The sequence below is a fragment of the Chiloscyllium punctatum genome, chromosome 15 (genome assembly GCF_047496795.1).
Source record: "Chiloscyllium punctatum isolate Juve2018m chromosome 15, sChiPun1.3, whole genome shotgun sequence".
In the NCBI taxonomy this organism is placed as follows: domain Eukaryota; kingdom Metazoa; phylum Chordata; class Chondrichthyes; order Orectolobiformes; family Hemiscylliidae; genus Chiloscyllium; species Chiloscyllium punctatum.
Window position 1 is genome coordinate 6,534,211 of NC_092753.1, and position 72,089 is coordinate 6,606,299.

The 72,089-nt window shown below is 44.4% G+C and overlaps 2 protein-coding genes across 7 annotated transcripts in view; one reads left to right on the forward strand and one right to left on the reverse strand.

Annotated features, from left to right (window-relative positions):
• Positions 1-11,200: 11,200 nt before the first annotated feature.
• Positions 11,201-37,969, reverse strand: trim13 (tripartite motif containing 13). 6 transcript variants are annotated; one of them, XR_011962499.1, is made up of 4 exons: positions 37,351-37,471; positions 25,209-25,305; positions 14,209-15,737; positions 11,201-11,275 (listed from the first exon to the last, which is right to left on the reverse strand). XR_011962499.1 is itself a non-coding variant. In XM_072584527.1 (3 exons), exon 3 carries the CDS (start codon positions 15,729-15,731, stop codon positions 14,574-14,576), a length of 1,158 nt encoding a protein of 385 aa, XP_072440628.1. In that variant the 5' UTR covers positions 15,732-15,737; positions 25,209-25,305; positions 37,924-37,969; the 3' UTR covers positions 13,737-14,573. The 6 variants fall into 6 exon arrangements, 5 of the variants coding, with proteins under 5 accessions (XP_072440628.1, XP_072440625.1, XP_072440626.1 ...); XM_072584527.1 differs by lacking the exons at positions 11,201-11,275; positions 37,351-37,471 and adding an exon at positions 37,924-37,969 and having other exon boundaries at positions 13,737-15,737; XM_072584524.1 differs by lacking the exon at positions 11,201-11,275 and having other exon boundaries at positions 13,737-15,737.
• Positions 37,970-71,453: 33,484 nt separating this feature from the next.
• Positions 71,454-72,089, forward strand: part of spryd7b (SPRY domain containing 7b) — a 21,494-nt gene continuing 20,858 nt past the window's right edge. The window contains exon 1 of the mRNA XM_072584531.1: positions 71,454-71,622. Within this exon, the coding sequence (XP_072440632.1) occupies positions 71,517-71,622 (106 nt within the window). The 5' untranslated portion in view covers positions 71,454-71,516. The remainder of the gene's footprint in view (positions 71,623-72,089) is intronic.

Below are 72,089 nucleotides of genomic sequence, written 5' to 3' on the forward strand. Positions count from 1 at the left end.
TTTTTTAGGTATGTCCAAGGCAAAAAAATGGTTAGGACAAAAATTGGGCCCTTGAAGACAGAAGCAGGGAAATATATTACTGGGAACGAAGAAATGGCAGAGGAATTAAATGGGTACTTCAGATCTGTGTTCACTGGGGAAGACACGAGCAATCTCCCTGAGGTAACAGTGGCTGAAGGACCTGAACTTAAGGGAATTTCTATTTGCCAGGATTTGGTGTTGGAGAGACTGTTAGGTGTGAAGGTTGATAAGTCTCCGGGACCTGATGGCCTGCATCCCAGGGTACTGAAGGAGGTGGCTCGGGAAATCGTGGATGCGCTGGTGATTATTTTCCAGAGTTCAATAGAATCGGGGTCGGTTCCTGAGGATTGGAGGGCGGCTAATGTTGTGCCACTTTTTAAGAAGGGTGGGCGGGAGAAAGCAGGAAATTATAGACCAGTTAGTCTGACCTCAGTGGTGGGAAAGATGCTGGAGTCTATTATTTTTTTTTTGAATTTTTTTTTTTTTTGAACAATACAGCGCAGTACAGGCCCTTCGGCCCTCGATGTTGCGCCGATCAAAGCCCACCTAACCTACACTAACCCACTATCCTCCATATACCTATCCAATGCCCGCTTAAATACCCATAAAGAGGGAGAGTCCACTACTGCTACTGGCAGGGCATTCCATGATCTTACGACTCGCTGAGTGAAGAACCTACCCCTAACATCAGTCCTATATCTACCCCCCCTTAATTTAAAGCTATGCCCCCTTGTAATAGCTGACTCCATACGCGGAAAAAGGTTCTCACTGTCAACCCTATCTAACCCCCTAATCATCTTGTACACCTCTATCAAATCACCCCTAAACCTTCTTTTCTCCAAAGAAAACAACCCCAAGTGCCTCAGCCTTTCCTCATAGGATCTTCCTACCATACCAGGCAACATCCTGGTAAACTTCCTCTGCACCCGTTCCAGTGCCTCCACATCCTTCCTATAGTATGGCGACCAAAACTGCACACAATATTCCAGAAGCGGCCGCACCAGAGTCTTATACAACTGCAGCATGACCTCAGGACTCCGGAACTCAATTCCTCTACCAATAAAAGCCAGTACGCCATATGCCTTCTTCACTGCACTATTTACCTGGGTGGCAACTTTCAGAGATCTGTGTACATGGACACCAAGATCCCTCTGCTCTTCCACACTACCAAGTAGTCTACCATTAGCCCAGTAATCCATCTTTTTATTACTCTTACCAAAGTGAATCACTTCACACTTAGCTACATTGAACTCCATTTGCCACCTTTCTGCCCAGCTCTGCAGCTTCTCTATATCCCGCTGTAACCTGCCATATCCTTCCTCACTGTCTACAACTCCTCCGACTTTCGTATCATCCGCAAACTTGCTCACCCAACCTTCTAACCCTTCCTCCAGGTCATTTATAAAAATGACAAACAGCAATGGTCCCAAAACAGATCCTTGCGGAACACCACTAGTGACGGCACTCCAAGATGAATCTTTGCCATCAACTACTACCCTCTGTCTTCTTCCAGAGAGCCAATTCCTAATCCAAACCTCCAACTCACCCTCAATGCCATATCTCTGTATTTTCTGCAGTAGCCTACCATGGGGGACCTTATCAAACGCCTTACTAAAATCCATATATACTACATCTACCGCTTTCCCCTCATCTACCTCCTTCGTCACCTTCTCAAAGAATTCAATAAGGTTTGTGAGGCACGACCTGCCCTTCACAAAACCATGCTGACTATCCTTGATCACATCATTCTTATCCAGATGTGCATAAATCCTATCCCTTATAATTCTCTCTAAGACTTTGCCCACAACAGAAGTGAGACTCACTGGCCTATAGTTACTAGGATTATCCCTACTCCCCTTCTTGAACAAGGGAACCACGTTTGCTAGCCTCCAGTCCTCTGGCACTACTCCTGTAGACAAAGAGGACACAAAAATCAAGGCCAATGGCTCTGCAATCTCCTCCCTTGCTTCCCAGAGAATCCTAGAATAAATGCAATCAGGCCCAGGGGACTTATCTATTTTCACCCTTGCCAGAATTTCCAACACCTCTTCTCTACATATCTCAAAGCCATCCATTCTACTTATTCGTGCCTCAGTATTCATATCGACAACAATGTCCTGTTCCTGAGTGAATACTGACGAAAAGTATTCATTCAGCGCCTCCCCAATCTCTTCAGCCTCCACACGCAACTTCCCATTACTATCCTTGATTGGACCTATTCCTTCCCTAGTCATTCTTTTATTCCTAACATACCTATAGAAAGCCTTAGGGTTTTCCCTAATCCTACCAACTAAGGACCTTTCATGTCCCCTCCTTGCTGCTCTTAGCTCTCTCTTCAGGTCCTTCCGGGCTACCTTATAACTCTCAATCGCCCCTATTGAACCTTCACGCCTCATCTTTACAAAGGCCGCCCTCTTCCATTTAACAAGGGATTCCAACTCCTTATTAAACCACGGCTCCTTCACACGACCCTTTCCTCCCTGCCTGATAGGTACGTACTTATCAAGGACACTCAATAGTTGCTCCTTGAACAAGTTCCACATATCAATTACGCTCTTGCCTTGGAATCTACTTTTCCAATCCACACATCCTAAGTCATGCCTCAACGCATCATAATTTCCCTGCCCCCAGCTATAACTCTTGCCCTGTAGTACACACTTATCCCTCTCCATCACGAGACTAAAAATCACCGAATTGTGGTCACTGTCCCCAAAGTGCTCACCTACCTCTAGTTCTAATACCTGGCCTGGTTCGTTACCCAGAACCAAATCCAGTATGGCCTCACCTCTTGTTGGCTTATCTACATATTGTGTCAGGAAACTCTCCTGCACACATTGCACAAACACTGACCCATCTAACGAACTTGAGCTATAGCTTTCCCAATCAATATCAGGAAAGTTAAAGTCTCCCATAACAATCACCCTATTACTGTCACTCTTCTCCTGAATCATCTTCGCAATCCTTTCTTCAACGATTCTAGGACTATTAGGAGGCCTGTAAAAGACTCCTAACAGGGTGACCTCACCTCTCCTATTCCTAACCTCAACCCAAACTACCTCAGATGGCAAATCTTCATCCATCTTCCTTTCCACCGCTGTAATACTATCTTTGACAAGCAAAGCCACACCCCCCCCTCTTTTACCCCCACCTCTGACCCTACTAAAACATTTAAACCCTGGAACCTGCAACAGCCAATCCTGTCCCTGATCTAGCCATGTCTCCGTAATAGCCACAACATCGAAGTCCCAGGTACCAACCCACGCTGCGAGTTCACCTACCTTATTTCGTATACTTCTGGCATTAAAGTATACACACTTCAAGCCACCCTTCTGTTTACAGGCACGATCCTTTAAGATTGATACCATATTCCTACCCTCCCTACACTCCAGGTCCTGCACCCTAAAGTTACAGTCTGGGTTCCCATGCCCCTGCAGAGTTAGTTTAAACCCCCCCCAAGAGCACTAGCAAACCTCCCCCCAAGGATACTGGTGCCCTTCAGGTTCAGGTGCAGACCATCCTGTCTATAGAGGTCCCACCTTCCCCAGAAAGAACCCCAGTTATCCAAATACCGAAATCCCTCCCTCCTGCACCATCCCTGTAGCCACGCATTTAACTCTTCTCTCTCCCTATTCCTCGACTCTCTATCACGTGGCACGGGTAACAAACCAGAGACAACAACTCTGTTCGTTCTAACTCTGAGCTTCCAACCTAGCTCCCTAAAAGCCTGTCTAACATCCTCAGCACTCCTACCTATGTCATTGGTGCCAATATGGACCACGACTTCAGGCTGCTCCCCCTCCCCCTTAAGGACCCGGAAAACACGATCAGAGACATCACGTACCCTTGCACCTGGGAGGCAACATACCAAACGTGAGTCTCTCTCGTTCCCACAAAACCGCCTATCTGTGCCCCGAACTATCGAGTCCCCAATTATTATTGCTCTGCTCTTCTCCACCCTTCCCTTCTGAGTAGCGGGGACAGGCTCCGTGCCAGAGGCCTGAGCCCCGTTACTTACCCCTGGTAAGTCGTCCCCCCCACAAGTATCCAAAACGGTATACTTGTTCTTGAGGGGAACGACCACAGGGGGTCCCTGCACTGGCTGCTTCCTCCCAGTCCCCCTCACTGTCACCCATCTATCTGCCATCTTTGGAGTTACTACTTCCCTATAGCTCCGATCTATGACCCCCTCTGCCTCCCGAATGATCCGAAGTTCATCCAACTCCAGCTCCAGTTCCCTAACACGGTCTTGGAGGAGCTGGAGATGGGTGCACTTCCTGCAAGTGTAATCAGCAGGGATGTCCATGGCATCCCTCACCTCATACATGTTGCAGGAGGAACATTGCACTGCCTTCACTGCCATCCCTCTAAAGCTAACCTTTATTTAAAAAAACTGGGTCTAAAGAATACAACAAGCAAAATTCGGCACTTACCTCCTTACCACAACGGATCTTATTATTAGGTTAGAGGAGGAGGGCGGGAGGGAGGCACTACCTCCGTAGTGCCTCGGGTTCTTCAGCTGCGCGCTTTTAAAGGGGAAACAAACCTACCCAGGTAAGCTTACGCTCTACCTGCTTCCGGGTCTCGGCTGCCTCTCTGGTCGTCGTCACTTCCCCCTACTGCTCCCGCTCTTTCTGTGAAGAGAGAGTGAAAAAAACCACCGCTGCCCGCTACCGGTAAGTACTTTTAAAACAAACAGTCTTACCTTAGCTGCTGCTCGCACTCAAAATGACCGTTAGCGTCGAAGGGTGAGTATTTATACTCACTGCTTTCCTTCCCGGCTGCCTCTCTGGTCGTCGTCACTTCCCCCTACTGCTCCCGCTCTTTCTGTGAAGAGAGAGTGAAAAAAACCACCGCTGCCCGCTACCGGTAAGTACTTTTAAAACAAACAGTCTTACCTTAGCTGCTGCTCGCACTCAAAATGACCGTTAGCGTCGAAGGGTGAGTATTTATACTCACTGCTTTCCTTCCCGGCTGCCTCTCTGGTCGTCGTCACTTCCCCCTACTGCTCCCGCTCTTTCTGTGAAGAGAGAGTGAAAAAAACCACCGCTGCCCGCTACCGGTAAGTACTTTTAAAACAAACAGTCTTACCTTAGCTGCTGCTCGCACTCAAAATTATAAACGATGAAATTACGGCACATCTGGATAATAGTAACAGGATAGGACAGAGTCAGCATGGATTTATGAAGGGGAAATCATGCTTGACTAATCTTCTTGAATTTTTTGAGGATGTAACTCGGAAGATGGACGAGGGAGATCCAGTGGATGTAGTGTACCTGGACTTTCAGAAAGCTTTTGATAAAGTCCCACACAAGAGGTTAGTGAGTAAAATTAGGGCTCACGGGATTGGGGGCAAAGTACTAGATTGGATAGAGAATTGGTTGGCTAATAGGAAACAAAGGGTAGTGATTAACGGCTCCATTTCGAAATGGCAGGCAGTGACCAGTGGGGTACCGCAGGGATCCGTGCTGGGACCGCAGCTTTTTACAATATATGTAAATGATATAGAAGATGGTATCAGCAATAACATTAGCAAATTTGCTGATGACACAAAGCTAGGTGGTAGGGTGAAATGTGATGAGGATGTTAGGGGATTACAGGGTGACCTGGACAAGTTAGGTGAGTGGGCAGATGCATGGCAGATGCAGTTTAATGTGGATAAATGTCTGGTTATCCACTTTGGTGGCAAGAACAGGAAGGCAGATTACTACCTCAATGGTATCAAATTAGGTAAAGGGGCTGTTCAGAGAGATCTGGGTGTTCTTGTCCACCAGTCAATGAAGGCAAGCATGCAGGTACAGCAGGTCATGAAGAAGGCTAATAGCATGCTGGCCTTCATAACAAGAGGGATTGAGTATAGAAGCAAAGAGGTGCTTCTGCAGCTGTACAGGGCCCTGGTGAGACCACACCTGGAGTACTGTGTACAGTTCTGGTCTCCAAATTTGAGGAAAGACATTCTGGCTATTGAGGGAGTGCAGCGTAGGTTCACGAGGTCAATTCCTGGAATGGCAGGATTGCCTTACACGGAAAGACTGAAGCGATTGGGCTTGTATACCCTTGAGTTTAGAAGACTGAGAGGGGATCTGATTGAAACATATAGGATTATGAAAGGACTGGACACTCTGGCAGGAGGGAACATATTTCCGTTGATGGGGAAGTGCCGAACCAGAGGACACAACTTAAAAATACGGGGTAGACCATTTAGGACAGAGATGAGGAGAAACTACTACACCCAGAGAGTGGTGGCTGTGTGGAATGCTCTGCCCCAGAGGGCAGTGGAGGCCCAGTCTCTGGATTCATTTAAGAAAGAATTGGATAGAGCTCTTAAAGATAGTGGAGTCAAGGGGTATGGAGATAAGGCTGGAACAGGATACTGATTAGGAATGATCAGCCATGATCATATTGAATGGCGGTGCAGGCTCGAAGGGCAGAATGGCCTACTCCTGCATCTATTGTCTATTGTCTATTGTTCCGTTACATCATCAGGAATTGGGGTAATCTGGTTGTCAATTTGCCCAATTTTAATCCTGCTGGCAATACCCAGTTATGAGTTTGCATTAAAGAGAGTGGGTTCTCATCCCATTTCTGACAGTTCCGAGGCCTCCAATTCCAAATAAAGCAAACATTTTGGATAACATTCTATTATTGCTGTCGTTGGGAAACTGATGTCGTCAGGGCTTTCGACTACTTAGGGGAGGGAGGAGTTGCGATATGTCGGTTTTCCAAAGCACAAATACAGATCAATGGGTAGGATTTTATACCTATTGTGAAGAGATGGTTGCAAGGAGGTCAAAGCTGTTAAATAAATATCCAGGAATACGTGACTTCACTAAAATACAGACGGGAATGGAAGGGCAGTGAAATTATTTTCTTTTGGTTGATTATAATGCATATGGATAGAGGTAAGAAATGACCAAGGAAGAAGACACCAGTGTGAGTTGTGAGTAGACCTTGTTACAGTAGCTTTTAGAACAAAGAGATTAAACATAATTAAACATAATTCCTGATGAAGGGCTTTTGCCCGAAACGTTGATTTCGCTGCTCGTTGGATGCTGCCTGAACTGCTGTGCTCTTCCAGCACCACTAATCCAGTATTAAACATAATGAGGGCATGTAAAAGAGCAGTACATTAATCGTGAGTGACTCTAGTCTTCATATAGATTGAGAAAATCTAATTGGTAAAGGTAGGCATGAGGAAAAATTTATAGTATTTGGGACAACTTTCTAGAATAATATATGGTGGATCCAGCCAGGGATCAGATTATTTTGGTGGAGGTTTAATAAATAATCTCAGAGTAAAAGACCCTCTCGAAAACAGTGACCATTTCTTGGTAAAAATTTGCATTCATTTTAATGTTGAGAACTTAGGTTGGAAACAGTTGTTCAAAACTTTTTTTAAAAAAGGCAATTACAGCAAAAAGGATAGTTAAAGAGCACTGTTCAAAGAAGTAGTCCATGACTCAGATTAAAGATATATCTCAGTGAGGAAGCAAGATTCTGGAAAGAGAATAAAACAGACCACAGTTAACCAAGGAAGTTAGGATAGTATCAAATTGAAAGAAGAAAAAATACAATGTGGTGAAGAATAGAAACAGGAACTGTAGGCCAGTTGGCTAACATGTTATTGGGAAATATTAGAATCTATTGAAAAGAATGCAACAGTGGAGCATTTGAAAATATATGATGTAATCCAGCAGAATTAACTTTGGTTTATGAAGGGGAAATCATGACTAACAAGTTTATTAAAGTCACTTGGGCATGTAACAAGCAGGATATATAAAGGATAGACAAGTAGATGTATTATGTTTGTTTTTCCAAAAAGGCATTCGATGGGGTACCACATACAAAGCTACCCCTAATAAAAGCTCATGGTATCAGAGATGGTATAGTAGTATGGATCTAGGATTGCCTAACCAACAGAAGACAGAGAGTTAAGGTAAATGGGGCATTTTAAGGATGACAACTTATAACTAGTGGAGTGCCACAGAGACTGATGCTGGAGCCACAATTATTTACGATATACATTAATAACTTACATGAAGGAACTGAATGTACTATCACCAAGTTTGTGGATGACACAGGACTAAGTAGGATTGATTGATTTGTTTTATTTATTGTCACTTGAACCAAAGTACAGTGAAAAGCTTTGTTCAATGATCAGTACAAGAGAGATCAACATTAGCAAGATCAACACTATTCAAGGCTAGAGAGTCCAGTCAAAGTCTAATAATGGGGAATGAGCTGTTCCTGAACTTACTGGCGTATGTGTTCATCCTTCTGTATCTTCTGCCTGATGAAGATCCTGCAGATCATTATCGGGTTGCAAAGGGTCTTTGATGATGTTTGCAGGCTTTCTGTGGCAGCGAGCCATGTAAATCAAGTCCATGGATACAAGGTTGGCTCCCTTGATTGCCTGAGCTATGCACACCATCGTCTGTAGTTTCCTATAATCCTGGGCAATAGCAGTTGCCATACCAGGCAGTTATGCACCCAGACAGTATGCTTTCAATTGTGCATCTGTAGAAATTAGTGAGGGTTTTTATGGACATACCAAACTTCCTGAGCCGCTTGAGAAAAAGGTGGCATTATTGTGTCTTCTGGACTGTCGTGACTACAAGGAAAGACCAGGACAGTAGGGAAGGCAAGTAGTGAAGATAGCACAGTTTACGGAGGGGTGCAGACAGATTAAATGAGTTGGCAAATCTTGGGATGTGAAAACGTGGGAATGTGAGGCTTCTTACTTTTGCAGGAAGAATGAAAGAGTATATTATTTAAATAGCAAAGGACTGCAGAAAGCTGCATGAATTTAAAACAAAACATCCAAGTTCAATGGGTGATAGGCTGTTGTCCTTTATTGCAAAGGGAAGGGAATATAAAAAAGGAAGATCTTGCTAAACTAGACAAGTCACTAGTCAGACCCCACCTGAGATACATGAAAGGTTTTGGTCCCTGTATCTAAATTTTCATACAACTCAACAACTTGGAGCAAGGAAAGAGAGAGAGAGACAGAGACAGAGAGAGAGAGAGATCAGTTTTTCCTTGACTCAAAAGTAGTATCTCTGTTCTCTGCAGTCAAAACTCACTGCAAACCTGAGGAAAACCAGTTTATCTTTCCTGCAACAGTTGTGAGATCTAACTTTTAACTGATAAGTCAGATTTTTTTTGAGTGAGCTAACTACCTTTAATCTCATATCAATCAGTGAAAGCATTTGAAGAAAAATAACTGAAGTAAGATGCTGGCCAGCAGGAGAGTCAAAAGGATCATCTCACAATAGAATCTGGAAACAAAGTCTCCTGAATTGTTTGCCTCATTTCCTCCCATACATGTTTCACCCTATTTGACTGTCTAAGAGGGAACTTATAAGATATTAGAGTTTTATTTAGTAGTGTTATATGCCAATGATTTATAATGCTTTTACCTATAGCTATATCTATACTTTAGCTGTACCTATTCTTGTTCAATATAGAAACATAGTCTTTGCTTTTTCTCAATCTGGGTTTGAAAGTCATGTGAATTGGCAAACTTTGCATACTTTCTAAAACCTTTACATTTTGCAATAATATCTGAAATGTCAGGCTTCAATTTCCAGTATGTTAACCAAGTCAGTCATAAGAAAATAGATTAGAGAAGTACTGGAAAAGCACAGCAGGTCAGGCAGCTGATAAAGGGCTTTTGCCAGAAATGTTAATTTTCCTGCTCCTCGGATGCTGCCTGATCTGCTGTGATTTCCAGCATTACTCTAATCTTGACTGATCTCCAGCATCTATAGTAGCAATTTTCACCTTGTCATAAGAAAATGTTGAGTGAGTTGGAATTCTACTCATTGGAGTACAGAAGAATGGGAGGATACTTTAATGAAACATATAAGACTCCTAGGTGACTTTAGAGGGCAGATGCAGAGAGGCGGGAGAATCGAGGATCACAGGGTATAATGTCAACATAAGGAATTGCTTATTTTAGACAGCGATTCCATCAGAGTGTTATGAATCTGTGGAATTCTTTACAGCAGAAGGCTGTTGAGGCTAGGTCATTAAGTCTATTGAACACTGACGTAGACAGATTTTTAAATAAGTACGAAAATCAAGAGTTATAGGAAAAAAGCAGGAAAGTGGAGTTGATGATTACCATATCACCCATGATCTAATTGAATGACAGAACAGACCTAAGGGCTGAATGGCCCATGTCTGCTCCTAATTCTTATGGTCTTATTATAGGGCCCATTTCCAGTGATAACCCACGTATACCTGCGACCAGTGAGTTTTGTTAATGAAATACAGTCTACATTGTAGTGGTGTGGAATATGCTAGGAGAACCAAAACTTGGCAAGGTGCAATAGCAGACATTTCAGAAATGGTGGTTTTCTTGCAATAAATCCCTAGGCAACTAAAAATGTAACCAAAAAGATGAATAGAAAACTTGCCTTTATTTCAGGAGTTTTGTAATACAAAAAATATTGCAATTGTACTGAACTTTGGTCAGACACCATCTTGGCTGCATGGTGGCTCACTGGTTAGCACTGCTGTCTCAACACCAGAAATCTGGGTTCCATTTCAGCCTTGGACTGTCTGTGTAAAGTTTGCACATTCTCCAAGTGTCTGCATCAGTTTCCTCTTACAGTCCAAAGAGATACAGGTTAGGTTGACTGTCCAGAGATGAGCAGGCTGGGTAGGTTAGCCATAAGAAATGAAGGGTTACAGGAATGAGGTGGGTCAGGATGAGATGCTCTTTGGAGGGTTGGTGTGGACTTGATGGGCTGATTGGCCTGCTTCCACACTGTAGGGGCTCTATGAGTACTATAGTAAGTTTCAGAAACATGTCAATAGACTATTGTTAATTATATTAACAAAATCAAATGAAATCAGGGAGCATCTTTTTCCAAAGGATGAAGATCTGTAGTTCTCTCTGAAAATTCTGGCTGAAGTATCATTTCTTTTTAAGACTCTGATATACTTTATTTAAGGGAAACAGTATTAAGCAATATGGAAAAAAAGCAGGTAAGCATAAGTATAGATCAGTCATAATCTAAGGAAAAGACTCTAAGCATAGTTGGCCTATGCATTTTGCCATTACGCAAAATATAGAACATCGATCATTGAATTCCATTGGCTGAGTTAATAGCTAGGACTTACACAGACTGAAAAAAGAACCAGAATACAAATCTTAAATATCTATAAGGATTACCTGATCCACAAAGACATTTAGGCTCCATGAAATGTGTAAAAACATCGCCTTCTTCTGTTTTACACCATTGAGAATCTTCACATGTTGGAAATGAAAAAAAAAGCATCAGAGAACAAAGAATCTTTTTAAAAAAAAAACTGCAATATTCACTACTGCCGATGACATCAACTAACTAACCATGGTCTCAGATTAAGGTCTTATACCTTGAGGACGCTTAAATTGTGTGATGCTGCTGCTCCTTTAACAGGGTTAGGTCGTCCTTGTTTTTTTTTAAAATCAGGAGGTCATAAAGAAACACGCTTCAAAATCTCTGGGGTTGATCTACTTGAGGAAGCTTTTACATTTTAAAAGAAACACTTGTACAATGAAAGGGGAGTGGCCAGTTCTCCCAGCTCAGCTTTTCTCTGGTTTGGGTTCAGAGCTGCTCATCAGTTTTGAGGATGCTAGTCCAAGAAACAGCTACATGGAAGAAGGTGCTTCACGCTGAATCTCTCTCTTTCTCTAAGACCTTGTCTTTTATTTTACCTTTTTTGGCCAAGGGGTGTTTATGGGAATTGTTGCAAGTAGTTGGAACAACATCATTAAGTTTGGATAGTCTGTTGGGTTTGCGGATAGGTTAAATTATTCTGTTCTCTTTTGTTTGTGTTTCATTCCGCAATCTTGAAAATAAATTCTGTTTTGTTGAAAGCTAAGTGGATAGGCCAGCTGCATCACTCCTGGAATATCCACTTGAAGCCTGCTTAAACCAACTAGCAACGTTAGGGTCCGGGCTACTTTCTTGAAATGTGTTGAGGGGGTCTAGCCTGTAACAACTGTATATTCTTAAGACAAATTCATTTGTATTGGATATAATCTACTTTTAACTTTGTTTGTGTGTGTGAGAAAGACAGTGTGAAAGAGGCAACAAGAGAATCCTAAATGACGACACTTGTTGCATCTTTATTAATTTTCTTGGAATACGCACTAATAAACTTGCTCCTTCTTTATTTCAAGAAAACCTTGATTGGCTCACTGCTTACAGTAAAAATTGTTAACATTTTAACTGGAGAGTTATAGTTTTGCATTAAAAAGGGTGTGGGGGTGGAGAAGGGAAGAGGGAGGAAAAAAAATGTGTATGAATATGACAGCTAGTTCGGCCCTGTACAATGAATCCCAAACAAAATTTAAAACTCAGACGGAGCCAAATATACCACAGTTTGCATTTTAATGCCAATCATTTTCTTGATTGCTGGTAATCCAGTGATGGAATTTTTGACTTCTTTAAAAAAAGCTGAGAAAATTTATGAAGTGTATTTTAACAGAACCGTAGAATGATAGATATTATGCTTTCTACTTTAATTCTTTGAGAAGGTGACTAAGGAGGTAGATGAGGGGAAAGCGGTCGATGTGGTATATATGGATTTTAGTAAGGCGTTTGATAAGGTCCCCCATGGTAGGCTACTGCAGAAAATACAGAGATATGGCATAGAGGGTGAGTTGGAGGTTTGGATTAGGAATTGGCTCTCTGGAAGAAGACAGAGGGTAGTAGTTGATGGCAAAGGTTCATCTTAGAGTGCCGTCACTAGCGGTGTTCCGCAAGGATCTGTTTTGGGACCATTGCTGTTTGTCATTTTTATAAATGACCTGGAGGAAGGGTTAGAAGGTTGGGTGAGCAAATTTGCGGATGATACGAAAGTCGGAGGAGTTGTAGACAGTGAGGAAGGATATGGCAGGTTACAGCGGGATATAGAGAAGCTGCAGAGCTGGGCAGAAAGGTGGCAAATGGAGTTCAATGTAGCTAAGTGTGAAGTGATTCACTTTGGTAAGAGTAATAAAAAGATGGATTACTGGGCTAATGGTAGACTACTTGGTAGTGTGGAAGAGCAGAGGGATCTTGGTGTCCATGTACACAGATCTCTGAAAGTTGCCACCCAGGTAAATAGTGCAGTGAAGAAGGCATATGGCGTACTGGCTTTTATTGGTAGAGGAATTGAGTTCCGGAGTCCTGAGGTCATGCTGCAGTTGTATAAGACTCTGGTGCGGCCGCATCTGGAATATTGTGTGCAGTTTTGGTCGCCATACTATAGGAAGGATGTGGAGGCACTGGAACGGGTGCAGAGGAAGTTTACCAGGATGTTGCCTGGTATGGTAGGAAAATCCTATGAGGAAAGGCTGAGGCACTTGGGGTTGTTTTCATTGGAGAAAAGAAGGTTTAGGGGTGATTTGATAGAGGTGTACAAGATGATTAGGGTTGACAGTGAGAACCTTTTTCCACGTATGGAGTCAGGTATTACAAGGGGGCATAGCTTTAAATTAAGGGGGGGTAGATATAGGACTGATGTTAGGGGTAGGTTCTTCACTCAGCGAGTCGTAAGTTCATGGAATGCCCTGCCAGTAGCAGTAGTGGACTCTCCCTCTTTATGGGTATTTAAGCGGGCATTGGATAGGTATATGGAGGATAGTGGGTTAGTGTAGGTTAGGTGGGCTTTGATCGGCGCAACATCGAGGGCTGAAGGGCCTGTACTGCGCTGTATTCTTCTATGTTCTATGTACTTCTGTAGACTGAATTATGTAGAAATCACCATTTCTTTTATTGATACACTTAAGGTGTAGATGATGTACAAGGACAGTAATCTCAATCCAAGAGAGAACATATGTAAATATTACATGTTATAATAAATATTACATGTTATAATAAAACTAAGTATTCCGGAATTGATTTCTAAAATAATAGGCAGCCATAAATTATTAAAACATTTATTAAACAACACAAGTATCAGTTTTAGTCAGCGTATGCACCACACTGAGGAATGTACTTTACAATTCTATAATAATATGCACAACTGTACTCATCCATAAAAATACTCAGACCATAAAAATAACATTACATTCATTACAGTGAAACAAGTAGAAAGAAAAGCTGCAATATTACTTTTTACAGAAATAGATACGCATCACTGTGTGCAAGCATATGCATCTGGAATATTCAATACAAGTGGTAGTTTAGAAAATTGATAGTTATTACTCACCAAAGACATTTAATTTCATTAGATCCTTTCCAGATCATCACAGCTAAGACAAAATAAATCTGATGGGGGAGACTACTATTCAGTTACAACGTTTCCAGTCATGTAGGCACAATATAAACAGCTAAAATGTGTCTATCTAATGACATTTAGAATCACAACTGTTGTAAATTCGAAAATGAATCTAAAACTGAAAATCCTCATTTGTGAAAATACTTAAATATTGATTACATTGTGGTGTATTGTACCTTGTTAGTGAAAGATATTAGTTCCAGATATCTGATCCTACAGATCTCAGATGCAACTCCACATTGGTCAATGATGCAACTGCAGATTCAGCAGTGATATTTCAATCTAGTTACAGCATCTTATGTTTGCATAAATTCTGCAATATACTGCCACAGCTCTTCAGCAATACTTCTACACTCAAGTGAAAATACATCTGCAATCTCACTATAATACAACAAGTCAGTGAATGCGATCACTTGACTTTTCAAAGTCTCTAGGCTCTGTACTACCTCACAATGGCAGAATGCCACTGTAAGAAGCAGGAGGAAAATAATAAAAACTGCAAGGACTCTACCTGACTTTTTAGTGGGCGTTTTAAATCTGAAGGTGTAAGTTTCTGTAGGTAAAGTAACCTTATCAACATCTTTCAGCCTCACCTTATCCCAATGGCTAGTATTGAAATTTTTCATTATAGGATGCACCTCTACAGAGCAAGAAGGCAATGGGGTTTCCTTTACAATTTTAATTTTACTGCGAAACTCTTGCATCTGTTGTAGAAATAAGACTGGATCAGTGACATCCTTAAATGACTCTGCCAAAGCAAAAGCTTTTTTCTGTTCTTCTAGAATCATCTTCAATTTATTTATTTCTGGATCATAGGCCTGCATTACCACCAGCTTCATGGTTTCAAAATCTGAAAGAATCTCATTCTTTTTTTGTTCTAGTATGTGCTGCAACTTAGTAAAATATTCCATGACCTTTTTTGCATCCTTGCTTATTAATTGCAGGGACTTTTTCTTGTCACTTTCTAGTTTCTCAAGACATGACTGCACATCAGCAGAACACCAGGTTTCAAGGCCTTGGAAAAGTCCATTAAAAGCTTCTCTCTCCTCTTTGTAGGCATCATTGATGGCACAGAAGGAATGACCTTCATGATCTCCCATGGTAGCACAAAATCCACAGATTAATTCAAGGTCTGTTGAGCAAAAGATATTCAGTGGTTGTCCACTATGCTTCGTGCAGATTGGAACTTTAGGTGTGATCTGAATCCTGTTGTATTTCTCTATTATTCCCCTCAGTGAATAATTCACTTGCAAATTGCTAATTCCCATGGTGGGAGTTTCTTTGCGGCAAGTCGGACATTTAAAAGGGATTTTGGAATGCATACCTCTCCCATTTCCTTCCAAGATGCCTTCTAAACATCGCTTACAGAAATTGTGTGAACAAGGGAGAACCCGTGGATCTTCAAGTAAACAACAACAGATGGGACAGGTCAATTCTTCTTCAAACAGTTCCATTGTCTTCTATATGAGGAAAACAGAAAACAATTAACATTACAAATATACTAATATGTTCAAAATTATTACAAATAATTAGCTGGTTGGTATTGGAACCAACCTTAAGTGAATAATAAGTTTGAAGCAGAATAAATTGTTTAGAAATACCATGAATTTAACACTCCTGATGAGTATCTAATCTCAGCCAGGCTGTTATTAATGAACACATACAAGAGACAAAGAGAGAGCAAATAGTTCATGGACAAGTCAAACCATACCGTACTTTTAAAAATGAATTTGAGAAGAAGCAACGGAAAGCCTGTAACTGGCATGGCTTTAGTTGGGATAGAATATGGCACCACTGGGGAAAAAAAAATTAAAAATAGAACTTTATTAAAATCAATAATGCATATCATGAAAACCATGTAGAGGTATTGGAAAGGTTACAAAAGAGAGTTAGAAGGATATGCCAGAGCTGCAACATTATTAACTATCAGGAAATGATGAACAGGACGGTTAAGAAGTGACATGACAAAGAAATTTAAAATGCTGAACAATTTTATTTGAGGAGACATAGAAATCAGGGATCAGGCCTGTTTTTCTCAAACCTGCTTCCTGTGGGAAAATGATCAAGATTTTCATGGAGGTTAATCCTTAAACTGACATAACTTTACAGGAAGCCTGCCTTTAAGAGTGGTGAATGAGCTTTTGAAGTTGGAGGTCCAATCTGACGCCTTTCAGTTTTTGAAGAAGCACCACAGCAAGTACAAATAATGAATTGGGGGGTCAGCTACTTTCTAAGTACATAATGCAGCCAGGCCTCCACTATGGTGAAGGAAAACCCTCTATATAACCGTATTTAAATATATCCCAAAGACATTGAACTACTGAAGTCATTCAATACAAGAGTGGCTTATGATAGGCCACTCCACAGACAACAGACAGCCATGTGGGTTGTGACTCATGTCACATCTAGGCCAGATCAGTTAAGGATAGCAGATTTCCTTCCATAATGTACATTATTCTCCAAAGTGACCAGTTCTTTTCTTGATTTCTATCTGATTCATGTGGCCTGGATTCATAATTTTAAAAAAATCAAGGAAGGAAACTAATGCATAATTTGGATGAAGTTAAATACAAAGTTTAAAAAAAAGACAACAACAGTGCACAAGAGAAGACTGGGATGACCAAAGGTAAACTGTAATGGCAAGAAAATAATTTAATATTCATGTTTTTTAAAGTTTAACAATAAGAATTGTGAGGAAATGTATTATATTTGAATGCTGTGAGTTAAAGCATGAAGTAGTACCTGTCATGACAAAGACATTATTAAGACAAGACATCAACATGGAAACAGCAATAAGGCTTCACTTTTCTTTGCTCCCCAGTTACTTCCTTTCATAGATTCAAAAAATTCCTACAATACAGAAAGAGGCTATTCAGCCCACTGAGTCTGCATTGACCTTTCAAACAGCATCCAACCCAGACCCACCCCATCCCCATAACTTCATATTTATCATGGCTAATCCACCTAGCCTGCACATCCCTGGACAATACAAGGTGATTTATTAACATGGCCAATGCACTTAACCTACATATCTTTGGAATGTGGGAGGAAACCTGAACATTCAGCAGAAACCAATGCATTCACAAGGAGAACGTGCACACTCCACACAGAGTCACCAAGGTTAGAAGAATTGAACACAGGTCTCTGGTGTTGTGAGACAGCAGTGCTAATCACTATACTACCATGCCAATCTTTTTGTCTGTAATGTCATATCCAAAAAAATGAGAATTTAAAAGTTGAAGTGAAAGTGCTGTGGTTCAAGTGAATGCAGTTTCAAGAATTTTAGCTGTTTCAATCTAAAGTGTGAATCTAATCACATCATTAATCTGAAGACCAAACGTATTCTATAACAACTAAAATCAAGACGTAAGTGCGCTGGAAAATTCTATGTCAACTGCCTGTTTGAGAATATATAGGATTTTGTAACTATCATAGCAGATCATGCCTGAAAATAAGATTGCAGCATAGTGCACTCAAAATCCAAGGAGAAAACGCAGACAGGTAGAAAGAATTCCAGAGCTTTGGTCCTTACCAACTGAAGGCACAGCTACAAAATGACAGAATGATCAAATGCAGCAATGCTCAAGAGAGCAGGTTACTGAATGTTGAAAAAGAATGCAGAGGATGGAGGGGCCAAGTGATAGCAGGATTTGAAAGCAAGAAGGAAAACATTAAAATCTAGATATTGATTTACCAGTGAATGTAATTCAACAGGACAACATTTCTCTTAGCTGCATGGAGCAGCTTGCAGGGACGCGCACAGGAGTTCCTGGGGACCTGGCGTTCGGACCAGACCTCCATCAGTGGGCACATCAGTTTGGGCCCCATTTACCAGCCTCTCGGATGGGGAATTTGCCTGGTGTTGCATGCCCCAGTGGACCAGGACACATGGATAGGGGGCAGGGTGGAGCATCAGTGCTTCGATGGAGGCTCATTTGTAGTGTTGCCTGGCAACAGGGCATCTGAAAGCAGACCCGCCAGCTCAGCAAGCAAACTTACAACCAGACAAGGTCTTTTCCTGGAGTGGGGAAGTCCAGAACTAGACGGCATAGGTTTAGGAGAGGGTCAAGAGTTAAAGAAAAAGGGACCCAAGGGCTAACATTTTCACACAGGGTGTTGCACATATGGAATGAGCTGCCAGAGGAAGTGGTGGAGGCTAGTCCAAATACAACATTTAAAAGGCATCTGGATGCATATATGAATAGAAAGGGTTTAGGGGGATATGGGTCAAGTGCTGACAAATGAGATTAGATTATGTTAGGATATCTGGTCAGCATGGAAGAGGTCTGTTTCTGTGCTGTACACCTCTATAATCAGGAATGTGTCACATTGGCCCAAACAGTTTGCACATGAGCAATAAACCCTTTAAACACATGGTTGTATGGCAATGTTAAATAGGCAGTGCAGTACAACAATGCTTCACACACAGCAAAGGGAATTCAACAGAGCTTTGGAGTTGGTGAATGGGATTGGATGAGAGCTATGTGACAGATTTTTGCATCACCTCAATTTTATGGAAGATAATTTGTGGGATGGCTGATCTGATAATCCTCAACTCCATTTTTTCCCATAATCCATGATTCCCTGAACGATTAGAGATCTGTTTATCTCAGCTTTGAATATACTTAACAATCCAGCCTCAATAGCCCTCTGCGGTACACAATTCCACAGATTCAGTATGCTCTGAGAGAAGAAATTCTTCCCCATCTGTGGTCTTAAATCTGTGACTCCTTGTTCTAAGACTGTCACCTCTGGTTCTAGCCAGTCCAAGAAGAAACAACTTTTCTGCAGCAACCCTGTCAAGTCCCTCAAGAATCTTTAAATATTTCAATAAGGTCTCATTCTTCTAAACTCCAAATCAGTGCAGGTCTAATCTATTCAACCTCTCCACACCTGGGATCAATCTAGTGAATATTCTCTGGATTGCCTCCAATACCAAGTACATCTTTCCTTAAACAAGGGGCTCAAAACCGTTCATAGTATTCCAGTTATGGTCTGACTAGTGCCATGTTAAGTTTTAGCAAAACCTCTTTACTTTTACATCCCATTCCTTTTGAAATAAAGAGCAAAGTGGAATGCACATTTCATGCTTGTTTGCAAACTCCATCATAAGACAGAGGAGAAGTAGGTTATTCAGCCCATCAAGTCTGCTCTGGCATTCAATGAGATCAAGGCTGCTGATCTGATAAATCCTCAACTCCACTGTCCTGCCTTTTCTCCTAACCCTTGATTCTCTTACTGATTACAAATCTCTCTATGTCAGCCTTGACTATACTTAATGATCCAGCCATGACAACCCTCGTGATAACGAATGCCACAGGTTCACTACCATCTATGAAAATAAATTCCTCATCTGTCTTAAATAAGCAACCATGTCAGGGATGCAAAGAAATGCTCTTGGTGACAGTTCAGGTAAATGACTGAAAGCTTTGCTTGGGGTCAAATTCAAATGGATGACTGTTCCACTCCATTAGTCACTGCTCAAGATGGAAATTCACTCCATAAACTGCAGATAAATGTTAAAAAAAAGGAAATCACCCCCTCTTCAACCAATGCTCTCCCTCTGCAATGTATAATTAAGTCAGGCAGAGCAGAAACCTACTACTGAGTCTGAATTCCAATGCTATTACATGTACCTTTTCCCATCTTCTAGTGTCAGTTACATTCGTTAAACAATGAGGAATACTAAAAATGGGTTTAAAGCAAATATAAAGAGCGCAGTAAATATACTGGAGAATTGCAGGCCTGTCTCAAACCAGGAACAGGAATGGAGACAGTATTCTTGGCTATAAAGTATTTAGGAAAGATAATGAAGGGAAGAGGGATGATGTACTTCATGGGTCAAAGACAAAATCTATCTGGTTGAAATTAAGGAACAATATAGGAGCTACTAATCTTACATGTCTATATTTTAGGTTACCAAATAAAAACGACATTGTGAAATTTCCATTAAAAAGGTATAAGCAGTACAGATTAAATATTCATTCAGAAATGCAGAATAATAGCTTGTTTTCAAACATTCTCTAGTTCATTTCTTAGGACAATACCTTGACCAGAGTCAAGCTGACTGGGTTAAAACTTGAACAGAGCCTGGCAATTAACTGTAAATCAATCTAACTGACACATTCTCCATGGCAACACCTGTATACTGCTCTCATATCAATACAAACAAACATTTATGTTGTATTTCTTGCAAATTGTCCTGATGATTGTAAGAACGAAGCTTGAATAAAGTGTGTCTTTTTTTCCAGCAATACTCATGTAAAGATTAGCACTAATTAGAGTCATTAATTACTCTAACATAGACCAAACATTAGCAGCATTAAGGGTGAAGAGAGGAAACGATTCAAGAGTAAATTCTTGGTATACAAATGGGTGAGTGGTTCACTCCAACAGTCACTGCTTCAGGTGGAAGTTCACCCCAGAAGGCAGTGCTGGATCCCTTTGTGGGCAATGAAATGAGACAAGTGGAAAATTCTTCAGCAGTTGGGCATTTGGAAAACAGTCATCATAATATCAAGTTAAAAAAAGGACATAGAACAATCAAACATGAAAATACTCAACTGGAAGGGTGGTAATTTCAATGAGCTGATGATTAGATAGATTAGAATAAAAAATGGGCAGATAAAACAGTGAATAAGTATTGGGACAAAAATAGAAGTTGCTGAGGAAACTTAGCAGGTCTGGCAACATGTGGGAAGAGAGCAGAGTTCATATTTTGAGTTCAATAATTCTTCATCAGAACAATAAATAAACAGGAAAAATGGTATTTAAGCTGAAGCCAAAATGGGATAGGGGTAGGAAAAAGGGAGAGGGGAGCAGATAGGTGGAGGCAGAGCCAAGAGAGAGCGAGAGATAGTCATAGTCATAGTCAGAGATGTACAGCATGGAAACAGACACTTCGGTCTAACTCGTCCATGCCGACCAGATATCCCAACCCAATCTAGTCCCATTTGCCGGCACATGGCCCATATTCCTCTAAACCTTTCCTATTCATATACCCATCCAGATGCCTTTTAAACGTTGCAGTTGTACCAGCCTCTACCACTTCCTCTGGCAGCTCATTCCATACACGCACCACCCTCTGTGTGAAAACGTTGCCCTTTTGGTCCCTTTTATATCTTACTCCTCTCAGCTTAAACCTATGCCCCTCTAGATGAAAGGGATAAGAAAACAAGGAAATTATGGATAGTTGGCCAAGACAAAAGAGCTGAACAAGTGATAACAAGAGCTAAGAGTGAGAATATGGGTTAGCTGTGCTGAATGCAACCCATATAATGTAATAATTGGCCTAGCAGTACTTGCAAATGGGTGACAGTGCTAAAAGCAACCCATGTCATAACAGGACTGGGTGTGCAGTGGGTAATAAAATATGGAAGGATGGAATCAGGCTCCAAAGTTACTAACTCAGGTATTGAGTCCTAGAGGCTGCAAGGCCCACAAGCGGAGAATGAGATGTTATTCTTCAAGCTTGTGTTGAGGTTTACAGAAAATTAGATGTGGTTCTTTGAGCTTATACTGAGGCTGTCTGAAACACCGCAGCAGGCCTGTGACAAAAATGTTGACATGGGAAATCTGTGGTGCGTTGAAGTGACAGGGGACTGGATACTGTTAATCAGTCTGCATTTCATCTCCCCAATGTACAGGAAACCACATTATGAACAATGAATTCAGTACACAAGATTCAATGAAGTGCAGGTAACTCATTACTTCACCTGGAAGGTATGTCAGGGGCGTTAGAGGTAAATGGGCAGGAGCTACATCTTTAGGATTGCATGGGAAGGGGTCTTGTGAGTGTGAGAAAATGTTGGGGATGGAGGCATGTCCCAAAGGGAACAGTCCCTGCGGAATGCTGACAGGGGAAGGGAGGGGAATGTGTGTCTCGTCGTGGCATCTCGTTTGGGGACAGAAATGATGGAAATGGACGCTTACTATATTTTTGGATGCAGGGACTGGTGGTGCTGATAAGTTAGGACCAGAGGTATCTTATTATTGTCGTGGGAGGGAAGGGAAGGGGTAAGGACAGAAGTGCAGGAGATCAGTCAATTATGGATAAGGATCTTGTCAACCGTAGTGGCAGGTAATTCTCGATTGAGGGAAAAAAAAGCACCCCCCCCACCCCCCCGGGTAATTTGGTATTCTCAGAACAGATACAACAGAGACAGAGAATCCTGGAGAATGGAATGGACTCCACACAGGAAGCAAAGTGTGAGGGTGTGTAGTGGAGGTAACGGTGGGAGTCAGTGGGTTTGTAGTGTATATTGGTGATCAGCATATCCCCAGAATTAGAAATAGAGATGTTGAGGAAGGAAAGGGAGGAGTCAGAGGTGGATCAGATGAGAGCAGGGTGGACGTTAGAAACAAAACTAATAAACTTTTCCAATTCCAAACAAGAGAGGGAAGTAGCACTGATAGTGTTATCAATGTACTGAAGAAGAATTGTGGGAAGGGACCTGATTAGGATCGGAACAAAGAATGTTCCAAAGACCCACAAAGACAGAGGCATATCTGGGACCCATGTGGGCACGCATGGCTTCATCTTTGACTTGAAGAAAGTCTCCTCACACTCCCACAGCACTTTCCCATACAATCACAGAAGAATGTAATGCCTAGCTGTTTACCTCGTCTCTCTTCACCATTTAAAGCCCTAGAGGTACCAGCAATTCACCTGTACTTCATTCAACCTAGTTGACTGTATTCGCTACAATGTGCTCTACACTGGAGAAAGGAAATGCAGACTTATAGTGACCATTTACATAATACCTACATCTGTCTGCAAAATGACCACAAGTGGTTACCTGCCACTTCAACACATCATTGTGTCCCCATGCCAATATTTTTGTCATATAGACCTGCTGCAGTATTCCAGCTAGCCTCAGCACAAGCTTGAGGAACAACATCTCAATTTCTGCTTGGGACCCCTTCAGCCTCAAGGACTCGATATCAAGTTCAATAACTTTAGAGCCTGATTTTCTCCTTCTATGTTTTTTACCCACCCCATACTTGGTCCTGTTATAACGTGGGTTGCTTTAACCATAGTAATCCATTCACACATTCTCCACGGCTCATTACCATAAGACCATAAGACATAGGAGTGGAAGTAAGGCCATTCGGCCCATCGAGTCCACTCCGCCATTCAATCATGGCTGATGGGCATTTTGACTCCACTTAACCGCATTCTCCCCATAGCCCTTAATTCCCCAAGACAACAAGAATCTATCAATCTCTGCCTTGAAGACACACTGTATGGGTTGCATTCAGCACAGCTAATCCACTTAGCTTACCCACTTATTATGTTTTATTCAGCTCTTAGAGTCATAGAGACGTACAGCATGGAAATAGACCCTTTGGTCCAACCCGTCCGTGCCAACCAGATATCCCAACCCAATCTAGTTCCACCTGCCAGCACCCGGCCCATATCCCTCCAAACCCTTCCTATTCATATACCCATCCAAATACCTTTTAAATGTTGCAATTGTAGCAGTCTCCACCACTTCCTCTGGCAGCTCCTTCCATACACATATCATCCTCTGTGTGAAAAAGGTGCCCCTTAGGTCTCTTTTATATCTTTCCCCTCTCACGCTAAACCTATGCCCTCTAGTTCTGGACTCCCTGACCCCAGGGAAAAGACTTTGTCTATTTATCCTATCCATGCCCCTCAATTTTGTAAACCTCTATAAGGTCACCCCTCAGCCTCCAACGATCCAGGGAAAACAGCCGCAGCCTGTTCAGCCTCTCCCTACAGCTCAAATCCTCCAACCCTGGCAACATCCTTGTAAATCTTTTCTGAACCCTTCAAGTTTCACAACATCTTTCTGATAGGAAGGAGACCAGAATTGCTCTTTTTCTATTCTGGGTTGCTATCCATAATCTCCCTGTTTACCAACCCCTTTCATATCTCCCTCTCTCTATGGGGTCTGCTTCCACCAATGTGCTCATCTTCCCCCCCAACATCTCCACCCTGCCTCCCAGTTTAGCTCCAACATGTATACCATGTTTTCATAGCTACTTGCAGATTTGATGAAGAGTCAGCAGCCTTGAAACATTGTCTCGGATTTCTATCTATCCACAGATGCTGCCATACATGGCTTTGAAAGGTGGATGCTAGGAAATTGTTTCTGTTAGGCGAGGAGACTAGGACCCGTGGACACAGCCTTAGAATTAGAGGGGGTCATTTCAGAACAGAAATGCGGAGACATTTCTTCAGCCAGAGAGTGGTGGGCCTGTGGAATTCATTGCCACGGAGTGCAGTGGAAGCCGGGACGCTAAATGTCTTCAAGGCCGAGATTGATAGGTTCTTGTTGTCTAGAGGAATTAAGGGCTACGGGGAGAATGCTGGTAAGTGGAGCTGAAATGCGCATCAGCCATGATTGAATGGCGGAGTGGACTCGATGGGCCGAATGGCCTTACTTCCACTCCTATGTCTTATGGTCTTATGGACCTGCTGAAATTCTGCAGCAATTTTTGTTTTTATTTCAGATCTCCAGCATCCACAGTTCTTTGCTTTATTTTCACAAGTAATGCGAGCCTTTTAAGTTGAATTACAGATAAGACATTTCCACATTAAGGAAAGGCAGCACACGTAAAGCTATAGGTCTCAGGATCACAAAAGCCTTTGAGATTACAATGAAATAGAAAAAGGAGATGCGTGGTAAATGTCAGGCTCATAATACAGTAGAAGATCATGCTAGCTTCAGAGAGTACATGGGGAACTAAAAATGAAATTAAGGGCAAAGAGACTACATGAAAATACATTGCAAGATAACAGAAATGGGAACCTGAAAATAGTCAAAGGAAGGGAGGGGCTGATTAAGAATGAAAAAGCTATGGCTCAGATTCTAGTTGAGAATTTTGCAGATATAAAAGTTTGAATATGTGTACAAAGAGATTCAAAAACAGCTTCTTTGCCGTTATCTGACTCTTGAACTGACCTTTCAAATGTTAGTTTGATCACTCTCTCTGCACCTGTCACACTGTATTCTGCACTCCGTACTGTTAGCTTGATGCACTTTGCATGGCGCAATCTGCCTGTATAGAAAAACAACACTTTTCACTGTACATCAGTACATGTGACAACAAATGATCAAATAACATTTTTAAAAGATGAGGATGCTGTTAATGTTACAACATGCAAGGTGGCAGTACAGAAATTGGACAGGATTTAAAACATATAAGCAGTGGTACTTAAAAGATTAATAGACTATATGGGACGCATATTTGCTAATTTGCCGAGGGAGGCATCAATATCTGTGACTTTAGATCTTCCAATCCTGCTTAAGTGCAAGGGTTGTGCCAGAGGATTGCACATATCACAGCTTATTAAGAACAGGGAGAGAAATAAATCAGGCAAATTACAGCCATTCAGTCCAATGTTGATGACAGAGAGAATCAAGAATTCAAGACAAGTTTAATTCTCATTGGGAAAAATAAGAATTAATAAATCGACAGCCAACTCAGCAAATGGTTTAATTTATTAAGTTCTTTACTGATTAGTAGGGCTTAGTGAAGGCAATTCAGTTTATGTTGGATATATATATTTTCAAAAAGAGATTTGGTTAAATACCACACACCTTTCATTACCTCAGGTAATTTTTACAAGCAACTGTTTTTAAAGTGTAGTGCAGGAAGTGTGTTAAAATTGGGTCACTTCCTCATTCATTAGTCTAATTTCAAACCAGCAGTGACAACACGGATATGAAAGTCACACAGACAGGAACTTGAAGGAGCAATGAACAATTTATTTAAAATGCAGGAATAATACATTGGAAACCCTAGTACACCTCGATTATCCAAATATCAATTATCTGAATATCAGATTATCCGAAGGAGATCGCGAGGTCAGGATAAGAAACAGTACGCCAAAGAAGTGTTTCAACCCTGAATGCGTCTTTTGTATACCAGTGATTAAAAACAAACTCGGCTCATTGAAATGATGCCGAGAACAGTCCTAGACAATGAAGTCACATCTCCAAATGACTGACTTCCCGCCCGCGCTCTCCCCACGCTTTCCCTGGAGTTCTACACAGGGGTGTACCCTAAACCCCTCTTCCCCATATAATCTCTCCAACATCGTCCTGTACAGGGCAGAGGTGGAACTTGTCAAAAAGTTGCAGTAAAAAGTGGTGTGTCTGCGTGCGCACATGCAATTTGGAAACTTATCCCATAAAAGGCAGCAGCAGTCTTACTGTTGGTGTACAGTCTGGCTGCCCCAGGGTGGACGGGGTGGTGGTGGGGGCGCGGTGGGGGGGGGGGGTGGGTTGTGGGCGGTATGTGTGTGTTGGCGGGGGCGCGGACAGGAATTGGATGGCGGGGGGCGGGCAGACAGAGTTTGGGGGGGCAGAGTGGGAGCAGATGAGGTTGGAGGTGGATGGGGGCAGGCGGGAGGGCAGTGGCTCACGTGTGGTGTGCTGCTGCCTAGACTCCTGAACGGGGAGCAGACTTCTCAGAAAACTCAGAACTCAGAGGAAATCAATTAACCAAATAATCAATCAATTATCCGAACGAGATAGTGCCCATCCATCTCATTCGGATAATCGAGTGCCTCTGTAGTTGACATTAGGACAACGACTCTGTGAGCAATATTAATAGATTGAACTTGGATTCCATGGCACAATTTCAAATTGTTCAGATGGTATGAAATTCAGAAACCTAGTAAGCAATGAATATTATTTTAATAGACTTCAGGAGAACACAGTTCTGTGTACAGTCACAGGGCAAATAATAACCAAACAGAAAAAAAAATATTAAGAGATAATTTTTGGGCAAGAAGAATGAGGAGAAACAAGTAAATCCAAATGTTACAATTTTTAAAAGAGATGCCTTAGCGTGCATCGACACTAATTTGTCAAGGTGACAAACCAAGTTGGTGGACTATTAAAGAAATATATAATGTCAATGTCAACAACTTGTAGATTTATAATTTTATAAATGTCTTTATAAACAGAATACAGCATGCAAAAGCAAGGAGCTTATGCTGATTTGTTCCCAGGTGAAGTAAGGATATCCAATTCAGGTATCCTCCACCAAGTGTGTTCACAAGGCTTTAGAGAAAAGAGATAAAATGATACTGCAGATGTAGAAAGGATGCAAGTTACATTGAGAATCAGAAAAAAAACTTGGGCTATTATCCTTCCAGCAGAGCACCAGAGTCCCAGGCTCAATTCTAGCCTCGGGTGACTGCCTGTGTGGAGTTTGCACATTCTCCCCGTGTCTGCGTGGGTTTCCTCCTGGTGCTCCTGTTTCCTCTCAGTCCAAAAATGTGCAGGTTAGGTGAAGTGGCCATGCTAAATTGCCCGTAGTGTTAGGTGAAGGGGTAAATGTAGGGAATAGGTCTGGGTGAGTTGCGCTTCGGCAGGTCGGTGTGGACTTGTTGGGCCAAAGGGCCTGTTTCCACACTGTAAGTAATCTAATCTAAGTATATGAATGGGAAGGGTTTAAGAGGGATATGGGCCAAGTGCCAAGGATATCTGGTCAGCATAGACGAAGAGCCTGTTTCTGCACTGTACATCTCTATGACTCTTACCTCATCTTGTCTACGTGTGGTTCCAAATCCACAGCCCATGCAGTTGACTCTTAACTGCCCTCTAAAATGACTCACTAAGTCCTTCAGTTGTATCAAACTGCTAAAAAGTTTGAAAGGAAACAAAATGGGACCACCCAACATTGACAGAGGGAATGGAAACAAAAAACAGGTAACTCTGCCTTGTCGACCCTGCTTATCTAAATGACATGGTCAGAAGGATACTGGTATTCTCAAAGTACAGGATCCAAGCAGCAACTAAAATCAGATTCCAGGAAAAGGTAAAGTAAATTGAAGAGAATGGACGTGGGATTCAAAAATTTATCATGAAGGATATTTCCTAAACTAATCAAGGAAAGTTATTACTTCAAACACTAGGGAACAAAAATTAAAAATGGGAATTGTTTAATATGCATTAATTATACACACAGACTAAAGAAACTGGGATCGTTCTCTTTAGCGTAAAGAAATTTAAGGTAAGATTTAACCGAAGTGTTCAAAATCATGACAAGTTTTGACTAAAACGGTAATAGACTTCAGGAGAACACAGTTCTGTGTACAGTCACAGGGCAAATAATAACCAAACAGAAAAAAAATGTTCAGAGATAATTTTTGGGCAAGAAGAACGAGGAGAAACAAGTAAATCCAAATGTTACAATTTTAAAAGAGATGTAAAATCAGAAACGGTCTCCACTGGCAAGAAGGTTGGCAATCAGACTTTAAGGTTTTAAAAATAACTGGCAAAAGAATCAGAAGGGAGTTGAAGGATTTTTTTAAATGCAGAAAATATAATCATCTATCCAAAAGATTTTAAAAAGCAAATGTAAGTATCTTCAAAAGAAAAATTGGACACATACATGAAACTAAAACGCTACAGTTCTACAGGGTAAAATAAAAAGAAGGCCAAATGGCCTCCCTCAGTATCACCTGATTCAATTATTCCAAGTCAGGTAAAATCTGGAGACAACTGTCTCATTTAAGGAATAAAAGCTTGAAAGTGAGAAATCAAGGACGGACATTTACCCAAACAGTATTAATAGCCTTGAGGCACAATTCATACAGTTCCTTGAGAAAGAGGCTTTGAAGGAAATAGTGAAATAGATCTGTGAGAGTCAGATGACTTGTTAGACCCAATGGTCAGTCCACATGCCGATAAATCCAAAATCATTTGAACCTGAACAACATAGCATTTTTCATTGCATTAGTTTATGAAATTGTTGTGTTTAGCACTTCACACAGCTGTGAATTGATGTGGCATTCACTGCATACTCAAAATATCACTTTGACCTTTCAAATAAGGAACTTGTGCTAATAAGCTGAAGTTGATCATTTCCTATAAACATATTGTTTCTCAGGGTGGGTTGTTAAAACAATGGTAAGCACTAAAAGGAGACATGATATTAACAATTTCTATGTATAATCATTTTGCAACTATTCAGTTTAATTAAACTTGTCCCTCCAGTAAACCAACTTCTTATTGTAGCATCTAGTTGCTTTCATGATGTTTGAAATATTTCATGTCTGACGAAGTCCAATAGTTATTTCAAACATCTATATTTGGTTAAAAAGTTCATCTTAATATTGGTTTTATATTTAAAGAAATATTGCATTATATAGCATGTTACATTACTTAGGCCATCCCAGTATAGCTAATGACATATTTTAAAAATATTTATGTGGGGAATTTTGCAGCCCATTTGCACACAACGTTTTTTTAAAAAATTCAATCATGGGACCACTGACTGGTCACAATTTATTGTCTATACCTAAATGTCCTTGAGAAGGTGGTGGTAAGCTGCTTTCTTGAACCACTGCATAACATGTGGTGCAGATTGACCCACAATGCTCTTAGGGAAAGAACTGAAAGATTTTGACTCAGCAACAGAGAAGGAATAGCAATATATTTCAGTCTGGATGGAGAGTAGCTTGGAGGGAATTTGCAGGTGGTGGTGTTTCCATGTATCTGCTGCTCTTGTCCTCGATGGAAGTGGTCATGGGTTTGGAAGGTGCTGTCTGATGATCTTTCATGAATTGCTGCAGTGCATCTTGTAGATACTGCTGTGATTCAGTGTCGGTGGTGGAGGGAGTGGATGCAAATGGATATGGTGTCAATCAAGCGGGCGGTTTTGTCCTGGATAGTGTCAAGCTTCTTGACTATTGTTGGTGCTGCACCCATCCAGGCAAGTGGGGTGTACTGCATCACAATCCCCACTTGTGCCCTGTAGCAGGTGGACACGCTTTGGGGAAATCTGGAGGCGAATTACACACCACAGTATTCCTAGCCTTTGACCTGCTCAATAGCCAATGTGTTTGTGATGAGTACAGTTGCATTTCTGGTCAATGGTAACCCTAAGGATGTTGGTATCAGGGGATTCAGTGATGGTAATACCATTGAATGTCAAAAGGGCAGTGATTAGATTTTGTTTGTTATCGGGGATGGTCATTGCCTGACATTTGTATGGTCTGAATGTTACTTGCCACTTGTCAGCCAAAGCCTGGATATTTCCAGATCTTGTTGCATTTGAGCATGGGTTACTTCAGGATTTGAGGCGTGAATGGTGCTGAACATTGTGCAATCATGGTCAAACATCCCCACTTCTAACCTTATGATGGAGGGAAGGTCATTGATGAAGCAGATAAAGATGGTTTTGCCTAGGATAATGACTCTGAGGAGCTCCTGCAGAGGTATCTTAGAGCGGAGATGACTGACCTCCAACAACTGCAACCATCTTCCAAGTGCAAGGTATGACTATAACCGTTGGAGAGCCTTCCCCTTGGAGAGGGAATTGAAGGATTTTGATCCAGCAACAGTGAAGAAACAGCTATATATTTCCAAGTCAGGTTGGTAAGTGGCATGGAGGGGAACTAGCAGGTGATTATGTTCCCATGTATCTGCTGCTCTTGTCCTTCTAGATGGAAGTGGTCTGGAAGGTGATGTCTAAGGATCTTTGGTGATAACCATCGATTCCAGTTTTGCTCAGACTCCTTGATGCCACACTCAGTCAAATGTGGCCTTGATTTTAAGAGCTAATCACTCTCATTTCACATCTAGAATTCAGCTCTTTTGTTCATGTTTTGACCAAAGCTCTAATGAGATCAGGAGCTGAGTAACCCTAGCAGAATCCAAATTGGGTGTCAGCGAGTAGGTTATTGCTGAGCAGGTGCTGCTTAATAGTACTGTTGATGACACTTTTCATTACCTTATTGAAGACAGAGTCTAGATTGATGGGACAGCAATTGGCAATGTTGGATTTGTCCTGATTTTTATGTATAGGACCTACCTGGGCAACTTTATACATTGTTGGGAGATGCCAGTATTGCAACTGTACTGGAAGAGCTTGGCTAGGGAAGTGGCAAGTTCTGGAGCCAGAACGTTGGCAGGGCCCACAGCCTTTGAAGTATCCAGTGCCTCCAACCATTTCTTGATAATCACATGGATTGAATCAAATTGGCTGAAGATTGGCCTCTGTAATCTTGGGAACCACTGGAGGAAGCCAAGATGGACTATCCACTAGGCACTCCTGGCTAAAGATTGCTGCAAATGCTGCAGCATTATCTTTTGTACTGGTGTGTTGGGCTCTTTCACCATTGAAGGTGGGGATATTTGCGGTGACTCCTCCTCCAGTGAGTAAATTGTCCACCACCATTCATGACTGCAGAGCTTAGTTCTTCTGTATTGTGATGGCTGTGGGATCATTTAGCTCTGTCCATCAGTTGCTGCTTATGCTGTTTGGCACACCTGTCTTATCTGACATCATATTTTCAGGAATGCTGGATGCTGCTCTTAGCATGCCCTCCTACGCTCTCCATTGAACCAGGGTTTATCCCCAGCTTGATAATAGTCGACTGGAATATATGCCTGGCCATGAGATTGTGCTCAAGTACCATTCAGCTGCTGTTGATGGCACACAGTGTCTCACAGATGCCTTGACTTCACTTGTTAGATCTGTTCAAAATTTATCCAACTTAGCCCATATTATTGCCACACAACACAAGTGGACAGTATTCTCTCAATGGAGAGGTGCATTTGCAGATTGATTAGGAGGAGGTCAATTATGTTTTTGCCTCTTCACAAACAAAATCATAAGTTGCTGGAAAAGCTCAGCAGGTCTGGCAGCATCTGTGCAGAGAAATCAAAGTAATGTTTCAGGACCGGTGACCCTTCCTCAGAATGTTTTTCCCTCTTGTTGGTTCCCTCCCCACCTGCCACAGACCTAGTCTAGCAGCTACCCAACTGTGCTGCTGCCAGGCCTTCATGGGGTCAATGTTGAGGATTCCCAGGGAACTCCCTCCTGACCATGTACCACTGTCCCTCCACCACCGAAGGATCTGTCCTGCCGCTGGGACAGGACCTATCGAAGGATTGTGATAGTGGTGTCTGGGACAGAGTCATATTCGTGGAATTATGTCTGAAAATGTTGCCTGTTGCTTTACTAGTCTGAGACAGCTCTCCTATTTTTGGCACTAGCCCTCAGATGTTAGTCAGGAGAACTTTGCAGGTTCTACAGGTCTGTTTTTGTCATTGCCTTTTCCAGTGCTTCAGTTATGCCAGGTGGCCTGTCTGATTTCATCTCTTTGTTGAGACATCATTGAGATTGGTATAATTAAGTGGCTTGCTAGACCATTTCAGAGGGCAGTTGAGAGTCAATCACATTGCTATGGGTCTGGAGACACATGTAGGCCAGACCAGGAAAGGATGGTGTATTTCTTTCCCTAAAGGAGATTAGTGAGCCAGATTGTTTCCAACAATCAACACTAGTGTCATGGTCATCAATAGTTTTTTTTAAATTAAAATTTCACCATTTGCCTTGGTAGGATTTCAACCCAGGTCCCCAGAACATTAGCTGAGCTTCTGGATTAATAGTCGAGCAATAATAGCACTAGGCAATTGCCTCCCCATTCCAGGGTTCCATGATGATGACCAGATAACTTTACTTCCTTAAAAAAAAAAGGTATTGTCACCTCTATCCCATTTTCCCATTTTACTTTTAAGCAATACTCTGGAATGACTGTGTATGCTGCATTTAATATTGATACTTTACCGCTATTCTGTTTTTATGTTTTTCCCCCCCACATTGGCTGGAATTTCTCTCATCTTTCCTCTAAGCTCATTCCCTTTAAACTTGGAATCAATGTGTAGATAAACAGCATCACGCCATAACCAAACGCACTGACTTTTCAGTTCAGATGCCTGTCAAAATGTCCCATAGCACCACTCAAAGAACAAGAAGTTCTCCTGGATCCCAGTCAACATTCCTCCCATAACCAAAACAGAAATAAATATAGTCTAACATAACTGATTCTCCTCACTTGTTGATCTCAGCAGAAAAACTGGCTGCCATAACTGCCTAGCCTGCACTTCAAAAGCAATGATTGTAACAACTTAAAGCTCTTCACAAAATGTGACACAGGGACAAGAGTAGGCCATCTCTTGTTTTTGGTTTTGTCTGATAACATTCTTGTGAAGTGCCTTGGAATGTTTTACATTTTGAAGGTACTATACAAATGCAAATTGTCAAAGAAAACAAACATCCGAGCATACAATTAAATCATAGCTGTGAATATATCAACTCCAAAGTCTTGATATCGTTACTCAATACAAACCTATCAATCTCAAAAACAGCACTTCATTTGTATTGATGGCCTTTGAACGGAAAGAGCGTCCCAGATTTCCATGCTTTTTACAAAAGTAGTATTTCCTGATTTCAATCTAGAAATACATGGCTCTCATTTATATTCCCTTTTAAAACTGTCAGTTTTTATTGATGTACCTCAGTGAATCCTTTTACATCTTGATCAGATCACTTCTCAGTCTTCAGTACTCAAGGAAATTCAAGCTGTGCAGCCTAAATTATGTAACCTGTGAAAATGAACCTTCCAGCTCAGCAAGCAAACCTACATCCACAGCCTCAACCTGAACTACAAAATCTTCTCAAAATTTGCTAACTTGTCCCCTTTAATCCTTGGTATAATGAATACATAAGCAATGTTCTGAAGGAACTATTGTGTTTAGGTGCATTCAGATATTATTTATCCTTGTACAAAATCTTGGTCAAGAATGTCATGTCCAGTTGTGGTCTCTCACGTGATGGTATATCATACTAAGGATGAAGAGAAAACTTCCTAGACTATTATCCAATACAGTTATCCAGATAAACTGTAAAGTCCTAGCTCAGTCTATGTAGACCTAAGATGATCTGATTGAAGCACACAAGCTGATTGAAGAATAGATTGGTTCCACTGAAATGTTAGATCTCAGGAGGTGGTTTCCTTTCCAGGAACAGTTAATCTTTGGAACTCTTGCCATTTTGTATGGTGAGTCTGCTCAATTCCTTCAAACAAGAGCTGAGTCTATTCCTGGTTGTATAGTTTACCACTCACAAAAGAGAAGCACTTCAGGGCTGCAGGGATCTCTTGAATAAACCTGGCTTTCCTAGCAAGTGAGTTGAAGATTAATTTTCTAGATATTCCCATTCCCCTACCCATCACCCTTCCACAAAATTGTAATTCAAAATTTGTCTGTAACCAACTAATTTGTGACACATGGCAAACCTCAGTTAGTAAATGTGGCAATGGAAATCATATCTACGGTAGGTTTTGCATTTTGTCAATGACTCAGTAGATTAATACATCTTTTAGTGTGATCCTAGTCAGACAGAAAATCTTCTAGGTGAGATGGTCAATGCTCTGTCAGTTAATGTCAACCAAGAAAGTAGCTAGGCATTACAAAACAAAACAGAGTTTTGATGTTTGGGGTTAAGGAGAGCAAAATCAGCAAGTCATAGAGATGTACAGAATGGAAATAGACCCTTCAGTCCAACTTGTCCATGCTGACCAGATATCCCAACCCAATCTAGTCCCACCTGCCAGCACCAGGCCCATATCTGCTTCTACTCTCAACGGAAACAATCACTGGTTCATGTTATTCAAGAATATGATCAAGCTCATTTGTTAGGGTCCCACGGTCCAGCAATCTTCCAAATTGAATAACTGGGTCTTTATTTTAGAAATGATCATACAATGAGCTACACAACAGATGCATTGTGAGTCCAATGTAAGTTGCTCTTTTTTGAAATAGGAGGGAGAAGAAAGTAAGAATTGAAAGGAATGAAGAACAAGATACTGCACTCAGCACATTCATATCTGGCATTGTAAACAGCTCAGAACATGTACATCAGGATATGTGACACCGCTGCCTCTTTAACAAGACTATTTTGTCCTTGGTATTTTTCAAGAGAGGTCATAAAAGCAGATATGCTGAATTGTCTACTTTAACAATGGTAGGTGAATGGCCAGTTCTCTGAGTTCAGCTTTATTTTCCAGTTTGGTTTAGTTTTTAAAGCAGGTAGTCAGAAGCTGCTGCAATGAGGAAAGGCTCCATACTTCAGCAGATGATCCCTGTCTGACTTTTCTCTCTGAAATCTCTCCTGCTTGTGTTTGACTTTACCTTTTGTCAAGGGATGTGTTTATGGGATAGTAAGGGAATTGAACAGCTCCTTAGTTAAGTTGTGGTATTGAGTTGGTTGAGTTTTCAAATAGTTAAGTTATTCTAAATTCTGTCTTCTTTTGTTCATGTTTCAACTGTAATGTTTAAATAAATTCTGCTTTGCTTAAAGATGAGTGGTTTAACCAGCTGCATCACACCTGGAACGTCCACTTCACATCTGCTTTTAAAATAAGAAAAAAAGTTAGGGTCTAGGCTACCTTTTTGAAATAGTTTTGAGGACGTCTGGCCCATAACAGGTATTTACTTGAAATTCTTTGAGACAGTAAGGGTGGTCAACAAACAATTACTATGTATGCTCAGACACTTTCAAACTTCTTGAACTGCTTTATTCCCTATTTGTGAAGATGATTAACTCAAGGACAATTTAGAAAAAAAAAATCCTTAATGAAAACAGATTTCTGTGGATACTGGAAATCCAAAATAAAAACAAAACAATTTGCTGGAAAAAACAATGAAATATCTGTTTTGAGAGAGAAACTGAGTTAACACTTAAGATCTGTGGTTTAACCAGCTGCAGTATCAGAACTGAAAAAGTTAGGGATGCACTAGGTTTTGAGCAAGGGCTGAGTGGAAGGACAAAAGGTTGATCTTTGGGTGGAAATCAGAAGAGGTCTGCTGAGAGTTACTGCTTCCAGATAATGGAGAAAATGGAGACTGGGCAAGAAAAACAAACCATGATGTGCTTGCAGCAGAGGCACTGTGGCTAAAGGCAAAAATATACAGAAAACAAAATGGGGCAGAGATAACAGTATGAAATTGTTGAACTTAATAGAGTCCATAAGTTATAAAGCATCTAAACGAACTGATCTATGACCTTGTAACATTCCAGGAAATCCTCAATTTGATTTCCATTTACACACATGACTAATGCCTGTTTCTGTCAGAGGTACACTTGTGGATCAGTGGAGGGGGACATGGTAGACTATGGTTGACAGCTGAACGACTTGCCAAACATCCAAATCAGCACACTGCAGATTACATAGGATACAAATGATTATCACACAGTATTTAAAGACCATGTCCCGAGCTGATCTCCCAGTCCCAATAAGATAGAATAATACAATTTTTATGAGATAACATTTTTCAGCCAGTGTTAAAAATGAAATGCTGGGGCAGCTTTAAGGGCATTGTATAGAATACATACCCTGACCTAAATAACCAAAATAAATGTAGTAAAAGGGATACATTAAATATTATCACACACCCCCACATCCAATTTTGCCAATGGCTAAATCACTGTTCGATATCAAAATGAGTGTTTGGTTCCAACTTACTATAAATATGATTTATCGACCTCTAACATCACAAGATGAGTCACAATATCTGTCTGAATTCAAAGTGATGTTTATATCTGGAGATATAGAAGGTGAAAATCTAGATCCGTTTCGTAGGTTAGCAAATACTATCTGCTCAGTTTTTTTGTGCCAACAATGTGGAATTAAACAGTCACTTGCAAAGCAAACTGCTGTAGCAAATTTATTTTTCAGTTACTAGATCACCTGGAATGATAGGCATCAGATGTTTTACAATCAGGCTTGGTTCCTCTAACCAACAAATGCACGTTTGTCTCCAAGCGAATACCGTTGGCCTTAACAACACTTTCCCAGCCGTTACACCCTAGCTGAACCAGCCCCTGAAATGCAGACACCGATCTAACAGTTCGTCTGCCCTTTCAACTGCCACGGTTCATATACTTGGACTACGGGTATTTATTTATTTATTTAAAGTGTCCTAATCATAACCCATTTTCTGTTCCGAGACTGTCAGTTGTTCCTTTGCTTGCTGGGCACTTGTAGCGTCTGACCACTGATACCTCCCCAACTGGCAACATCGCGTCGCCATCATACAATGGAGTTCCATTTTCTCGACACCAACTTCCTGGTTTGCCTGCAAGCTCCGGCAGGAGTCGGGCACATTCCACTTACACACAGAAGGCCATCGCATATACACGCCCATATTTAGCGATTGGTTTTGAAAAAGGATAACATATTGCAAATGAAACAGCAGAAGTCAATGTTTCCCGCACTCCTGTTGAATGTATGCTTACCCAACTAAAGCATCTGTCGTCTTACCGACTGTCACCAGATCTCCATAGGTTTGCCAGGTAACAGTGTATCGCTTTGTTGTTCACTACGAAGGCTATACTGAGCAAGCGTCAGAGTAGAGTGTTCAAATGCACCGGAAGCACCCATTTTATAATACTGTAAATGTATTCGTATGTTATGCAGGCACACTTTCCAGAAAGCTAGGAATTATAAAAAGCACCAAATTGCAAAAAAAAAGAATATAAAACAATTTGAAAAGAAATCAAAAAGGGGGAATGTGGGCCCTTTTGGGGACAGTGGAGATAATGAATAATAAGTGAAGGCAAACATGATAAATGCTGGATATTCAGTAGATCGTAGAGTAATTTACAACACAAAACGAACTTTAAATTTCTGATGGACATTACACAGGATCTGTAATCATCCCAGAAGATCTCCAACTTTGAGTTAAACTCTTGAGATTTTGGAGGATTCTGACCTGGATAGTTACCCAGGGAATATTACAGGATTAAAATAAGTTCTACCTCCTAGATAACTATACAACTAACCCCTCAGTCATTCACGTTCGTTCTCACCATCTCCTGGTCCTCCATCCAATAATTGAACCTCCCCTCAATGCATCACTCCCGACTCCAACAGCACCCATCATGCCCCAACCTTACCTCACTTGATCACCCTCTCTGATCTCCTTATCTGCCTAGCCACTCACCCTACACCTAAAACTTACTGTCTCTTTATCATCTTTCAGAGAGGCTTTGGACCTTAAATTTTGTTTACTTACTGGAATACAGCTTCTAGACCCGTTATAAGAGGTAGCTTTCACAGATTTCCTGCACTCTATGCTGAGAGAATGCTTGGAGATTTCTGCCAGATCCTCTGTTGGAATATAGACTGAAATATCCTGTGCAACATTTTTTCTGATCTGCAAGACAAATAGAAATTCAAACCCAGATTGGAAGATTTGAGCCTTTGTCCCACAATTCAGAAGCTGTACCTTTGAATTTGAAAATTGCAAACATTACTCCGAGAGTTAAGGATGCAGAAATGATAAGGGACAGTGTTACTGGCCACTTGAACATGTAAGGGAAATATTGTCTGAATAATTTATTAGAGTTTTTGAGGAATTCTCAAACAGAGTGGATAGAGAGGAATCAGTAGACATGTTTTATTTTAGATTAGATTACATTACAGTGTGGAAACAGGCCCTTCGGTCCAACAAGTCCACACCAACCCACCAAAGCGTAACCCACCCACACCCCTACATTTACCCCTTACCTAACACTACGGGCAATTTAGCATGGCCAATTCACCTAACCTGCACATCTTTGGACTGTGGGAGGAAACCCACACAGACACAGGGAGAACGTGCAAACTCCACACAGTCAGTCACCTGAGGTGGGAATTGAATCCCACTGGCACTGTGAGGCAGCAGTGCTAACCACTGTGCCACCCTGCAGCCCACTAACTTTTAAACTTCCATTTAAACTTCCAGAAGACATTTGACAAGATACCTCACAAAAGTTAAATCATCAGATAAGAGCCTTTGGTTTTGGAGGCAGTAGGTTGGAATGGATAGAGAATTGGATAATGAGCAGGAAACAGCGAGTGCAGATGAGGGAGTCATTTTCAGTTTGGCAACTCATGAGCACTGATATTCCATAGAGATCAGTCCTGGCACTGCAACTGTTTACAGTATATACGTGAGACCTTGAAGAAGGAAATGAATGTACTTTAACCAAATTTGCAGGCAAGACAAAAATAGATGGAAAAGCAAGTGCAACATATATTTCATAGAGAGATATTGATAGGTTAAGAAGGTGAGCAAAAAGATAGCAAATTGAGGTAAATGTGAATCTGTTCATTTTGGAAGAGACAACAAAAGAACAGAGTATTATTTAAATGGAGAAAAACTGAAGAAAGCTGCAACACAAAGGAACTTGAGAGTACATACGCACAGAACATAGAAAGCTAACACACTGGTGCAGAAAATATTCATTGAAGACTAGTAGAATGTTGGTCCTTATTTCAAGAGTGTTGGAGTAAAAAACAGGGAAGTCCTACTACAACTGCACAAAGTGCTGGTGAGACCACACCTGGAATACTCTCTCCCCTTATTTAGAAGCCACATGACACCACGTTATAATCCAACAGGTTCATTTGAAATCACAAGATTTTGGAGCACTGCTCCTTTGTCAGAGGAAGTGGGCAGGAAACAGGAAGTGGGGATAAAGGATGCTTTTTCAGATTGGTGATTGGTGATTGGTGTGGGAGGGAGGGCAGGTTCAGAGTGATCAGTGCTGGGACTGCAACTGTTTACATTACATTGCATGTTAATGATCTTGAGGAAGGAAGTGAATGCACTTCATTTAACAAAGGAACAGTTCTCCAAACGTTTGTGGTTTCAAATAAACCTGTTGGGTCTATAACCTGGTCAAAAACTGTAAGTACAACAAACTTTTATCCACCCACCTCCATAACCAGCGCTCCTCAAACATTCCAGAAGATTCCCCTGGCCTCGGAAACGCCATTAGCCATGCGGCTGACCCAGCTACCACCCCCACGCTGAGTGATGATGTCACTTCCACCCACATCATGGCCACTCCCACAGCCACTTCCAGCCCTCACATCATCGCTGATGCCACATGCTCAGTGACTCCCGCCACCCCTACTGCCATGATCACCACCACTTCCGCCTCCACCAGCGCCACTCACCTGCATTTTGCTGACACGCCCCCACAGACCCCACTGTCACTATCCCCACACCCCAGAACCCCGAGGGGAACACTACCCCTGCTCATGACTCCACCCCCATTCCCCCCACCATCACACCCACTCCAGGTACTGGCTCCGACCCCACTCCCAGCTCCACACCCACACCAGATCCCAGCTCCCGGCCCTGCCGAGTTTTCACCATCCCCCCAGACCTTCCCCTCACTGAGGACGAACGATCAGTCCTCAGCAAAGGACTCACCTTCATCCCCCTCCGTCCACGCATCAATGAATTTAATACACGACGTGACATCGAACAATTCTTCCGTCGCCTCCGCCTCCGAGCTTACTTTCACAATCAGGACTCCCGCCCACCTTCCGAGGACCCCTTCGCCCACCTCCAACACACTGCATCCACCTGGACACCCCGCGCTGGCCTATTACCTGCCCTCGACCTCTTCATTTCCAACTGCCGCCGGGACATTAACCGCCTCAACCTGTCGTCCCCCCTCCCCCACTCCAACCTCTCACCCTCACAACGCGCAGCCCTCCAATCCCTCTGCTCCAATCCCAACCTCACCATCAAGCCAGCGGATAAAGGGGGCGCAGTGGTAGTCTGGCGCACTGACCTCTACACCGCTGAAGCCAAACGCCAACTCGAGGACACCTCTTCCTACTGCTCCCTCGACCATGACCCCACCCCCCATCACCAAACCATCATCTCCCAGACCATACAGAACCTCATCACCTCAGGAGATCTCCCACCCACAGCTTCCAACCTCATAGTCCGGGAACCCCGCACTGCCCGGTTCTACCTCCTTCCCAAGATTCACAAGCCTGACCACCCTGGCCGACCCATTGTCTCAGCATGCTCCTGCCCCACTGAACTCATCTCTACCTACCTTGACACTGTCCTATCCCCCCTAGTCCAGGAACTCCCCACATACGTTCCAGACACCACCCACGCCCTCCACCTCCTCCAAGACTTCCATTTCCCCGGCCCCCAACGCCTTATCTTCACCATGGATATCCAATCCCTCTACACCTCCATTCGCCATGACCAGGGCCTCCAAGCCCTCCGTTTTTTCCTCTCCAGACGTCCCCAACAGTACCCTTCCACTGACACTCTCATTCGTTTGGCCTCACCCTTAACAATTTCTCCTTTGAATCCTCCCACTTCCTCCAGACCAAATGCGTAGCCATGGGCACACGTATGGGCCCCAGCTATGCCTGTCTCTTTGTTGGCTATGTAGAACAGTTGATCTTCCGTAATTACACCGGCACCACTCCCCACCTCTTCCTCCGCTACATTGATGACTGCATTGGCGCCACCTCGTGCTCCCGCGAGGAGGTTGAGCAATTCATCAACTTCACCAACACATTCCACCCTGACCTTAAATTTACCTGGACTATCTCTGACACCTCGCTCCCCTTCCTGGACCTCTCCATCTCCATTAGTGACAACCGACTTGACACTGACATTTTTTACAAACCCACTGACTCCCATAGCTACCTGGATTACACCTCTTCCCACCCTATCTCTTGCAAAAATGCCATCCCGTATTCCCAATTTCTCCGCCTCCGCCATATCTGCTCCCAGGAGGACCAGTTCCACCATAGGACACACCAGATGGCCTCCTTCTTTAGAGACCGCAATTTCCCTTCCCACGTGGTTAAAGATGCCCTCCAACGCATCTCGTCCACATCCCGCACCTCCGCCCTCAGACCCCACCCCTCCAACCGTAACAAGGACAGAACGCCCCTGGTGCTCACCTTCCACCCTACAAACCTTCGCATCAACCAAATCATCCACCGATATTTCCGCCACCTCCAAAAAGACCCCACCACCAGGGATATATTTCCCTCCCCACCCCTTTCCGCCTTCCGCAAAGCCCACACCTCCTCCTTCACCTCTATCCAAGGCCCTAAAGGAGCCTTCCACATCCATCAAAGTTTCACCTGCACATCCACCAATATCATTTATTGTATCCGTTGCTCCCGATGTGGTCTCCTCTACATTGGGGAGACTGGGCGCCTCCTAGCAGAGCGCTTTAGGGAACATCTCCGAGACACCCGCACCAATCAACCAAACCGCCCCGTGGCCCAACATTTCAACTCCCCCTCCCACTCTTCCGAGGACATGGAGGTCCTGGGCCTCCTTCACCGCCGCTCCCTCACCACCAGACGCCTGGAGGAAGAACGCCTCATCTTCTGCCTCAGAACACTTCAACCCCAGGGCATCAATGTGGACTTCAACAGCTTCCTCATTTCCCCTTCCCCCACCTCATCCTAGTTTCAAACTTCCAGCTCAGTTACTGTCTCCTTGACTTGTCCGACCTGCCTATCTTCTTTTCCACCTATCCACTCCACCCTTTCCTCCTTGACCTATCACCTTCATCTCCTCCCCCACTCACCCATTGTACTCTATGCTACTCTCTCCCCACCCCCACCCTCCTCTAGCTTATCTCTCCATGCTTCAGGCTCACTGCCTTTATTCCTGATGAAGGGCTTTTGCCCGAAACGTCGATTTCGCTGCTCGTTGGATGCTGCCTGAACTGCTGTGCTCTTCCAGCACCACTAATCCAGTATTTGGTTTTCAGCATCTGCAGTCATTGTTTTTACCTCTATAACCTGGTTTCATGTGACTGCTGACTTTGTCCAGCCCAGTCCAACACCGACACCTCCCCATCAGGGCTCCCCTTATTTAAGGAAAGATATCATTTCATTAGAGAAAGCTCAAAGAAAGTTCACCAGAATGATCCCTGGTATTGACTGATTGCCTTATGAGCAAGAGCCAAACAGATGGTGACTCTACTCACTGCAGTTTAGAAGAATGAGAGATGATCTCATTGAAACATATAGGATTCTTAAGTGGCTTGACAGGATGTTTTCCCTCATGGGAAAGTCGAAGATCAGAGGGCATCGTCTTTGAATAAAAGGGTACCAATATAAGACTGAGATAAGGAATCTTTTCTCTCAGAGAGTTTTGACTCTTTGGAACTCCTTGCCACAAAAACTGTGGGGACACAGATCTTGTGTGTATTTAAGGTTGACAGATAGATTCTTGATGAGTAGGGGAATCAAGGATTATGGGGGAAGTGGACATGAGCCATGATCCTATTGAATGGCAGAGCAAGCTCAAGGGCCGAATGGTGCTGGTCTAAAGGCAAGTTGAAGTCACCAGGTGTCTGCTCTGACATATGTGTTGAGAATTCTGGATGTCCAGCCTGCTTGGCATGTTTGGCAAGATAGGAAGGTGACCATTAGTGAGGTGAGTTGTGGTGTTAATAATGTGTTTAACAAGTAATAATCTCCCTAAATTGACAACCTGCTGTTGCTGAGCGAGAAACTTACTGCACTATTTTGTAAATAGACAAACAATGCAACAAGTTGGTCCTGACTTCGAGAAAGTCTTCCCTAGGCTTCCCATGCAATTTTGCTACAGATCCCTCTATAGCCTATATTGCTCAGGCGCCTGTAAGATTCTGCCCAGAGAAACGATTTCCTCTAATGCAGAAATCCATTTCTGGGAAGGATATTTTAAAATTAGAACCTTTCAGGAGTTGGTTATTTTTCATGCTCTGCTCCTGTTTTGCTATTCTGCTGTAACCTTTTACATGTCCTCTCAACCTATCATTTGTTTCTTTACTTTGTTGTGCACCATCATCCTTTTGCCATTTAAGTACCTCACCCTATCATATAGCCTATGTTTTGTTCTTTATCATGTTCCCCTACTCCTTTTCCCCAGTTCTGCACTTGTTGAAAACTATTCATTTCTAACATCTTCCAATTCTGATGAGACGCCATCAATATGAGTCATTGAGTGTTTTTCTCTCTCCATAGATTTTTCTGAAGCTGAGTATTTCAGCATATTCTGATTTCAAAATCAAACTAAGAAGCTTTGAAGCCCTCGAGTGAACATTTTATTCTGTGCAGTGGTGAATAATTTTTATAGAACTGCATTCCTTATAGAAAGATACTAGTTCTGAAATTCCATTGATTTCTCACCTTGTTTCTAATGGAGAAAGCTAAACACCACAGTTCATGCCACCTCCCTGGAGGTTCTGGCAAGAGGCTGGGAGAGCCCTATGGAATTTCAAAACAACTGTGTATTGCCATTATTTTTATTCTGTTTTATTTAGAAAATCCTGAACTATTAAAGATTTATATACAAATAAGATAAGGTGTTACCAACTAGGCTACTGTGTTGATCTATTACATTAAAAATAGGCAAACCTTTAAACTGGAAAAGAGAAAGATGAATAAGTTTCTTGGTAATCACTCATTGGAACATTCAGGTCTTGAAAATAGTTGTGAATTTGTGCTGCTAACCTGTCCTTTATATAAGCAAAATTGATTAAAATGAATCATATAGCCATTGTAATTTCTCATAAATTTAAAGTAGCTGGCCAATTAATGACTGCTTTCTCTTGTTTTCTTTTAAATTGTTGAACATGGCTGAAATAATTTCATGGAGGCCAATTTCCTGTCACCAAGTCACCCTTTATTCACACATGCAACATCCTTGACTCTGGCACCGCCTTATCAGAGTTAGCACCCAGAGTGCCAGAATCTCTGGCACTTTTGTTTATTTTTAAAAAAATTTTTTAGAGTGAACAGAACCCCTGATTTTTTTCTTTCTTTCTGTTTTTATTCTTTTTTTTTCCTTTGACACTCCTGTTTATCTTTTTTCCATATTTTCGTGAGACACAGTGAAAGACACAAAGTGCACAAATCTTTATTCAATTTCCATCACCAGGAAGAAAAAAAACACCCGAGTGGCCAGTGACAAGCACTGCCCTTCACATCAAAGGGCAATGCTGTGTGATCAAACAGTGAAGGGGAGGGTAGGGACTAAATCAAAATAGAGTTGGAGGGGGAAATAACACACTCCACTCCCTGTGGAGCCCACCTCTCCCTGAACAGCTCAAGGGTGTTGGTGGACACTGCGTGCTCGTTCTCCAGTGACACCCGAACTTTTGTTTATTTTTCTTAATCTCCCACACTCCCGCCTAACTGCGGTAGTGCTTATTTTTTTTCCCAGCACCCATGGTGTGTGTGTGCGCAGGTGTGAAACACAGTGAAAAGACACAAAGTGCACGAATCTTTATTCAATTGCCACCACCAAGAAGGTATGAAAAACACCCGAGTGGCCAGTGACAAGCACTGCCCTTCACATCAAGGGGCAGTGTAATCAAAACAGTGAAGGGGAGGGTAGGGACTAAATCAAAATAGAGTTGGAGGGAGAAATAATGCACTCCACTCCCTGCGGCGCCCACCTCTCCCTGAACGACTCCAGGGTGTTGGTGGACACCGCGTGCTCCTTCTCCAAGGACACCCGGGCTCTAACGTAACCCCGGAAGAGGGGCAGGCAGTCGGCCCTAACGACCCCCTCCACGGCCCGCTGCCTGGACCCGTTGATGGCCAGTTTAGCCAGGCCCAGGAGCAGACCCACGAGGAGGTCCTCGGACCTGTCCTCCCTCCTCCGTACCGGGTGCCCGAAGATCAGGAGCGTGGGACTGAAGTGCAGCCAAAAGCAGAGGAGGAGGTTTTTGAGAAAATCAAAAAGGGAGTGCAAACGGCCACACCCAATATATACATGGTCCACGGACTCCACAGCGCCACAGAACAAGCCGTTGGGCTGGGAGTCCATGAACCACCGCAACCTGCGGTTGCAGGGAACTGCTGCGTGCAGCACCCTCCACCCCAGATCCCCGAGAGAAAAGGGGGAGGACTCCCGCGTAGAGAGCCCTCCACTGGGGATCCCCACCGCCCGGTGGCAAATGGGCACGCCAAGGCGTGTACGGACGGTGGATGAGGGAGAAGAGGTGGACGGTGTGCAGCAGCAGTCGATACAGGGCTTTCCTTTTTATATCCCTGAAAGCAACAAAATTAAAATTCCGGAGGCGGCTCAGGTTGTGGGGTACAGGCTCCCGCGGGAAGTACGGGACCTTGGGGCCAATGTGAAATTCCGTCCGGGCCGGGGTGAGCGCGGACGGGATCCCACCACACACCTGAGCGTCCTCCAACTGGTGCACTACGTCGGGTCCGAGCACCGCCGTTTTAAGGCGTCGGATGGCGGTAGCCACGTACCAGACGTCTACCGCTGCCCTGCTAGCTATGTCCTGCGGCAGCGTCCAGCCCAGGCCCCCGGCACCCAGCACGTCCCCGACCCTGGTCGCCCTCGCCGCCACGGCCCTCCCCTCCGACAGCCACTCGAACCCGCGAGTACGGAGATGCGGATTCCTGAGCAACGGCTCCCTGACGACAGCCGCGACTCCAGCCGGAGGGTAGGCGCGACGCGATTCGACCATGTTCCAAACAGTGGTCAGGTCCTGGTAAAAGACAGGCAGCACCTTGAGGGCGACCTCCAAACCATCACGGTCGACGAACAAGAGCTGCGTGTCGTAGTTGAGGTTACGCACCTGGCGGAAAAAATACGTCGCCAGGGCGCACCACCTAGGAGGAGGCTCGACGTAAAAGGTATCGCCGCAAGGTCTGAAGGCGGAACGTCGCAACCTGGGTGCGGACGCACACCAGCGACTGACCGCCCTCCTCAATAGGGAGACTCAGAACCTGCGCGGCGACCCAGTGCATCTTTTTGTCCCAGAAGAAGTCGACCAACATTCTCTGGATGTCAGCGACAAAGCCAGGAGGAGGGACCAAAGTGACCAGCCGGTACCACAGCATGGCGGCCACCAACTGGTTTATGACCAGCACTCGACTCCTGTAAGATAGCACTCGGAGCAGTCCTGTCCAGCGGCCTAGGCGAGCCGAGACTTTGGCCTCCAGCTCCTGCCAGTTGGCCGGCCAGGATTCCTCAGCCGGGCTGAGGTAGACCCCCAGGTAGAGGAGATGGGTGGTACTCCAGCTGAACCCCCGTAACTCCTCCGGCAGAGAGTCCACCCACCACGGACCGACCAGTAGTCCGGAGCATTTGGCTCAGTTGATCCTGGCGGAAGACGCCGCCGAGTACACGGCCTGGCACTCGCGCATCCTCCCCAGGTCAGCCAGGTCGGCGAAAGTGAGGAGCACGTCGTCGGCGTAGGCCGAGAGGACCACCCCCGTGCCCGCGCCGTGCAGAACCAGCCCCGACAACCTCCTCCCCAAGAGGCGCAGGAAAGGCTCCACGCACAGGGAATACAGCTGGCAGGACAGGGGGCAGCCTTGACGCACTCCTCTCCCGAAGCGAAGGGGCGCTGTCAGGGACCCGTTAACTTTAACCAGACACTCTGCAGCGGCGTACAAAAGTCGGATCCGGGCGACGAACCGCGTCCCGAACCCGAACACCCGCAGAGTCCCGAGCAGGTACTCGTGATCGACCCTGTCGAACGCCTTCTCCTGGTGGAGAGACAGGAAATCGCTCGGCAGACCAGCTCTTCGACAGAAATGGATCAGGTCCCAGACCAGGTGGACGTTGTCGTGTATCCTCCGGCCCGGGACCGTGTAGGACTGGTCCGGGTGAATCATGTGGGCCAGCACGGAAGCCAGGCGAGAAGACAACACCCTGGCGAAGATTTTGTAATCCGTGCTGAGGAGGGAGACCGGACGCCAGTTCTTTAAGGAACGAAGGTCCCCCTTCTTTGGCAGCAGGACGATGACCGCCCTGCGCCAAGAAAGAGGCAGCTGTCCGGCATTTAGACACTCCCCCAGGACCTGTGCGTAGTCGTTCCCCAGGACGTCCCAGAACACCCTGAAGAACTCCACAGTCAGCCCGTCCAGCCCCGGGGTTTTGCCCCTCGAGAGCCGGTCGAGGGCGCCGGTCAGCTCCTCTAAAGTGACGGGAGCGTCGAGCCTTCCGGCGTCCTCCGGGCTGAGCTGCGGCAGGTCCTCCCACAGAACTCTGCAAGCATCCTTGCTGGACGGATCCGGAGAGAACAGAGCCGTATAATAGTTTCGGACGTGGGCCCTGACGCCCTCCGGATGCGAGACGAGGGACCCGTCGTCGGCCAGCAGCACAAGGAGCTGCTGACGGGTGCCACGCCTTTTTTCCAGCGAGTAGAAGAAGGGGGAGCCGCGGTCCAGGTCCTGGAGGAGCTGGATCCGCGACCTCACGTACGCGCCCCGAGCCCCGACGAGCTGCAGGTCCCGGAGCGCGGCCTTCTTCTCTTCGTACACCCCGCGCAGGGCCGGGTCCGCGTCGGGCTGACCGAGGCGTGACTCCAGGTCAAGCATCTCCCTCTCCAACTCCACGATCCTGGATTTCCACCTCTTGGTTGACCCCCTCGCGTACTCCTGACAGAAGACGCGGACGTGAGCCTTGCCCACGTCCCACCATAGCCTCAGGGAGGGGAAGCTTCCCCGCTTCCTTCTCCAGCCGGCGCAGAAACGACGAAACGAGTCCCGGAACCGCTCGTCCTCCAGCAGCAGGTTGTTAAAGTGCCAGTACGCGGAGCCGAGCCTGGCGCCGAACGGAAGGAGTTCCGCCCACACCAGGTGATGGTCCGTGCACGACACCTGCCGCGTGGAGGCCTTCGGAAAACAGGAGGCGTACGCCCGCGAAACGTACAGGCGGTCGATTCTGGACGCTCCGACCCCAGGCCTCACGAAGGTGAAGGCGATGGAGTCGGGATGGAGAGTCCGCCAGACGTCCACCAGGTCGAAGGACTTGACCAAGTCCCCCAACCTCTTCCCCGACGCGCAGCCAGTGCGGGTACCGCCGTGGTCCCTGCCCTCGAGGACGCAGTTAAAATCTCCCCCGAGGACGACGCACTGGTTCTCGTCGATGGAAGCCAGATGAGCGGACAGTTCTTGAAAGAAGCTCGCTTGCCTCGGCCCGGCCAGGGGAGCGTATACGTTCACCAAGTGAAGCACCGCGCCCCCCAGCCGAACCGTCAGGTGAAGCAAACGGCCTGGCACTGGCTCCCTGACCCCCAAGATCTCCGGCTGAAAATGCGGGGCCAACAGGATAGCCACCCCGCCAGATCTGCGGGTGAGGTGACTCATGTAGACCCCCCCTCGCCACTCCAGGAGCCAGGTGGCTTCGTCTCCCGGGGTAGTGTGGGTTTCTTGCAGGAAGCACACCGCATACCTCCCGTCCCGAAGGACCGAGAGGGTCTGGAATCTGCGCTGTGACTCCCTGCTGCCGTTGATGTTGAGGCTGGCTATAGTTGTCTCCATGTCGGAAGCGTTGTGCTACCACCACCAGTACAGTTTAAAAAACAAATACAATTACTGGGAGGACGAGGGAGGGGCACAGGAGTCCCTCGCCCTCACCAGGAGTGCTCCCAGGAAGTTCCTGACTCGCTTTCGCTCGTTGACGTCGAGCCCAGGCGCCTGGCGAGCAGCGTGGGCCGACCAATAAACTTGTTCAAATGAGCTCCAGCGGTCGAGAGCCAGTTGGGCTCTATCCCGGCGACCTCGAGTTTCCTCGACAAATTCCCGGAGTTCCTCGAGGGGGATGAGGGGGAGATCGGCGGGGGGCACCTGGGACTCAAAAATGTCACTGCAGACAGAGTCCGCGTCGTCCCCGGTGTCCGCCACCGATCCCGAACCCTCCTCCGGGAGGTCACCCTCGGTCGCCGACCCCTCCCCCACCGAGAGGATGGGGGCTGGTCCGGTGCCGCCAACAGGCCTCGAACCCCTGGCGACCCCACCCCCAGGGTCACCGGCGGTACCTTCCTCGGCACACCCCGTCCCGGAACGCCCCGAGTTCGGGTCGTCGGGCGGCGGAGGCTCAGGGCCCCGCTCTCCTCCCGACACCGGGACGCCTGGCTCCTCGGGGAAAAGGTCATCCCCCAGGAAAAGATCGTCCCCCAGGGCCAAGGCTCCCGGAAAAACAGTCTGGGAGGGAGGAGCGGGGATAACACCTACCTCCCCTCCGCCGCTCGGCGACCCAGTAAAGGGTCCTGTGTCATCACCCGCACCGCGGCCCTCGTGGTTGTTAAAGTCCCCCCCAGGGGCCAGTGGAGTCGAGGCAGCAGGAAGCCCTGCTGCAGCCCCTGGGGGTTTTGGCAGGTCGGGCTGCGGTGCGGGATCATCGGGGGGGTCCCGTGGGCCCGTCCCCTGGAGAGGGGCAGCACCACCGGCGTGCTGCAGGACTATCTCTCCCCTCCAAGGGCCAGCCCCTCTTCCCCAGAGAGACAGGGGGGGATTTATGGGCCTTTCCCTCCCCGCCTTGGTGGTCATGGGGCCTGAGGCCCCTCCCCCCAGCCTTTCCCGGAATACGATTGGCTGGGGGAAGGCAGGGGGCGTGGCCAGGGTGGGGAGGGTCAGCCGTGTCACTTCCTGCCCCGCCCCTGGTTTATCTGGTGACGGCCGGCGGGGCAGGGGCCCAGTTCCCTCTCCGGGGCCCGGAGACACGGTGGCTGCGGGAGATTGGGCAGCAGTGGTCCCCCCCAGGTTAGTGCCAGGGTGTGGCTGGGCGGGGCAGGGCTCGGGCTCGGGGTCCCCGGGGCCAGGTGTTGCAGGGCCTGGGGCAGGCGTCGCAGCCCCAGGGGTTTCTCCGTCGGGGTGGGGGTTGGATGTGGGGTCAGTGGGGTCAGGGTCGGGTACGGGTTCGGGGGTTTGGGGGTCAGGGTTCCCGCGCCGGGGCGACGATGGCACGGCCGCAAGGGCATTGTCGTGCCGGGGCGGGGCAGGTCGTGGGCTGGGTGTCGGGGATGGGGATAGGGTGGTCTCCCCGTGGGCGGGCCTGACGCGTCGCGCCTTCCTGAGCGCCTTCCGGCCGGCTGGACGCTCACCCCCCTCCCTGCCGGAGGCTGGAGGATCGGAAGCCTCCGGCTCAGGCTCCGGTGCCGGGGCCTGTGGTGTTGACTTTGGGGGAGGGGGAGTGGGTGCGGCGGCACCACCGTCAGCCATTGGCGAGGGCTGGGCGGCCTTCTGGGTGGGGCAGTTTCTTCTAATGTGCCCCACCTCGCGGCACAGGTGGCGCCGTCCGCCGTCCAGAAGGCGCGGTAGGCCGCGCCCTCGTGGAGGAGGGTAAAGGAGCCCTCCGTGACCTCCTCCCGGGCCAGGCAAATAAACACCTGGCGTCGGAAGGAGTAGATGTGCCAGAGGGCGGGGTCCTTCAGACCGAGCAGGAGCGGTTGGATCCCTGACCGGATCTCCCCCAAGGTGGGGAGGTGGGGGAGAAGGAGCTCGCTGGCAATAAAGGGCGGGACGTTGGAGATCACGACCCTCTGGGCCGTGACCTCCAGAGGGTCGACGGGCAAATGTGTCCCGCCCACAGTGAGCCCCCTCTCCACGGCCAGGTGGACCGCCTGCTCGGTCTTCAGGAAAAATACGGCCTTCCCATACATCCGGGCCGCAGCGACGATGGCCAGTGGGCCGACCACACTAGCCATGGCCTTGCTGCAGGCCTCGATGGTCATGTTCGGGTGGGGATAGGCCTTGACCCCCAGGCGTTTTGTGAGGTGCCTGAAGGGGGTGTGGTTTGCAGCCGGGGCTGGGCCAGCCGAGCCTAAGGCAGCGGCTACCCCGGCGTAGGTGCGGCTGGGCCCCGCGACCTTCGGGCTCGCCATCCTCAGCTGCTGGTGGTGGTGTCGGGCCTCCGGCAGCTGCAGTGGTGGAAGTTGCTGGGAGAGTCCGAAGCAGCGACGGTGAAGACCTGCCTCAGGTGACAACAGCAGTGGAGGCAGGCCTCAGGCGAGTCCCAGGTGGGCCTCGGTAGTAGTGGTGGGGGGCAGACCTGTTGGGGAGGGTCCCCAAGGCAAGTCCCAGGCAGCCCCAAAACCGAGCCCAAGGCAGCAGTGGTGGAGGTGGGCCTCAGGCAACAGCAGCAGCAGTGGTGGTGGTGGAGGTCCTGGGGAGGGGCCCCAAGGCGAGTCCCAGGCAGCAATGGTGGAGGCAGGCCTTGGGCAGCAGCAGCAGTGGAGGCAGGCCTCTCCTCAGGCAACAGTAGCAGCAGTGGTGGTGGTGGAGGTCCTGGGGAGGGGCCCCAAGGCGAGTCCCAGGCAGCGAAGGCAGAGGCAGGCCTCAGGCAGCAGCAGCAGTGGAGGCAGGCCTCTCCCAAGTCCCAGGCAGCAGCAGTGAGGCAGGCCCCAAGCAGCAACAGGAACAGTCCTCGCACGGTCACAGTCACAGTCACAGTCACAGTCACAGAAATGGTCCAATCTCTCCAGAAGGGAAGGAAAGGAAACACTCAAGTGGCCAGCCACAACTCCAGGGTGTTGGTGGACACCACGTTCTCCTTTACCAGAGACACCCGAACTTTTGTTTATATCTGTCAGCTAGGGCTTCCTGATTGGAACAGATTAGCAGCCTCAATCAGGGAACTCTTATTGTGTGAGGTCCAGCTGGCTAATCTCATTACACTCATTATATCTCTCACCCTGTAAGACTAAGGACGTGAGTTGGTCCTTTTTCTTGAAAAGCCTTCTGGGGCATTTTAGCACTGGATCAGGTACCTTGGACTTTGCTTCCAATACTGGCAGCACATAACAAATGGTAGCTTGCCTCTTGAGTCAAGAACACCTCGGTAGAAATTCACTCTCTTCCACCGGCATAGACATTGATGTGGCTACATCTGTAATGTCCATCTCGGATTCAGAAGTCTCATCAACCCTTGACAGAGAGGATGAACCTACGGGTTCCGGCACTTTTTCTTATTGTTCTGAGGTGCGGGGTACATTTTGCTCGCTCATCATTTGTGATTTCACAGCTTTCATACAGTCCATATGCTTGTTCAGGACCCTTGCACCAACCTGAACTTAATTCATCACTGGTCGTGACCTCGCATCAACCACATCTCTTACCAATGCAGGACCATTTCCGTAGTTCTTACAACAGTGAGGAACTTGGCTTTAGCATCCTGCAGTGCAATGGAAATACTAGATTTACGAGATTAAAATATATAAAATAGGTCTCTTGTGGCCTTACTCATGGTGAGTCAGAGGTTAAGTATTCTAAGCAGATTCTATAATATGTCCAATTGCTGGGTCTCTTGCTGAGATATTTGTATCATCGATAGTCACAGGTGAGGTGCCAGAAGACTGGAAGTTGGCAAACGTGGTGCTACTGTTTAAGAAGGGCAGTAAAGACAAGCCAGGGAACTATAGACCGGTGAGCCTGACCTCAGCGGTGGGCAAGTTGTTGGAGGGAATCCTGAAGGACAGGATGTACATATATTTGGAAAGGCAAGGACCGATTAGGGATAGTCAACATGGCTTTGTGCGTGAGAAATCATGTCTCACAAACTTGATTGAGTTTTTTGAAGAAGTAACAAAGAAGATTGATGAGGACAGAGCAGTAGATGTGATCTATATGGACTTCAGTAAGGCGTTCGACAAGGTTCCCCATGAGAGACTGATTAGCAAGGTTAGATCTCACGGAATACAGGGAGAACTAACCATTTGGATACAGAACTGGCTCAAAGGTAGAAGACAGAGGGTGGTGGTAGAGGGTTGTTTTTCAGACTGGAGGCCTGTGACCAGTGGAGTGCCACAAGGATCGGTGCTGGATCCTCTACTTTTTGTCATTTACATAAATGATTTGGATGCGAGCATAAGAGGTACAGTTATTAAGTTTGCAGATGAGACCAAAATTGGAGGTGTAGTGGACAACGAGGAGGGTTACCTCAGCTTACAACAGGATCTGGACCAGACGGGCCAATGGGCTGAGAAGTGGCAGATGGAGTTTAATTCAGATAAATGTGAGGTGCTGCACTTTGGGAAAGCAAATCTTAGCAGGACTTATACACTTAATGGTAAGGTCCTAGGGAGTGTTGCTGAACAAACAGACCTTGGAGTGTAGGTTCATAGCTCCTTGAAAGTGGAGTCGCAGGTAGACAGGATAGTGAAGAAGGCGTTTGGTATGCTTTCCTTTATTGGTCAGAGTACTGAGTACAGGAGTTGGGAGGTCATGTTACGGCTGTACAGGACATTGGTTAGGCCACTGTTGGAATATTGCGTGCAATTCTGGTCTCCTTCCTATCGGAAAGATGTTGTGAAACTTGAAAGGGTTCAGAAAAGATTTACAAGGATGTTGCCAGGGTTGGAGGATTTGAGCTGTAGGGAGAGGTTGAACAGGCTGGAGCTGTTTTCCCCTGGAGCGTCGGAGGCTGAGGGGTGACCTTATAGAGGTTTACAAAATTATGAGGGGCATGGATAGAATAAATAGACAAAGTCTTTTCCCTAGGGTCGGGGAATCCAGAACTAGAGGGCGTAGGTTTAGGGTGAAAGGGGAAAGATATAAAAGAGACTTAAGGAGCAACTTTTTCAAGCAGAGGGTGACACATGTATGGAATGAGCTGCCAGAGGATGTGGTGGAGACTGGTACAATTGCAACATTTAAGAGGCATTTGGATAGGTATGCGAATAGGAAGAATTTGGAGGGATATGGGCCAGGTGCTGGCAGGTGGAACTAGATTGGGTTGGGATATCTGGTCGGCATGGACAGGTTGGACCGAAGGGTCTGTTTCCATGCTGTACATCTCTATGACTCTATAACTCTAAAACTCTAAGTGAAGCAGAGGGACTAATTTCCACGGAAAGAATTGAGGAAGTAATTCTTAAAGACATAAAATAAATGTTTTTAATTGGTTTCTCAAAACTAATAGAGTCAAAAATTCTAATTCATTTTGGACTAAGGAATGGAATATGGCCAAAGGTCATAAAGACAAGAATTACACCCTTATAGGATAATGCCTATTTCCCAGATCTACTATTTTTTACATCAGAATTGAACCTGGCTTAAGTTAAGCCTTAGAGAAAAGGGATAAGTTACTTGCATGTCCTGTCAAACTAGTAAATGATTTAGCTCTTGAGCACTGGACATCTGCCAACTTTTGTCTGAAAACCCTGACTGTATTAGTTGAAAAAAAAGTTTCTCAGTGGTGCAACTAAGACAGGATTCTGCAAGTTACCTTTCAGCAGTTTTTGGCAGACTTCCCATCCTTCTGAAATGGAACCCTAAGCATAGAGTTCAAGAGGGCCACAGAATGAGGCTACCTGAAAGATTAAGAAGATTTTCCAGGAGAGATCCTTCCCCAAGCATCAAAAGATTACAACAACAACATCAACCTATGTACAAATCAGAAGCAGGTGACATGGTCCCTCAAACTTGCTCTGTCTTTCAATAAGATTAAGGTTGATTCCATTACTTCACATTCTGACCTACCTATGATGCATATATCACCACTACACACAAAAAAACTGCAGATGCTGGAAATCCAAAACAAAAACAGAAATAGTTGGGAAAATTCAGCAAGTCGACAGCATCTGTGCAGAGAAAACAGAGCTAATATTTTGGGTCAAGTGACACTCCTTCAGAAAACATTCTCTAATTAGTACATTCTGAAGAAGGGTCACTAGACACAGACATCAAGCATAGCCTTTAACACTATGTTTATCAAGAATCTACCAACTACAGCCTTAAAAATATTCAAAAACTCTGCTGTTTGCTTTCCTAATAACTGCTGTACCTAATAACTGACCTCCTGTGATACCCAGATCCCTCTGCATCTTGGGGCTGTATAATCTCCCACCATTTAGATATGTTTTCTTTTTCTTACCACCAAATTGATAATTTCACATTTTTCCACAGTATGTCATTTGCAAAATCTTTGTCCACTCATGTAACCTATTTATATCCTTCTGTAACCTCCTTATTTTCTCTTCACAACTTACATTCCTACCAAGGTTTGTGTCATCAGCAATTTAGCAAACGTTCCCTTGATCCTTTGGGCAATTAAGTATGGGCATTGTCGGCTACGTCCACATATCATGAATGGGACGGCACAGTGGCTGAGTGGTTAGCACTGCTGCCTCACTGCGCTCGGGACCTGGATTCGATTCCAGCTTCAGGCAAGTGTCTGTATGGAGTTGTACATTCTCCCTGAGTCTGTGTGGGTTTCCTCCGGGTGCTCTGGTTTCCTCCCCCAGTCCAAAGATGTGCAGCCTAGGTGAATAGGCTATGCTAAATTGCCCGTAGTGTTCAGGGATGTGTAGGTTAGGTACATTAGTCAGGGGAAATGTAGAGTAATCCGGGTAGGGGAATGGGTCTGGGTGGGAGGTGGCCTCGAGGGCTGATGTGGACTTGTTGGGCCAAATGGCCTGTTTCACACTGTAGGGATTCTACTAACAACCAAAACAAATGTCCCAGATTTAAACTTCTCTACCATCAGTGCCGATGCTTTAGATTGCCTGGGTTCCAAGCTCTCCAACTCCCTCCCTTGAGCTTGTTTGCCTTTCACCTTATTTTGGTTAGAGACAGAAAAACTGCAAATGCTGGAATCTAAAGTAGACAGGCAGGAGGCTGGAATCAGAAGGTGCAGAAGTTGATGTTTCGGGTGTAACCCTTCTTCAGGACTGAGGGCAGGTGTGGGGGGAGCTGCAGATACAAGGAGCAGAGTGGTGAAGTGGGGATAGGTGAAGACAGGTAGAGGGTATGACCTGGTTGGTCAATGGGAGGGATGAATCTGGTTGGTGACAGGGAGGGGGAGAGGCTGGGAAGGGAGTTGGGAAGATGGGGAGGGATGTTATTTGAAATTGGAGAACTCAATGTTGAGTCCTCCAGGCTGGATGGTGCCCAGGCAGAAGATGAGGTGTTGTTCCTCCAATAGGCACTTTGGTTTGTTTTGGCAATGGAGGAGGCCAGGGATGGCCACGCTCATCATTGCAGCCAGTCACTGCCCATTTCAATTCCCCCAACCACTTCCTTTCCAACAAGGTTGGTACAACATCCCTGGTGAAATGCAATGCACAACAGTGCAGGAAGACGATTAATGATCTTCCATACTCTGCAAGGGATAGCGTCACCAACTTCCGTCTGCTAATTCACACTCATAGTCACAACTCACTCTAACCCTGCCATTGCACAAACCAGTCATCGAGATTGATAAATGACAACTCTCATTATTGCTTACATTTATCCCTCATTCCTTATCCGAACCCAATCGTCCATCCCATCCTGCCAAACTACCTCCTAATCCTTCCTAGCCTCTGCACTTTTTATTCTGTCACTGGAGAAACTTCACTACTGTCCTACCCCTGCATCACCACTAACAGTTCTCCAATCATTCTCCAATCACACCCATCATTCTCAATCCCTCCCTTCTGTCGTTGCAGGAAACTTTGCCCCTCTCCCTGGACTGAAATGTCTATTACGCTTGATTGACATACCTGCAATGCCTGGATTGGTTGCACCCAAATACTAGGACTCACAGTGACCAACCTATGACTGACATTAGGTGAGCTCCATGATTGATTGTGGTGGCACCCCTTGTCTGGCTGTAGCCCTACTTGACTACATTAAGGATTGGTTTTCTTTGACTTTCACACTCGGCATGCTGTATAGGTGACAATGACATAACGTGGGTCCATACAGGAACACATCAATTCTCCAAGGTATGACAAATTGCCACCTCTCCCTAAGCATGAGAAAATAAGGCAAGCCACAGAAGCTGAAAGCCTCCAAGTAAGCACAAAATTGAGTGTGAGGAAATGAAGCTAAGCGCTTTAAGGTGTATCCTGTGTAGATGCATGAGTCACACGTGAGTTGCTACATGCAAAGAGGCCAGACAGAAATGTGCAGGTGTGCCTGAGCTCCAAAGTGATGCTCCTTAGGAATGAAGTGGTGTATGAGTTGGCAGCATGGTGGCTTAGTGGTTAATGCTGGTGCCTCACAGCACCAGGGTTCAATTCCACCCTCGGGCAACTGTGTAGAGTTTGCACATTCTCCCTTTCTCTGTGGGTTTCCACTGGTTTCTCCAGTTTCCTCTCACAGTCCAAAGATGTGCAGGTTAGGTGGGTTGGCCATTCTGAATTACCCATCGTGATCAGGGATGTGTAGGTTAAGTGGGTTAGCCATGGGAAATGCAGGGTTAGGGTGGGCGGATGGGTCTGGGTGGGATGCTTTTGGAAGGGTCAATGTGGACTCCATGGGCCAAATGGCCTGTTTCTAGACTGCAGGGATTCTATGGAGTTGATCTGGGAGTTGGCATGATAAAGTGCCAATGTTCTGCTATTGATCACTTGCTTGGATGAAAGATGAAGGGGTCGGTATCCGTGGAGCATGTGCTGAAGACAGAATTGGATGAAGACCCAGAGAAGCAAGTAACAAATTGCTGCTACCAGGTTACTGCTCAGACATTCACGCCAGGAGACAGTGCTGGGTAGTTTCTTGAGGAAGGAGAGGTGAATTAGAAGCTCATAGAGTCATAGCAATTCACAGCACGGAAAGACTCCCTTCGATCCAATTCACCCTAGCTGACCAGATATTCTAAATAAATCTAGTCCCATTTTCTTGCATTTGGACCATATCTCTCTGAATCCTTCCTATCCACATACCCAGCCAGATGCCTTTTAAATGTTATAATTGTACTAGCCTTCACCACTTCCTCTGGCAGCTCATTCAATATATGCATCACCCTTTGCTTGAAAAGGTTGCCCCTTTTATATCTTTACCCTCTCACATTAAACCTATGCCTCTAGTTTTGAAGCCCCCACCCCACCCTGGATAAAATACTTTGTCTATTTACCCTATTCATGTCCCTCTTGATTTTTATAAACCTCTAAGATCACCCCTCATGCCAATGGGAAAACAGCCCCAGTCTATTTAGCCTCTCCCTTTGGCTCAAATCCTTCAACCCCGGCAACATCCCTGCAAATCTTTTCTGAACACTTTCATGTTTCACAACATCCTTCCTATAGCAGGGAGACCAGAACTGCATACAATATTCAAAAAGTGGCCTAACCAATGTCTTGTACAGTCGCAACATGATGTCCCAACTCCTATACTCAATGCACTGACCAATAAAGGCAAGCATATCAAATGCCGCCTTCACTATCCTGTCTACCTGTGACTTCCTAAAAATGACCCTATATGTGTTCTTGACAACATTCAAATGCACGGAAATGAGATAGAATGTTTTTGAGATGTTGAAATTCTCATTGAGTTTAATCTCATTATATTTTACCATGTTGTCACCATTGGTCACACCACATGAAAGAGTGGAAAATTCCGCTCCTGTGTTCTGCATTCAAAGCATATTCTGTCTGTGTGTTTAAATAATTTATTGCTTTTGTGACTATCCTTTCTCTATCCAAAATATCTCAAAGTTTGACTGCAGATTGCTTTATTTTTAATCTTTTCGCTCAACTACGCAATGTTTATCCCTAAATGTTATTTTTTTTGTTTATTTTACATTTATTTGAGCTATATTTAAGATATTCTCAGTGAAAATCAGCTGCATGTTTATAATGAAGAAAAAATAGGGTCTTGAATTCTCAAACAGCTTGTGTTAAACTATTTGTTTATCAACACTACCCACTCACCTCAGAGGCTTGATTTCATATCAAACCTGGACAATGGAATAATGGTCTTCTCTGTATTTTGGTTCTAAATTTAGACTGAATGAACTCATGATTTGGAAAGCATGAATCTGACAAATAAATTGACATCACCCAGCACAACCTGGCATTCAGTTGTCAATGTTGTTCAAAAAGGCAATAAATAGAGTTGATGCGGGTGCAGAAGGAAATCGTACCAAACAGGGAGAAGGTTTGTAAAGCAGATTATCAGGATGGAATATAAGGAAGCTTTACCCTTCCTTTTCTCTGAACAAATGTGCAATTATTGAAACATTTTTGAAGAAAAGGCAAAATGTCACATATTCCTCAGATTTGGTATCCTTTAAATTTGTTTCTTTCAAAAGTTCTCCAGAAAGTCTAAATTGAAAATCATGGATATAATATTTTGAACCTTCGAGTCAGCTCCCATCTTCTCCCTTCCATGAAGTAATTCAAATGGTGCCCATGTCCTTATTTGAATAAAGTCCATTTGTTCATTACCTCTGTGCTCAAAGACCTAACTGTCTCCCAATCAAGCAACAGTTTTTAAAAAAAATTGTTATCCTTGTTGTCAAATCAATCCTTGGCCTCCCTCTTATCTATCTAATTCTGAATTAAAAATCACATAACACGGAGATCCAAGATGGTGGCGGTCTGAGTGGCCTACTGTGCTGGGCTCTGTGCCATACCTCCAGGCAAAGTGGATCTTTACACCCCACTCACCAACCACCTCCAGGAGAAATATGTGCTAATTTAAACTTGCTGATCATCTGGAGCTGCTGAAATTGTGTTTGATAGCTTTAAGACCAGAATGAAATTGAATAAAGGAAAGGGGCCTGATGGAGTATAGCAGACAGGGCACTCTCCTACTACATCAGGGGTGCCTATAACCAGTGCTGAAACTCCTGGGGTAGCCCCATTGGACCTAACAGGACAGCAGCATTTACTATCGCAGTTTGCCAAACTCCGAGAGAAGATTGAAGCAGCAGTCGAACCACTATCTGCCATGCTGAAAAAGCATATGCAGGAAATCCAACTACTGGACCAAAGAGTGGAGGAGAGGACCATGGCAGAGGTCTCGGGAGGAAGGAGCCAAACGTTGGAAGACCAGGTTCGGGTCCTTCTGGAACAAGTCGATGACCTGGAGAATAAAAATAGGAGAAAAAACTTACAGCTCATGGATCTTCCAGAAAGTGAAGAAGGTGAGGACCTCATCGGCATCTTGGAGGGGCTAGAGTTGGAGTTGGGCCTGGTGAGCGTGGAGCAGGTCCAGGTCAGACCCAAGCCCCCGAGCGGTCCTAGTGCAGCTCCTGCATTATAAAGAAAAACAGTTAATAGTTGAAACAGCAAGAAGACTGGGAAGAAATTCACAGGCTTTAATGTACAAAGGCTCTCAAAGATAATATTTTTTCAGGATTTCTCAGGAGCCCTAATTAAGAGAATGGCATTTGATGAAGTCAAGAAAGAATTAAGGGACCTGAACATTTAATATTTCTTGAGGTACCTGACCGTGTTGCATTTCGCCCATGGGGGGGGATGGTATATAACTTTGACTCTGCAGAAAAGGTGAAGGACTTTGTGAATTCTTTGAATTTAAGAATTTGAGTTGGGGTGGGAGGGGAGGGGGGCTTCATTGCAGACAATGGTGTAGGTTTTTTTCTGCCCCTTCTTTTCTCTACTCTCTCCCCTTTTTTTATGGTTATTGGCTTTATATGTACCGCCTTGATGTAAAACCGGAATTATTTTATATATCAGTCAGTTGGGTGTTATATAGGGCCCCTCTTTTTTTCACTGCTGTCCTTTTGATTTTGTAATGGGCGTGGCTGGTGGTTGAGATGAGTGGGGTGGGGGGAGGTAGGAATGGGCATCTATTGTTAACTCTCAGAATGTAATTAACAGGTTTTTCTCATTTGTGAATTGCCTGGGGCTCGGGCACCACCTCAGCTACAGAGAGTTAAGATGGTAGCAAGGATTGGGAGGAGTGACCCCTATTGGCAAGGGGGAAGATCCCTCGTGAATTGAGGGTTACTTTGGTGTTTGCTTCAGTTAAATGTAGTGATTAGTTTTTCAGGAGTCATTTTTAGACTTCATAGAGTTAATGTCTTTGTCGTTCATCACACTTCAGATAAGCTTCCTCCTGTTGGGAAACCACAGGCCCTGGATGACTATGGCTCATGATTTGTTCAGGTGATGCAGCACCTGGAATATAAAAGGGAGCCATTCCCCTATTAAAAGAAAGGAGGTGCTGTCAAGCCTTAGGAAGGAAAGGGTGGACATCGCCATACAGCAAGAGATACATCCAACTGATTAAGACCTTCTGAAACTGCAGCAAATGGGTTATAACAGGGTATTCTTCTCCTCCTTCAGCTCGAAGAGTAGATGAGAGGCTGTACTGATAAGAAGGAACCTCCATTTTCAGGTAATGGAGCAGATTAAAGACAAACATGGATGGTTTATCATTCTTAAAGAAGTGTATGGCATCTTGAATGTATATTGTCCCCCGGCGCACCCTCTTAAATTTCTAATTGATGCAGTTGCTAAATTAATGAATCTTAAGGAGCGCCGCATGATCATAGGAGGGGATTTTAATTGCCTAATAGATCCCGAAGTTGACAGGGTGCCAAGGGGCCTGGCAGGTATGCCTGGGCAATCTAAGCAGTTGGTGGACATGTGTGAGGAGTTGGGATTAGTGGATGTGTGGAGGCATCTCCACCCTAATGGAAGAGATTTTACTTTCTACTCCAACCCACACAAGTTGCACAGCACTGGTGCATGGACCCATTTCTGCTAAGGGATAGCAAATTTGTTGAATGCATCAGAAGAGAGTTCAGGGCCTTCTGGAATATCAACTCGGGTACGGCCAGTAATCTGGCAATACTTTGGGATACAACGAAGGCATATTTACAAGCCTGATCATTTCGTATTCTGTGACTAGAAAGAGGAGAGGGTAGATGGAAGATGATGGAAGCCCAGCTGCAGATAGCTGAGGAAACATATTATAATAGGCCTCCTTTGGTTAAGTTGCAGCGGACCTCCGGGCGGCTCTCAGCTCATTGCACACAGAAGTGGCTAAAAATAGAGGTCTCCTTTGCAAAACAACAACTGTTTGAATTTGGAGATAAGCTAGATAGATATCTGGCATATTTGGCTAGGAGGAAAAAAGCTTCCCAAACTATTACATCTGTTAGGGAGGACGCTGGCACGATTACCCAAGAATTGAAGAAGATCAACGTTAGATTTAGGGAATACTTCACAGAGCTAGATCGGTCAGAGGGAAGCGAATACAGTGCAGTGAGAATGCAGTCCTGTTTTGAGAATATGGACCTGCCCATTATAAACATGGAACAGGCTATAACAGTACAGGAAGTAATAAGGCATTTCCAGGGTGGCAAAGCACCGGGGCCAGATGGATTCCCAAGTGAATTCTATAAGGAATTCATAAAGGTATTGGTGGAACCACTTCTGGGGATGTTTAGCTATTCATGTGCATAAGAATTTCTGCCTCCCTCTCTTAGGGAGGCTAATATCTCCCTCATTTTAAAGAGAGGGAAAGACCCTGAAGAATGTGCTTCGTATAGACCAATTTCACGGTTGAATGTAGATTTAAAAATTCTATCTAATATGCTGGCTCAGAGGTTGGAAAAGGTCCTGCCCCATATTATAAAAGAAGATCAGACCAGTTTTGTTAAGGGCCGTAGCTCCTCCAACAATATCAGGAGGGTACTGAACATAGTGAAGGTATGCCAGCAAAGATTGATCCCAGGTTTGGTGGTCTCCCTAAATGCAGAAAAGATGCTTGATCGGATAGAATGGCCGTATCTGTTTGGGGTCCTAGAACGCTTGGGTTTGGGGGGATCCTTTACTAGATGGGTGGCAGTAATGTATAATGATCCTAAGATGGCAGTCATTACAAATGGTGCTAAGTCAGATAACTTTAGTATTGGGAGAGGTAGTCCTCTCTTCCTGCTGTTCTTCACCTTGGCAATTGAGCCATTAGCTGAGGCTATCAGAAGGGATCCTGAAATAATGGAGCCAAGAGAGGGAATGGAGGAGCATAAGATCATCCTATATGCTGACGACGTCCTTTTTTGTTCTTGGTCAATCTGGAGAAATCTGTTCCTCGATTGAATCAAACAATGAATTTATTTGGCGATTTCGCAGGATACAGGATCAACTTTACGAAATTGGAAGACATGCCGGTGGGGGAATTAGTAGGGGTGCCTAATCTGAAGGATGGAATGCAGTTCCCATTTAGATTTTCATTAAAAGGTTTTTTGTATCTGGAAACTTTTATTACCCCTTCCTTCCACCAGCTGTATAAAACTAACTATGTACAACTCTATTGGAGAGGATAAAACAGGATTTGCAGCGGTGGGAGGGGTTACCGTTATCATGGTTGGGCCAAATAGCCCTGACTAAAATGAATGTTCTTCCTTGCCTGTTGTACCCCATGAGAATGCTCCCATTGTTGCTACCAAGAAGAGTGTTATGGAGGCTCAATGGTTGGCTGGGGAATTTATTTGGTGCCACAGGCATCCTGTAATTAAATTTACTAAGTTGCAGCTTTCACAGGGTGAGGGAGGGATGGATCTTACGGATTTGAAGAAATATCAAATAAGCACCCTGTTAGCATATGTTGGTGACTGGGTACGGGAGAATTCAGAGTCAATTTGGCTTGACATTTAAGCCTTGCAGTTGAGATGTCCTCGAGTTAATTTATTATTTATGGATAAGATGAAATCCGTGACCGAGCACTGTAAGAATCCAATCATTTTAAATACGATGAAAACCTGAAGGATAATGAAGCAAGACGAGGGCACTTGGTCTAAGACCTCGCCGTTTACCCAGTTGGTGGGAGCCCAAGGATTTAAACATGGGGCAAAAGACTCCGGCTTTAAGTTATGGGAGAATAAGGGAATCTCATGCCTGGGAGACTTGTTCGAGGGGGACGTCTTAGTATCATTTAGTCAGTTAAACCAGAAATATGGACAGTCTAATAGGGACCTTTTACGATACTTTCAGATAAGGGATTATATACAGAGGAAGACCACACTCCTGCCTCATGTTAGAAGTCAGATGCAGAGAAAAGAGTACTCCGGTGTATGGGTGCTCTTTCAGTCAGGACCTTGTATCATTTACAGAAAGGTCGTACCCTGGAGGATGTGGAAGGACTCTGTAGGACATGGAATCGAGAGCTAGGAGAGGACATTTCATTGGAGGTACGTGAAGATGTATGGGGAAATGTAAGGAAAATTTCAGTATGTAACAGAGCGCAGGCCATGCAATTGAAGACGGAGTGGGACCATTCGACGCAGCCACTTTGGCGCGAGCAATTTGGCGCGGCGGGTTTGGCACGACCCATTTCGGCGCAGACCCATTTTGGCGCAGAACTATTTTGTAGTTATTCAGTAGTAGTTATTAAACTACTATTATTAAAGTTATTAAATTATTAAAATTATTAAAATAAAATATATTTCGGTGCAAACCCATTTGGCACAGAACTGTTTTGTAGTTATTCAGTAGTAGTTATTAAACTATTATTAAAATATATTAATATAAAACATATTAATATACAAATTATTAAAATAAAATAAAACCCACTAAAATGCCATCAACAATTTTGTATTTGCCTTATTTCTTTCATTTTTATTTTCATTTTGACATTTTTACTGAAAAGGATAAACATTATTTTTCTTTTTATTGCTTTCATTAATGCTTGTAAGTAAGCCTGAAAAGGAATAAATAAGATCTGCGCCAAAACGCTCACGCCGAAATGGGTCGCGCCAAACTGGCTGCGCCGAATCACTCGCGCCAAAGTGGCTGCGCCGAATGGTCCTACACCCAATTGAAGATCTTACACAGGGCTCATATGGTGCCAGAGGGGCTAGCTAAGTTTAAGAGAGGAATGTCATCAGGGTGTAACATTAGTATAGGCACTCTTACACACTGCCACTGGTCATGGTGTAAGATCCAGAGATACTGGAGTGCTATAGTAAGGGAGCTAAAGGACATCTTGGGGATTGAAATTAATGTGGATCTGGTATTTCTTCTTTTTGGGTTGTCAAATTTGCCCTCTCTGGGGGAACACAGGAAGAGATTATGTAACATGCTTACCCACTATGCAAGGAAGATTAAAGTGAATTGGACGTCAGAAAAACCACCAGTTCTTATAGGTTGGCATAGGCTGGTGATGGAGCATCTCCCCCAAGACTACCTCACAAATATGGTGCACCACAAAAGGGAGCAGTTTTACAAGACATAGCAGCCCTTTAAACTATATTGATGCAGACTTACCAGTAATATTACTTAGAGCCATGGTATAGCGGTGGGAATCAGTATGGGTGCCTGTGGGGCCCTGGGAGGGAGAGGCTGGGGGAAAAAGCTGGGATGGGATCTTCAGTGGAGGTGTGATGAGTGAAATAGAATAAAGTAGTAAGATTTAATTTAATTTAAGTTAATTGAATTGAATTTAATTTAATATTTATTTAATTTGTTTACAGTTTAGTTTAAGTAGATACGTTTGTTCTGGTAGAATAGTAGATCGTTCAATATTAATAGTATCGCGTTATGAGCTTGTTGTACTGCCTCTACTTTTCTAGGGTTTTTTGGTGTTTTTTTTGTATGTAGATATTTTGTAAAAGATTTAAAAAGGTCTTTAATAAAAATATTTATTTAAAAAACACAACCCCAGGTTATAGTCCAACAGCTTTATTTGAAAGTACAGCTTTTGGAGCACTGCTCCTTCGTCAGGTAGGGCTCCGAAAGATTGTACTTTCAAATAAACCTATTGGACTATAACCTGATGTTGTGTGATTTTTAACTTTGTCCAACCCAGTTCAATTCCGGCACCTTCCCATCATGTCTATTTCTGTAAACATCCTCTCATCCAGACTGTCAAAAATAGCTACATTCATCTAATTTTGGTCTCATGAGCATCTCTGACTTTACTTACTCTTTTAGCGGTTTTGCCTTCAGCTGCCTAGGGTCAGGACTTTCCTGATAAAGGGCACATTCGATGCTGCTGCTCCTTGGATGCTGCCTGACCTGCTGTGCTTTTCCAGCAACACACTCTCGACCCTGATCTCCAGCATCTGCAGTCCTCACTTTCGCCTAGATGATTTCAACTGCCTCGGACCTAACTCTGGAAGTCCCTCTCTGAATCTCTCTGCCTCACTTTCCTCAAAACTCTCCTTAAAATCTATCAATTGAACAAGACTTTAGACATCTGTTGAAATATTGCCTTATTTGGCTCAACGTCTAATTTAAAACGCTCCTGGGAAGCACTTAATTTACAGCTTAAGTTACTATGAACAAAAGACATGATTTAAGCCCAATTTACAAACTTTCATTTCTACTTCGACTTCTTAAGGCCGGAACAGTAACTCATTTGATCGGCTGATCGTATGGGATGAGAATGAAAAGTTAGCTAACCGTGCCCCCTACTGGAATAAACAAGAAGTGATATTCACAATAACCACGGCGATATGAGCAAGCTGGACATCTCGAACACACATGGTATCATGGTTTTGAGGGAATTGTGGGTAAGAAGTAAACTTCAGAAAAAGTGTAAGTATGATTTATGGATCAAAAAAAGTAAAATCCTCAAACAGCACCTTTCAGTCTCCTGTGCTGACTCTGATGTCCGCTCTGATTTCACAGTTAATATTCTGACTAACATTTGCAACTTCTGACCAGCACAAAATGAGTAATTAGTGAGACAAGTCAGCTTTCTGAGATCATTAGTCAAAAGAATCAGAGGGAAGTACCATCAAATTAAGGAAGGGAATGCAAAAAATACAGCAAGCTATGCTTCAATGTAAGCAAAAGTGTGAAGTGAGGCAGTCAAAAAAGTAACTTGGATCCTGAAGGAGGAAGCTTGCCAATTAATATATTATTCTGGATTATTCTTCAAGAAACACTTTGTACCTGAATGCACTGGAAAGGCCATTAATCCTGTTTCTGAGTCAGAAATCTTCGCTGTGAGCTGATTATAGATTGGCTGCCTTCATAACGCATTTGACTATTTTGATAAGTACCTTTATCGATTTAACTCTAAAACAAATTGAGAAAAAAAAATATCAAAGATCTGTTTCCTTGAGATTCCCTGGCTTTTAAGAACTACTGAAGTAAAAAGTGACTGAGATCTCTGCATTCCTCCAATTCTGATCTCTTGTAACTTCTGATTTCCCTTTCCTGCAGCTATAGCAACCAAGCCTTCAGCTGCCAAATGGGCCCCAAGCTCCCTAGACCTCTCTATCTTTCTATTTCCTTTTCCCCCTTTAAGACCATTACTCAACTCCCACTTTTGTTTTTACCCACTTGGCCTGATATTGCATGTGGTTCAGTCTCAGATTAATACTTTTGTGAAGCACTTTTCCTTTTCCATTTTCTTATGTTAAAGGTGCTATCTAAATGCAAGTCATCACTGTTGTGCAAAAGCTGTTCCAAACTATTGTCAAAATCCTACAAAGTCAACAATGTTTGTGTAAATAGAGAAGCCACAGCAGAAGGGAAAGTAGCAGCAAACTTCCTCATTTTTTTTTTGCAGGGACAAACCAAGGACTGATTCCCATTTTTTTTAACTGTCATCTAATTTATGGTCATTTCTAATTTATGGGTATTCTAATTTATAGTTTAATTTCCCTTGTATTTTGATAACGCAAGAAAACTTGGTTAACTTGGCTGCTTTTAAAAAACAACATTGGCACTGGGAAAGAGAAAGGATTCTTTATTTTAAGTTAACTTTGTTCAGATCGAACTATGCAATGGTGGTTGAATAAAAAAGGGGAGTCAGTTCTTCCCTCCTTGCCCACGTCACAGTAAACTGAGGATCCATGCCTGGTCACTGCTTGTAACCCTTTATAGATAATCACATACTTACTGAATTGAAAAAGCATATCTTTTAAAAAGTTCTAACTCTGTTACAATCATGAGTTAAAAGAGAGGAATTCATTTTCCTTCAGATTTGGCCATAACATAATGCAGTTCAGGAACTAACCATTCACTGTATAAAACATTTGTCTTCACATCGCTTCCTTTGCCTATTAACTTGAATTGGTGTCTGTGGTCTGCTATCCTGCTGCTGATGGGAGATATTTCCCCATCTACTCTCCCAGACCCATCATCATTTTGAATATCCCACATAGGGGATACATACTTTCTTGTCCCAAATTAGATTAGCTCATTTCTCCAATCTGTCCACATAATTGAAGTTCTTCATCCCAGATCTCGCAACGAGGAGCAACAGAGGCAATAGTGGAAGCAGCAGCTGGGCTAATTTCTGTCCAGATCTTCTTGCCTTCCCTTTTAGTTTGGTTGCAGAGTTGACTTCAGACAGATCAGCAAAGAAAAGCAGAGCATTGAGTCATTCATGGTGTGGGGTGTACAATATGAGATCCTACTTTGAAATTTCCTTTCTATCATACTTTCTAGTATGACTTTAAATGTGGCAGCAAAAGTCAAGGAATCAAGTTAAAATATGGAATGCAATTCAGTGGGAAAATCTGATAACCTGAACCAAACGTTTTTATGAAATAGCAGTTTTTGGGTTCCTGCTACATCAAGCCATCAATAGTCACTTTCATGGAAAGTTTCATGATCTAAATGAAAACCGAGGGTCTTGTGGAACAGTGTAAGGACCCTATCTCTAAACCAGAATCTAGGTTTAAGTCTCACCTACCTCAAAGGTGGATCATGTTGGAACAGTTTGATTCATGTAACTTTAAATGAAAACTAATTACGACCTACCTTGAACAGAGTTGAAGAATGACTGATACATTGAGAATCAGTGGAGAGGGAGATCAAGTTATTCTTCATGCTTTTGAAAGTCATCAAGTTGAATTATTAATGCTTTTTTCCTCTCCATAGCTGCTGACTGACCTACTAAATATATATTTTTATTTCAAAGTTCCAGCATATTACAGTATTTTGGATTTGGATCGATTTATAGAGATTGGATCAAATTTATGAAAAAACAACTAACTTGCCACTTTGCAGAGTGCAAAGAGTGTCCAATTGATTATCTTACAAGTTTCTTAAGTTTCTTTTTGGAGGTGTATGGAGACTTTTCCCTGAATCAGTGAAGATTGTAAACATTGACATCATAAAAAACTGAGTCTGACCGAAGTAAAGAGGGCCTTTTTTTAAGAGCCATGTGACAACCACACTCAGTAATGAGTCAAAGCTTGACTAATTCTAAACTAAAGGGTCCCAGATACATGGAAACACCACCACCTACAAGTTCCCCTCCAAACCACACACCAACCTGACTTAAAAATATCTGGAAGTAGTAATGTGGGTTTTGGTCAATATTTACTGAGGTGGATGTAGACATTCCATGTCTTAATGGAGAGGATTTAGTGTAAGAAGTTTAGACTAAGTTCAAATCAGACACTGATGGAGGATGATGGAACTATTTACAGGAGTTTGTAATAGGAGCCCAAAATAATGGTTTTCATTTTCCTAACATTGAACTGGAAATAACCACAAATCAAAACTGGATATTTTTAGTTTATACGTAGATACTGACACTCTAACCAACCTATGGCTGTGACTAAAGTTGCTAAAGAGCAGCAGTTTGACTGAAGGAATGGCGATATATTTCTATATAAGCATGGGGTGAGTTTGGAAGGTGCTGGCTAAGAAGCCTTGGAGAATTACTGCAATACAACTTGCAGACGATACACATTGTGGCTACTGAGTGTTAGTGGTGGAGGGAGTGAAATCCCGAGGGGACTTGACTTGGTTGATATTGAAAAGATGTTTCCTCTTGTGGAAGAATCTAGAATTAAGGGTCACTATTTAAAAATAAGGGATCACCCATTTGAGATGAGATTTGTTTTCTTCACAGAGACCAAAGAAAGAGAATCTATTCCTGGAAATGCTCTATGATTGTATAGGCAAGTACAGACTTTTGCAAAGGTCATCCCATCAAGCTGGGCAGTTGACAAAAACCACAAAAGAGTTACTTTTTAAATTAAAAATCAAAGTATTTATTTAAAATATTTAAATTGGCATAACCTTAAACAGGTAGGTCCTTAACTTGTGGCTATCGTGAGCTTTAGGATAATGCTACATTTTTGGACTTCTTTGTGATGTGACCCTAAATGGAGGAAGAACTGTCTGCCTTTTTGAACAGCATAATCCAAATGGAGAATAGGGGTACTCTTTCAATTGAAACAACTGGTTGTGGTTTAATCTGAGGGTCACCACATCTGAGATGAAGGGAGAGTCTTTCATGATAAAGTATGCATGCACAGGAATTGAATTTCACTGCTAGCATCACTCTGCATCAGAAACCAGTCATCTAGCCAACTAATCAAACCAACCTCCCTGCCCACCTGTATCCTATTGTTGAACATTGAATATGGCATTGGATATTTTATGAAGAAAACCCAACAGGAAGTTGATGTTGTGTTGGTATTAGAGATGGGCTATTAATCCAGAAACCCAGTTAACATTCTGGGGACTCGATCAAATCCTTCCATGACTGATTGTGGAATTTGGATTCAGTTTTTAAATATCTGGAATTAAGAATGTAATGATGACGACTGTGAATCCATTGTCTATTGCTGGTTCACTAATGTCCTTTATGGAAGAAAACTGCCATTTTTACCTAGTCTGGATGACATGTGACTCCTGACCCACACTAATGTGATTGACTCCTGACTGCCCTTGGGAAATTAGGGACGAGCAATCAATGCTGGGCTAGCCAGCGACCCCCTCATCCCGTGAATGAATAAATCTCCCGGCCAACCATTCCTCCCCCAATAAAATTACCATACCATGGGTTGTCATTACTCTGCAATTTTTTGGTGAAACTTTCAGAGAATTATCTCGACTTTTATCATTTCTTGGGGTGCAGCTACTTCTAAGAAAGCAGTCATATATTGCCCAATCCTCCTTGCCCTTGGTACAGTTACTGGGATATTCTTGAACTGCTGCAGTGCACAATGTGAGCGTGCTATCAAATTAGGACTCTCAGCAATTTTGAGCCAGCCACACCCCTGCCTGTGAAACGTGTTAGAATCTGTCTAAGTGGCTGCTTTGTTCTTGGAACCACTTCCAATCAGAACCAGCGCCAAGTCCAAGGCATAATGCGCATGCGCAGTAAGCCCGGTCGAACGGCCGGATGACGTTGTTGGGGGGGCGTGGCTCACTCGCCGGCCGGCTGCGTCGTGCTCGTGACGTCCGGGGAGCCGGTGACGTCCGTGTGGTGGGACGTTGGGAAGATGGCGTCGTCAGTGTTGTGCTGCCTGAGATGGTGTGGGGATGGAGGCGCTGGGCACATTCAGCTGAAAGAAATGCCTGCTGTTCAGTTAGACACACAGCACATGGGTGAGTCAGCGAGCGGCCGGACCTAACACCTGTGATTCGGATTCACCTCCGAAAGCATATCGTCAGACTTCCTCATAGCAGTTATATCCTCGGCGTCACCCCCCCCCCGCCCCCCGCCGGGGCCTCGCCCCCCGCCCCCCGCCCCCCGCCCCCCGCCGGGTCCTCGCCCCCCGCCGGGTCCTCGCCCGGTCCTCGCCCCCCGCCCCCCGCCGGGTCCTCGCCCCTTAAAGTGTTTGAAGATGAGGCAGGTTTGATGTGCACCATCTGAAATTAAACACATCTACAGTTAATCACATACATTACACCAGCCCACTCCTTAGACGCTGTTGTGATGCATGATTGAGCCTTCGGCTCGAGAATTGTTTAACTTCAACTATAGTGTACTAACTGGATATTTGTATTTAACAGCGATATTGTTAATTGGCGTCTCCTAAAGATCAAGAATCGTAGTTTCCCAATTTTAGACA

Coding starts and splice junctions, on each gene's coding strand:
- trim13 (XM_072584527.1), bottom strand. CDS start 15,731: ATGGAACTGTTTGAAGAAGAATTGACCTGTCCCATCTGTTGTTGTTTA.